We start from the raw sequence: 66,663 nt of genomic DNA, 5'->3' as shown, positions 1-66,663 counted from the left end.
TTATATTGAACATTATTTTCTGTCAGTAACATGGTGTATCAACCTAGTCCTAGTGTATCAGATCTGACCAAACAGGGGTTTGTTGTGGCCACATCAGAAAACTCTGAACATGCAGATGAGCTGTTAACTGACATAATTACTTACAATTTTAAGAATGGAGTAAATATTTCAGCCTGACAAACATGTCAGAGAATTTATGTATTTTACATAAAAATTTGGGGAAGGGAAGGCATGATGAAAGGACTCTCTCATGTCTCATGATAAAATGGCCAAAACTCTTTCCGAATATAAGGAACTGTTCATTGTTTATGTTGTGGTCCAATATTTGTTTGTTTGTTCATTTTCCTTCAGCTTAGTCCCTTATTCATCAGAGGTCGCGGAATAAATTGCCAACTATTCCAGCATATGTTTTATGCAGCGGATTCCCTTCCAGCCACAGTACTGGGCATATCTTTAGACTGTGAGGGAAACCGGAGCACCCGGAGGAAACCCATGTCAAACAACATACAAAATCCACACAGAAATGCCAACTGACCAGCCAGGACTAGAACCAGCGACTTTCTTGCTGTAAGGCGACAATGCAAACCACTGAGCCACCATGCCACCATCCAATAAACATTTATAATTTAATAAACATTTTAATAACCTAAATGCTGCAAAAAAATTATGTTACCATAAAACATGTGCTGTGTAATGTTAAAATATATAAAAATTACTTAAATATTCATTCATTTTTCCTTTGGCTTAGTCCCCCTATGTACACTATGAACAATTTACCTTGCCCAATTCACCATATAGTGCATGTCTTTGGACTGTAGAGGGACCGGAGCACCCGGAGGACCCCCACGCGAACAGGAGGAGAACATGCAAACTCCACACAGAACCGCCAACTGACCCAGCCAGGGCTCGAACCAGCGACCTTCTTGCTGTAAGACGACAGTGCTAAGCACTGAGCCACTGTGTCACCCTGAATATTTGAAAATGTAATAATTTGCTAACTTTGTTACCATATATTATAAAGACTTTTAAAAAACAAATCTCGTACGCATTTGTGTGTCACTTTAAACAGAAAATTGTCGTCTGTATTCAGTGTTAGTGGAAACATAAAAGCCTTTGTAGGCTACTGTTAGGACACATAAAGCCTTTCTAAAACCACAAGAGGGCGATATGATACCATTGTGATTACTTCATGAATTTCTCTTTCTTTGCTATTTTGACTTTTAAAATAAAAGATATTCTTTTCAGAAGAAATAGCCTAAGCACAATTATTTTACATAATAAAACATGTTTTAATTCAATAAGGTATCTGACAAGGGAAATCAACAAAAGACACGTATTAAAATGCTAATTTCGTCAATCCATACCATATTTGTTTGCTTTCATAATCAACATTCTATCAATATTGTTTTCAAATCATCATTTATTAGACCCAATAACTCAACTTAAATCATACACAAAAAATGCACAAGATCGTGAGTGTTGTTGTTTTTGAGGTAAGGCATAGCTTAAGTCCAAAGAAAGCGTAGGGATAGACATTCATTTCAACCAAAATATGTTTTAGTGATAATATATATATATAATTTTTTTCTTTTCTAAATATGACTTCTAAAGTCATAAAGAAAGTCCTATTTTTTATATGTTATATTCAGACACCACCAGTGCCTGCAATGTGTAACTGTGTCACCAGTGTGTCCCAAATACATGTGATGTGGTGCGTGACATTCTGATTACATTGTGCAAAAGTATATATATAATTCTTGATTCAGGAACATACACATATCACAGCTTCCTTTCATTTGAAGCACTGATTTTATGGCCCTCCATTCATTTAAGTCCAAAGCTGTACAGGAAGCAACTGCTTCACACAATTTTATCCGTAAAACGCATCTCAAACTGAAGAGGGAATTTGAGGATCCTCAACATCTTGTAAATTGATCTGGGACTCAAGCGGGTTCAGTTTTAAACCATCTTATCTGTCATCCATTCCCAGACGCTGTCATTTAAATCAAAGAGACACGATGGTCCAAATTTCAACATCCAGGAATCCTTTGATACAAAGACCGGATTTTTAGTGACCTGGTCAGGGATAGCCAGCCAGGCAGATGGCAGAAAGATGCCTCTGGGATATTTTCTGTATCCTTTGAGCCATTTCTCTTTAACATGTTCCAGTGCATAGAGGTTACAAATCGCATGGGGGTTACAAATCCCATGTTCAGTCATATAATGCTAGTTCAGTCAGAAGCAAATCACACACACACTTTGTTTACACATGCAATGGAACAAGGCATCTGGGAAAACCATCAAATACAGTTTTAGCACACTGTAAAAAAATGTCTGTGATTTCAACAGTAAAAAACTGTAAAAATGCTACATTACAAATCCGTAACCTTAACGAATTGTTTCCTTAATATTTACGGTGAATAACCGTAAATTGACTTTCCCAGAATTCCCTGCATGGCACATAATATTTTTTTTGCATTTTGCTGACATTAAAATGGATATTTTTAGTGGTTTCTCCATCAGTTATGTACATTAGAGATTTATGTTACATCTAGTATTGATATACAATGTTTATTTCATGACTTTAATTTTATGCTGTGTGAATGACACTGAGCACCTTCAATGTGCTACTCTTTTCTGCTTGTGGGAAAAGTTGATTGTGATGAGCATTGGCTCATTGTGTAACTTCCTCATCACCACCTGCATGTGTGTCTAACTGTGTAACAAAAGATGTGTACATGTTGGTCATTCAAAATACAGACATATTACCTCCATAAATTAATAAAATACGGAAGTTTACCGTAAAAATGAGAAATTACTTTTACGGTTTTTAACGGTAATGTAAAAAAAATGTGCCAGTTTTTTACCGTAAATTTTATGGATTTTTTTTTTTACAGTGCACTGCTTGGAGATGCCAAGTAACTAATTCATCCATCCAGACTTTTCAGCCAGTCACCCCTTCACCTTTTCATCAGCAGTGATGATTACTGTGAGTGTTGGGTTTAGGTTTGGAGTAGCAATAGGTGTTAATAAAATACAAATTGAATTTTTAATTTAGTAAATAATATGAATAATAACTGTTTTACATACGGTGATGGTTGGGTTTATGGTTGTGGTCGAGGTGGACATTAATTAATGGGTAAATGAATACACAATAACTTACAGCTGCAGCTGTATCCCTCCTAGCAACAACCAGTGCACACTGAAGTGTGTCAGTTTAGTGGCATACATTAACACACACACTCACTCACATTCACCGCAAATCTCCCAAAGCCACAAGGATGAAATGGGCATGCTGGCCCTTCCCATTTCTCATAGAAATATACCAGCTCTGGAATAGTAAGGGTGGTCAAATCCTTGTTTAACATAAGAAATGCATTCGTATTAAAAGGTTATTATAAACCTTTATGAGTTTTTTTTTATTCTATTGAACACTAAAAGATAATATTTTGAAGAATGCTTGGTAAGTAAACATTTTTTTTTTGGGGGGGGGGGGGGGGGGGGGGGGTGAACTATCCCTTTAATAATAATGAACTGATTGTGAGACAGACAAGCAGGCACACAGGCCCTCAAGCCAAATCGTTCTCTATTTCTGCCCCTGATGCCCTGATTTGATGAACAACTCATATTGTGCTCTGGCTTGTAGTCTCAATGTTTGCTCTGTTCATGTGTGCCATATTTCATTTGCTCTGATTCTCTGTCTCCTTTCCGTGGCAGTGGCATCGCTTAAGTGAGGTTGACCAGGTAACCATGGTGACTGGCATGAGCTTATTGAGGAGTAAATGTAGGCAGAGAGCAGCAGTGTGGAATATAGGTGTCACAGGTAAGAGCATATATATATAGTTGAAGTCAGAATTATTAGCCCCCTTTTTGATTTTTTTTCTTTTTTAAATATTTCCCAAATTATGTTTAACAAAGCAAGGAAATTTACACAGTATGTCTAATATTTTTTCTTCTGGAGAAAGTCTTATTTGTTTTATTACAGCTAGAATAAAAGCAGTTTTTATTTTTTAAACCATTTTTGGGACAAAATTATTAGCCCCTTTAAGCTAATTTTTCTTTTGTTAGTCTACAGAACAAACCATTGATATAGAATTACTTGCTTAATTACCCTAACCTGCCTAGTTAACATAATTAACCTAGTTAAGCCTTTAAATGTCACTTTAAGCTGTATAGAAGTGTCTTGAAAAATATGAAGTAAAAAATTATTTACTGTCATCATGGCAAAGATAAAATAAATCAGTTATTAGAAATAAGTTATTAAAACTATTATGTTTAGAAATGTGCTGAAACAATCTTCCCTCCATTAAACAGAAATTGGGGAAAAAAATAAACAGGGGCGCTTATAATTCAGGGGGGCTAATAATTCTGACTTCAACTGTATATATATATATATGAACAAATTGGTGCAAAGACTATAAATATATATATATATATATATATATATATATATATATATATATATATATATTAAACAAGTACAATATGTACAGATGAAAAAAATATATAGCTGTATTACACGTATTTCTTTGATGCATGTTATCGTGTTCATAGAACTTCCATTGTATTCACCAGCAAAATGATACATTTTTAATTTGTACATTTTCATAACTTTTCAAGCTTAAAATCAATGATGACTTTAAAATTGAATCTCACAGTAGTCTGAATAATTTGTATAAATAAATAGATATTTTCTCTTTAAAAAAAAGAACCACGAATAGATTAACAATTTAAAATTTAGAAGTAAAGCAAAAATGTTACATTTTCTTAAATTTAATTCAATTAAAAAAATGTAAATTTTCTTCAATTTCATTTATTTACAAAACAACAAAAAGCTATTTTCCCCTTTAGCAACACAATGCTAAAATACTAAATTTAACTTTCACTTTTTAATCACTAAAGAAAATATTTGAATGATTCGTTAAATGAAATATTTGTATTAAAAAAAGATATGTATATATATATATATATATATATATATATATATATATATATATATATATATATATATATATATATATATATATATATATATATATTCTGAGACCCCGCCCATTGATTTGTGTCCTCTGTGGTGGAAATTGCGCACATTTTGTGGGAAGGAGAGAGGTATGTAAAAATGTAGCTTTTTAAATGTTTTATTATTATCACGTATATTTTTGTCTATTAAAGTGTCAGGAACAATACATTTAGCTTTCAAAGCTGTTAACTTGTTTGTGTTTCAAAATATCATCCTTTTTTAAATGTCCACTACAGTGGACACCAGGTCCATCTTAATGTAATTAATGACTGCATGTTGTAGGGGGCAGAACTGAAGCAGAGAGGATTGTTCATAAGATAGAGGGAGAATCTGATTTAGAGTCTGACAATTAGACAATTAAAGAATTAGAGACCATTAGAGAATAAAAATCAGTTTTAGATCACTTTTATATTGAATTTGTTTTGGATTAACATCACTTCTTTTTCTTCTTTTTTGAGTTTGGCTCTCTTTCAGACTAAACTGTTTCAGAAATTTCAATACAAAAGGGAAACATGGCTTTTGTGTTGTTTTTGTTACATTAATATTGGATTAATATTCCTTTACAGCTATATCCCGTACAGTTTTGTTATCTGAGTGGTGGTCGTTTCGAATTAAAATGGTTCTGTGGTCCACTACAGTGCTGTAAAATATTCAAAATAAAAACAAAATGTAAAAACTCTAAATTGTAGATTGTTTTTACCCAAAGGATGTAGGAAATCACAGAAAAAAAGTCTCAGGATATATATATATATATATATATATATATATATATATATATATATATATATATATATATATATATATATATATATATATATATATATATATATATATATATATATATATATATATATATATTTTTTTTTTTTTTTTTTTTTTTTTTTTTTTTGCTAAAATATCACCCCACCCTTTCTTAATCCAAAATATATTTTAACAAATTCAACCTCTGGTTTACTCATGTAACACCGAAGTGCAAGTAGCAACTCAAACCGAAAGAGGGCGACAGCCCGCCTGAACTTACTTGTAACCGCAGACCGTCAATCACGAAGAAGTGTTTTGTTGTCATGGCGGTGTTTTAAACCGCCTAACACCTACACACAAATCTCCAATTTATATAATTTCTTCTCAACTAACGTGTCGTCATGGTAAAATTCACCACGGATTTATTTGTCGTTGGCCTGTTAACTATGGGTTTATATGGGATAGATCAATCGCTTTTTCTGTAATCGATCGTATCCGTCAGTAGAGAATCAGTTAAGCTACTCTGAGGAGGATTACTCAAATTGGATTTGCAACTAGCCGAATGACTTACTTCTATCAATACAGTACACAAAAGAAGATTTCATTAGGATGATTTCTGATTTCCATAGGGCTTCTACTATGACAACTGCCGATCTGGGCTCTTTGAACCGTCAATGGATTAAAAAAGGCTCTTCTGTGTCTCAGATTGCTGGTCTGCAAACACAGGTAACTTGCTTACAAATTTCACAAAGTACAAGTTTATTATAACTTTACATTTGCTAATAAACACTGCATGCACTTTAACGTACTGTATGCAGTAACTGTTAGTCTACATCTGAAGAGGATCAAAGCCTGTCATTAAAATGCTCCTAAACCTAACGAACACACCACCCATTCTTGCCACATTGAGGTAAAGTTGGTTTTAGTTTACCTCGCTAACGTTACTTTGATTATACGGTCTGAAATCGCATGTAAGTGTGTCTTCAAAACAATATTAGCACTTTTTAATTGACTGTGAACAGTGCTGTTCTTTGATAGTCATTAGCTGTTAAGTTACTATGATTTCCCTATTTAGAGTTAGCAAAGAATACTTTTCTGACATTATATTGTCAAGGAGAAGGTCTGAATGTGCAAATATAAAAGCAACTTTACCTCAATTTCTTTTGTTAGGACAATTGTGAAAGTTTTTGATCCACTTCAAATGTTGATTAGTGTGTTTAACTGCAACTGTAGAATATACTCCACAAGATGCTGATATTAATAAATCAGCCTCTCTTTCATTCTCATCTTGTTATCACAGCTTCAGTTCAATAGTGCAGTGTTACCCAGTGTCCTGAACCGAGCCACCCGAGTGGGACCCCCTTCTCCCATCGTGATAGAGAAACTTCTCCCCCATACAGAGAGGCAGGATGATATGGAAAGCTGCAGCAGCTCCTTACGGCTCTCAGTCCTGTCAGAAGAGCGCCTGCAGGCTGCTGTCAGACTCGCCAAGAGAGATCTGCAAAGAAAACGGCAGGAATCCATCAACCGTTCATCCCTCGAACAAGAAGAAACACAGGAGATTATTATCCCTGAAAGAACCAACACAGATAACGTTCCTCGTGTGGTTTCCCCAAAGATGGCTGGTACAAGGAAGCAAATAAAAACTGGCGCTCATGTGCTTGTTTATACTCCTCAGAAGCCCAACAGCCCAATTAAACAGACTCAAACACCCATTAAAAACACTATAGTCAACAGCAGTGAACCTCAACTCACACAAGAGATTCGGAAATTACAGAAGGAACTGAGCACGTATGTTCAAAGGGTAGAGCAGTTGGCTAATAAAGGTATTTTCATTATTATTAATAACACGTGAAAAAAATCTATATTTAAATGTTAAATGTACATAATTACATAAATCTTTATGTATAACAATTATTATTCTTATTATTTTATTTATTTATTTTTGCTTTTGACGTGGTGTTTTCTGCAGAATGTGTGGTGGAGGCTTTGGAGCCTAATGAGAAGCAGAGGATAGAGATCCGGCGGCAGGAGCAGGCGGCCCGTTCCGCTCGTATGATCTATGTGTTACAACAGCAGGTCTGTAAACACTGCACACTGACATTTTTTCGGGTTATGGTGATCCAAAGGAAAATGAAGTTTTTGCTTTTGTCAAGCAGCTGTTACCCTCCTTTTCACCACCATGATAAAATTAATATTAATTTTATGAATATGTCCACAAAATTACTGCCAAAAGAAATATATTTTACTAGATTTTCTAGTTTTAATTAATGTAATTTGTATTAAATGTGATATAATTATTTTTAACTTAATTATTCACTATTATATTGCTTATTCACCATAGTTAAAGGCAAGAATGCACTTTCATAAATTTTCCAATCCTATTACTTGCACATTTTGAATATATATAAACTGTTTTGTTATATTTTACCTAAGAAATGTCAGTTTTATATTTCATTCAACAATATTATGCCCAATATTATATCACCTCCTGCTCATAGTTTGAATATATCGCATTCAGTCAACTGGTCCTGTCCTTAAGTTTTGAGTATTTATATGGATGTAAAACAGCACAGCTCTTGTACTACACTAGAGTTGCACGACTGAACTGTTTTGATGTTCTGTTCAAGGTTAAAGAAATAAAGCAGGATCTAGACAAGCTACGTTGCCAGAATATCAAACCGACAAAAAAGGTAGCAAAAACCTATTTTGCCCAACAGATAAATTTTAAAACATGTTGATATTTGGATCAGAAGGCATATAGAGGTTTCTGTTGTTGCCTTTTTCAGTCCAGGCCAATGGAGCGGCTGGCTGCTGCTCACCGGGGAGCTGTGAGAGCCATGCAGGTTTTTATCAACCAGCTGTCGGACCCTGCTGAGAATAGAGTGCCCACCCACTGCAAAGAGCTGGGTCAGCTGATTCGCCAGCTCTCTCTCTGCTCTGCCAAAGTAGAGGTGGGACAAGGATCTGTCGTCCCAGAGACAGCACTCGACATCCTGCAGAAATTAGAGGTGATTTAAATGCACACTGTATGTAAATGTAAAAATATATATATATGAAAATAAATGCATAAAAATGTAAAAATGTTTTATTTATGATCACTCAGATGCTTGACTCAGCTCTGAGCAAGCAGGAGACCACCAAAAAACGAGATGTGTATTTGCAGAATGTTAACCCAGTGGAAAAGACCTCCATTCAGGTCAGGGCCCGCAGCATGTCCCCTCCCCGTCCTGCTAGAGCCCCAGCTGAGAGGAACTCACGGAGACCTCGAAAACCAGCTGATGCCAAAAAGCCAGCTAGTGAGTCATGATGATCAGGGTGATGCTCATTCTTCAAAAAAAAAAAAAACAACAACGATAAAAAAACAACAAAAACCCTGGACCACAAAACTATTTAAAATGTATAAATTTAGATTAGAAAATATAAAAATATATATGGTTTGTTGGAATAGGACACTTTGTGGCCAAGATACTGTTTGAAAATCTGCAAACTGAGGGTTCAAATGAATCTAAATAGTGAAAAAATCACCTGTAAAAGTTGTCCAAAGTAAGTTCTTAGTACGTTATAAGTAATGCAGTACTACTCAAATTGAATATTTCTTCATGGAACATAATCCTTATTGAATTTATGTTCATATAATATAATTTCTTCATGGAATAGAATTTGGAATATATAGGAATATAACTTCTTAATAGCATATAATCTATTATTTTGACCCATACTATGCAGTTTTTGCACCTGTTTTATGATCCAGGGTCAAATATATTGGTGCTATATTTATTAGGGATCTCAATAGACTACAATTTGTTGTTGTTATAATTAATCATAGCACTTTTATGTAGTTTATTGGCCATTTTACATGAAATTAAGCAAACCACCTTTTTATAATTAATGATTACCTTTTATTTTGTCATTAGCTGCTATATCCAGCTAAGTAAACAATCTCCCTAAATGTTTACGGTATAACTTCTGTATGTCACTGCAATAGTCTTTATTTTTTCTATTTTCTATATTGACTGTCCAAAATGTGACAATTATCACTGAATATAGAAATCAGTCTTAAATTATGTATCTCGCATGAAGGAGATTTGTAGAGTGAGCTGGTTCTCTTGTGCAGGACAGGTATTTGATTGCAGGCTATTGCAAAAGACTATCTGAGATTTTCCTAATGTATTCAGGCAGCAGACTGGCAGGAAAATCCCACAGGACTTCACAGGCATTGCTGAAGGAGCGCAATGATGTTTTGAAAGCAGGGCTAGAAAGCCTCATCCATCATCAAAAACTGAGAGAGGCAGAAGCACAGAAAACCAACAAAACTACTAGTGCTATTAGCCAGGACCATGTTAAGGTAAACACATTTTATTGTTAGTTTATTAAAAGTTATTTTAGTTATTAGAGTAAAGCCGGCCTCACACTGCAATTATTTGATTTATTGATTTATTGATTTATTTGTTTGTTTGTTTGTTTGTTCATTTATTTATATATTTATCTACCTATCTATCTATCTATCTATCTATCTGTCTGTCTGTCTGTCTGTCTGTCTGTCTGTCTGTCTGTCTGTCTGTCTGTCTGTCTGTCTGTCTGTCTGTCTGTCTATCTATCTATCTATCTATCTATCTATCTATCTATCTATCTATCTATCTATCTTATTTTTTATAATCATTAATGATTGTTGCATGTCAGACTGCACAAACTGACCCCCAGGTCAAACTGGAAGATCTCATTTGTTATGTCAGACTCAATGACAATCAAGACGCGCCAAACACAAAAATGCGAGAAAACTCCCTAGAGTTTGACGTCATCTATCTGTTTCACTTTAAATATACCAGGTTCTCAAAAACTAACTCATGGCAGACATTAAAAAACTGTAGTGGTAATTTTGCTCACAGTGTGTCTTGATAATGAACCAGAAAAAAGCAGTTTTGACATTTCCTGATTGCGTCATCAGATTTGGTGCTCCTATTGGTTCTTGGTATGATGCACATTGTACACACACTGCAGGAAAGTGTTTGAAATCTTCCGACACTGCCAGAACAACGCAGGGAACAATAGCAACGCCATTAAGTGACTGTTGGTAAACATGTCAAGTCAACAATTAAAGATAACAGATTTTAGCCAAGGACTACACAAATCTTTTAGAATTTTCCAAATTTGTTTCAGACGATCAAATTTTGGATGAAATCGTACAGTGTCAGTAGGGCCTTGGTTATTGTACAATGTAAAGAGAGTTTGTGAAGTCTTTTTTTTTATATATATCTTTCAGCATTATATTGATTATATTGTTACAAAATATGTATACTTTAAAATTAAATGCTGTTATTCTGAATACAAAACAATCCTAAAAAATACCTAATGCTTCCTGAAGTTTTCCAATGATCATTAAGCTGTAAAATAATGTTTCTTAAAGATTCCATTCATTCGTTCGTTCATTCAATTATTCGTTCATTCATTCATTTATTCATTCATTCATACAGGTATACATCCATTTTCTTTTCGGCTTAGTTCCTTTTTTAATCTGGGGTCACCACAGCAGAATGAACTGCCAACTTATCCATCATATGTTTTACGCAGCGAATGCCCTTCCAGCCACAACCCATTACTGGGAAACATTCATACACACTCATTCACACACATACACAACGGAAAATTTAGCCTACCCATTTCAGCTATAGCGCATGTCTTTGAACTGTTGGGGAAACCGGAGGACCGAAGGAAACCCACACGAACACGGGGAGAACATGCAAACTCCACACAGAAAATGCCAACTGACCCAGCCGAGGCTCAACCAGCAACCTTCTTGCAGTGAGGCGATTGTGCTACCCACTGCACCACCGCATAGCTTTCTTGAAGGTTCCATTAAATAAAAAAAGATGTTTTTAGATGTTAGTTTCTGTCTGTTTGTTTTAAGATATCTTTAAGCTAGTGTTCTCCAAAACAGTGACAAAATTTGTGTTTTAGAAAATCACAAATCAAACCAAATCAAACCAGTCAAATGCTCTCTAGTATCTGAAGTGCCCTGCCTCCTTCAAGATGCTTTTCATTTGCTTTTCATTTGATGCACTTGAGCTCAACCCCTCTCATTGGCAGAGCTGTGATAAAAGCAACGCTATTAGCTGTTTTTGTTAAAGGGGAGGAGGAACTACTCTATGCCCCTCCCTCTCTTCATTTTTTCAGTTGAGATCATGTCAAACATTGAATAAAAATGCTCATTTCAAAGCACTTCATAGAATCTTTAAAACATAGATTGTCATATCAGTAGGGCTAATACGTTACACTAAAAATGGAATCCCAGGAATAAAATACATTTTAAAATATATTAGAGTAAAAACAGCTATTGTAAACTGCAGTTATATTTCACAGTATTATACATGGTGACCATAAGAGAGCTATTTTATAAAACAAAAACATTCCCAACCACAAATCTTTAGTCTGTTGTGAATGTTTGTACATTTTGTAGGATTTGTTGAACATATTTTTCCAAAAATAATGAAAGTGATAAAATCCACATTATGGCTCATTCAGCAGGCCAGTCATGTTCGTGATGCCAAATTCCAGCAGCCCACCGTCTCATCACGACTGAGGGAAAACCAAGTTCCCCAGAAAGAGTCCACTGTGCCTTGGATCCCAACATCCCCTCATTCTCCTTCTCGCCTGCGGTCAGTACATCCAGCTTATTGATATTTTTCTTGCAAATCACACCTGATATGCTTGCACCTTTGTGCTCTACTAATACATATGTATATGTTAACACATGTAGTGCTGTGCCCAACCGGCCAGAGCCCAGATGTCTGTTCTCACCTCATAAAAACCCTGAAAAGCAGAAGCCGCAGACTACATCCAGTACCCAGCTCAGTGCTTCATCACCTGACAGGAAACAGGCTCAAAATGAAGCCCTCAGGTATGCTTAGGAGCACTTGCTTTCAATTATTTTATATTTATTTTCAAAGAAATGTAATATATTCACCATTTTCAATGCTAGAATACTGTGTTTTTAATTAAATGTCTGTTTTTTTGGGAACGTCTATTGAAAGCACTGAAACAAGTGAGTGAGGGATACATTGGGTTTTTATTTCTTCCATTAATTAAATAATGTTAATTGTATTATTTTTACAACATTAGTATCACAAGGGGATCTATATGTTTTGTTCCTCCAGATTATTTTTCCCTAACAGTAATATTGAAATAAAATATTGCAAAACTCAAGTTTTTGGGGTTGTTTGTGTGTTTTTTTTTTTTAAGTAATTTGGTAATTATACTTAGCTTTCTTTTAATATTGATGAATGGAACAACAATGAGGAGAATACTGACACCTTATTGTACCTAGCTGTACCATTGTACTTCTGTTTGTTTACACTCTAGGCAAAAATGTTGTAGTTTGTTCAAAACTTCTTATTTAAAATGAGCTGAGACAACACAATTCTTTATGTTTTGGGGGCAACAACTTAATTGTTTTATGTTTAATCCACTTAAATTTGTTACTTTGTTAACCTAATCTCCTCCTGTTCATCTTTACAGTGCATTTTTATTGGAAGTTACTCAAATAATTCACGCAGGGCATCATGGGGTGTAGAAAAAGGGATTTTTTTTTTTTATTAATCACCTTGATCCTCAATTTTAGTGCTCACATTACTGTGACAGCACATTACATTAGTGTTGAAGATGTTTTACTGTATGCTTAGCCATATAATTTGGAACTATAACAGATGTTTGTTGTTTATTTGCGATAGACAAGCCTGGCTGGACCGTGTGACTGCAGACAGACTGAGAGAACTGAATCGTCTGAGTAAAGAAGAGGCTGACCGCATTAAAAAACTCCGGTACAGCAGCTCCCTCATTATTATACTTAACCAGTGGTTTAATGAACTCTACACGCAAAAAATGGATTTTGCTCCTTGTTTAATTTTGTTAACATTTTGTCGCTAAATGTCATTGGGTGCAATCAATTTAAATTGACCAAATGAAAATTGACATAACCCATTTGCAATGGGGCTACTTGAATAATGATGTCTTTGAAATTCACATCCAGGCAAACTGGCTGGAAATATATTGTCATAATTTATCAGTTTAAAAAAAGGTATTGTTTTTCATGTTATATACATGATTAAAGCAGATATATAGTGAATATATCATTAGGTATTGGCACAGTTGCAATCAGAATGATTATTCTGATAGAGAAGATTTTTTTCAGCACACTTCTAAACATGATAGTTTTAATAACTCATTTCTAATAACTGATTTATTTAATCTTTCCATGATGACAGTAAATAATAATTTACTAGATATTTTTCAAGACACTTCTATACAGCTTAAAGTGACATTTAAAGGCTTAACTAGGCTAATTAGGTTAACTTGGCAGGTTAGGGTAATTAGGCAAGTTATTGTATAACAATGGTTTGTTTTGTAGACTATTAAAAATATATATAGCTTAAAGGGGCTAATCATTTTGACCTTAAAGTGGTTTAAAAAAAAATTAAAAACTGCTTTTATTCTAGTCGAAATAAACAAATAAGAAGTCTCCAGAAAAAAAAAATATCATACTGTGAAAATGTCCTTGCTCTGTTAAACATCATTTGGGAAATATTTAAAAAAGAATAATTTTTTTATAAATATTTGTTTTTATTAATATTTGTTTTATTTTTAAATATCTGATAACATTTTCCAAATTTGAAATAAAAATGTCATTTAGTCGAAATAACAAATGTTTGCATTTGTTGTTATTGAAAATCAGGGTTATTGCACCAAATATAGATTTCTTATTTCATCTGAAGTTAAAACATTGGTTTTGAGTTTTCTTAATATGTTTATAAACACCTGTGTACGCATCTTTTTTGCTATTTAATGCAAAAGTGTTTTTTTTTCAAGTGACAACATTAGTAAACAGCAAAAGTAAGTCCAAGACACTCGGAAAATGTGAAAAAAAATATTTAAAAGCCTTTATTGACATGGACATTCATTAAAACTGCGCCTACATGTTTTAACAAACACTTGCCTTCATCAGGATAACAGAAAGAAGAGGCGTCTAGAGTTTCATTTTGAACAATATGGTCTCATTAGAATATCTAAACTATACTAAAATATTAAATTGAACACAACAATCATTATTTTAGCATTGAGAGAGAAAAAAATTATAATAAAAATAAAAGAAAAATATCATGAGTATTATACAACATGTTTCTCTAATAATACAACGTGAATGTATAAAGAATGAAATAAACAAGTATAGTGTACAATCAAATGGACATAAACATATACACACATATACATTTACATATATACACATAAATAAATACATATTCAATTATATTTAATGAAAATCTGTATCGAAAAATCGAATTCCTCAATATAGCCTGGAAGTCTAGTTGCTTTTATTGTATAAATCCAAAAGGTCTCTCTCTGTTTTAATTTTTTTGTCCTGTCTGCTTCCCTTGTAGAATTATAAGCTCTATACCAATAAAAGTTGCTCTATACCAACTATTTTTAATGTACTGGGATTGCTGTGACTTTTTTTTTTTTTTTTTTTTTTTTTTTTTTACATTTGGAAAAGCCACTAGTACTTTGCAGAATACATCAAAACATGTTTTATTCAAACAAATAACTATTAGTGGAATCTGAGAATTTTCAAGTGGCCTTTATTTTTAAGGCCTTTTTATGATCTATATGAATATAAAAATAAATGTTTGCATTAATGCAAATTGATGTATGGGCATGGCAGGACCACAGTGGGTTCTCCAACACAATGGGCAGAGAGAGCCGAGCGAGCTGCTAAAGAGAGGATTCAACCTTTGTTGGATCAAGCTCAGGTAAATACACATATCTGTTTTTTTTCTAAATAATGTCTGACATGTTAGTCGGTCAGCAGGATTTGTAATCCCTTGTAATACAAAGTATTCCACTGGACTTTTTCTTTTGGGAACACTGTGAGCAGCTGTTTTGTGTGGATTCTGTCTGTAGCATTTCTTTCTTTGTGTCTCATGCTTGTACAGAGGGTGGCTGGAGCAGGAAGTGACAGACTGAGAGCACGGCTGAAGGTTACAGATAAGGTGAGAAACTTGCACTCTCTTTCACTCTCGTATTCTTGAAACAGCATCAAGACTTTGCAGTGAATATTCAATTTTCAGATATTAACATAACAAAAAATATACACAGACACACATTCTAGTAGTTTTAATAGCTATTTTCTAATAACTAATTTCTTTTTTCATTGCCATGATGATAGTAGATAATATTTTTGTACTTCTTTTGCAAAATATTTACCTATTTTGTATTCTACTTAAAGTGCAATTTAAAGACTTAACTAGGTTATGTTAACTTGGCAAGTTAGGATAATTAGGCAAGTCATTGGATTATAGAGGTTTGTTCTATATCCAGTCAAAAAAATAAATAAATAAAAATAATAAAGAGGCTAATAATATTGAGCTTAATTTTTTTTTTTTAAATATAGAAACTGCTTTTATTTCAGCCAATCTGAAAGAAATTAAAGCTTTCCCAGAACAAAATTACAGGAATTACTGTGAAAAAAATGTCTTTGTTTTGTTTAACGTCACTTATAAAAATTATTTGAAAAATAATAAAACACATCACGGGAGGGCTAAAAATCTTGCCTTTAACTAGCTTTTTTTTGTTAATAATTCCTTTTTATTAAGAACTTTTTAAAAATTTTACAACAGAAAATTTTACATTTAAAAATATAACATTTTACAATACTCAGCTTGAAATAATAAACAAATACAAAAATAATAATAATGAATAAAAGAAAACTTTGTTAGGTTTACATTGTTCCAAATTCAATGCATTCAACAGTTGTTAACATTGCAGTAATCCCTTAACTTTATATGGTAAAAAAAATAGACCGTTTCAAAATTCTCAGTTTTTCTGGATTTACAATTTAATTTGATTTGATTTATTTATTTTCAAACAAAAATATCATACATAAAATATCATTAACAAAAAATACATTTCAACATGGTCGAAAATGGAGTGGGATGAAGCACAAGCTAATTATTTTCCCACCCCGTTACCACATACATCATTTGTCTATTACTTAAACTTATTTCTTCTTTTACTTGTCTCTTCTTTTTACATGAGAAATATTTTATACTATTGGCATCTTTGACATATTATATGTTTGATTCCATTTGTACCTTTACATTTTGTAACATAGAACCCCCCCCAAAAAAACAACTTACATTTTACAGTACAACTTATTTTTTTAGTTTTATTCTTCAAACTACTTATGGCATTTCTTCCCAATTTAAAATATGAAATTGTCACATATAACAAAGTTTTCCCTAAAATATTAAAAAGATTACATGTGTTCAGAGAAGTTTATAATTATTGTTAGATGGCCCAATACCATGAGAAAAAAGAAACCATGAGGAGGATTCATTTGAACATTTTCTTAAGCAATAGTTTGATAGAAGGATTTGATCTTGAAATTATTTTGTGTTGTGTTGTAAATGCTCAGGCTGAGGGCAAGACAGACCTGCTGACTGAAACTCTTCTGGAGGATCTTCAAGAGGACACAGCTCAAGCTCTGTGGGTCACGCAAAGGGAGCAGGTGGCTGAAACGGATGCCGAGAGGAAGCTGCAGGGCCCCACATTAGAGAGCATGCTGTTGAGGATGGAGGAGATGGAGGTCAGTGTGTGAGAGCTAAAGGCGGAGATTATAGGATTTGTGAGTTTGGAATGATCCTGCACTTTTTGTCATGTAGTAGACCTGATAGAGCAATAGGAGGGCAAACTTGGTCCTGGCGGGCCGGTGTCCTGCAGACTTTAGCTCCAACACTAATCAAACACACCTGAACATACTTATCAGTGTCTTATAATAATAATAATATAACAATGTATTAAAAGTGGCATTATTATAACAAGTTATTATTATTATTATTATTATGATTCAAACGCCAAATCATTTAAAATGTTTTTTAAAGCATTTAGTGAATCCAACTCTTTAAACTGCAACTTTGTTTGGAGGTTATTCCATGCAAAAGGTGCTGCATAATTAAAAGCTTTTTTTCCTATTTCAGTGCGCACTACTGATGCAGACAGTAATTAAAATTTTTTATAAATGTTGTAAATATTTGTTATAAATAACAAGTATAATATTAATGTTGTTATTATTATTGTTATTATTTTGTTTATAAACATCAAATAATAATTATAATAATATATCAAATGATAGTATTATTATATATTATTGAATAATATTTCAAATTATCTAAAAGGTAAAATTATCACTTCATTTTATTATATATCTGAATATTATATATATATATATAATTCTATCAAATTTTATTGAAATAAGTGTAAAAATAAATGTTATTATAGCAGGTATAATGTAATATAATATATTTGATTACATTTTATTATGTTGTAAAAAACATTTTAATTTTTTTCTATAAAAAATACAATAATTTACAAATATTATTATAATAAGTACTGTAATGGTATTATTACGATTTTTTTGTATAATATTGTTTAAAAAGAAATGATCAAAATGTAATTAAAAGTAAATATAATATTACTATTGTAATAATTGAAATAATTGTCTATTATTATTAAAATGTTGTCTTAAATCATTAAGATTTGTGAACATAAAAATGATGTTTTTATAAATTTTTTATTAATTTAATAAATTGTAAAGTTCTACAAAAGATAATAACGATAATTAAAAGGTAAAGATTACATTATAACAAATGGATTGTAAAGTAGTAATAACGATAGTAGATTAAAAACATTACTTAATTTTTTTAATATTTGAAAAAATCATATGATGCAGAACTTTATATGGTTGCAATTATTTATTATATTATTATATTATATAATAATTATATTATTATTTTATATTAATATTAAACTTAAACAAACAAACAAACAAACCTGACTCGCAAAGCTCTATTCTATTTACCCAGAGAGACCAAGATGAAGTGCGTCGGCGCCTTGCCATGATCTCATACTCGGACCCTCTCATCTGGGAAAGAGGCACAGGTGAGTCACAGGACACAAAATAATAGCCATTCACGTTCATGCCCATTTCAGAGTAGACAGAAATACTGACAAAAGCAGTTATCAGGTGTCCTTTCGGGACCATCAGAAGGTCAGTCTTAGCGTCTCTCCACTTTGTCCCTGAAGAGTCAGACAAGTATGTGCTCTGCATTTTATTTGCCTGAAGTGACAGCAATGCCCACCAGATGGCAGCAGTGTAACTGCTCTAGTTTTTTGTCGTAGATGCAACAAGGAATAATTCCAGCTCCAGGCCAATCTCGCCCCAACCAATCCGACTGACCAAACCAGCCCTGAATGCACCCCCTACAGCCGACATCCTCCTGCAAAAGCCAGTGGAGATTGGGTGAGTGACTGCAGACTGAAAAAATAGGGATAAATTGATAACAAGCTGTTGAATTGTTAATACATAATGTACAACCAAGGTAGTGAAGCAAGTGATGAAATCAAAATGGTTGTGATAAATATTATAATAATTCAGCATTCTGGAGGTAAGATTCTGGAGTTAATTAGTCTGCTTATACTATGGTACTTGTTAGGTGTGCAACAATACAGACTAACTGTTTTTGGTTTTAGGGGTCACGATTTTGGTACGTTTCAGTATATTTATCTTATATATATATCTATATCTATCTATATCTATCTATATATATATATATATATATATATATATTTAGTGATTGTAAGAATGTATGTAGTGCTGCACAATATATCGTTTCGGCATCGATATTGCAATGTGCGAATACGCAATTAATCGCAGAGTTTGCAGTTTTGACTTATAATTATAATTAATTGGTCAGACAAATAAATGACTTTCTAGACATGTGAATATGTAAGATTTCAAGCTACTTTAAACCGTTTAGGCACAAGTAACCTTCAAATTTGTAGCTTTAGCAAAGATTAATTGTATTTTTAATTACAACTTAATTACAACTTTTTGTATTTTTAACTATACAGTGTTATTTTTTTATTTGATTACATTGCTATTTTACATTTTACCTCAAAACTGTTAGAATATCTAGAAAACCACAAAGATTTCATTTGTTTCTTTGTTTCATTTGTATTCATTTATGCTTGTAATTTGGTTATTACACTTTAAAACAAACACACTCTCCATGCACTCCCTAATAAATCATCACTATGTAAAGTAATGAACTATTTTCTAATAGTTATTTAAATTGAGTCATGAAATTACCTTAATATCGCTCAATATATTGCACAATATATTGCTTCAGCATCGATATCGTGATGTGTGTATCTGCAATAGTCACATTGCAGGATATGTATTGTTTGGAATAAAGTTGACCAAGAACCACAGTTTAGAACACACAAGATTTATGAAGTCACTGTACGTGTTCAACTATAATGGAGTGAAAGTGTGTTTTTAAGGCCTGTGAATGAGTTAACATTCAGGCACAAGAAATTGTACCTTTTGTAACTTTAATAACAATATATTGTATTGGATTAGTTATGCAAAGAAATCTATAGTATTATTTTACATTTCATTTTTCAATTTCTGTACTAGCATGCTGTTAGATTCCCCAGAAAACCATGAAACGCTGTATATTTCTCATCTATTTCTTTTCTATAGTATTTATCTGATTTTTTAAAATGTATTATATTGTATGCAAGTCTCAACAATAAGGACTGCCCAATGGCCCGGGGCCAGTGTGAGAGACGCTTGGGACAGTTGATGGGATCATTACTGGCTTGATTGGGGCCACCTTTTGTTAAATAATTTTGAACTGCAATAAAATACCTTCACATTTTCCATACTGCTCTTTTTGTTTTGCTAACACAGGATTTTGCATAATTATTAATTAATTTTAATATGAATTAATTAAATCTTTTTTAAATACATTATTTGAATAATTATTAACATTTCAATAATTATATACATTATTTTTGGCACAGTATTTAAAATATGTGGCTTAAACATAGCTCTTAAATAACATTTTTTCTTTGGTGAGGCCAGTGAAAATTTTGTCAGGGCAAGTAAAAATCTAATCCATTGGCCCAATCGGACCAGTAGAAAAAATCCTTAGCGTTGAACCCTGGTAGGCATGATTCACTCTTATACAGACAGAGTAATCCCAAATCAGTCTAAATGAATGAACACTTTTCAAATAGAGCTGTTCAAGCTCTCTGGTGAAATGTTATTCATATTGCAGAAATGCAAAATATCAAATTGTTATATTTTTCCAATGTCGTGCATTCCTAGTATGTGTGGGGTATGGAGATTAGTGGGCGTTGATTTATAAATCGGGCTTTAGTGTGAGTGAAATGCTGCTGAATAGTGCTAGGTTGACTTTTATTATGGATCTTTAATGTTATAAGTAGGGCCAGACAGAATCTGTGAAAATGTTTTACTATTTCTGCACAAAATTTTCCTAAAAATAAAAAGTGGATTTATGCAGAATGATTTCAGGAGTATCGTAGCTAAAAACCCAATATATAAAATAAAAAAATTATAAATTTTAAACATTTATTTAATGTTTACAATGCAAATCCAATTAGATCAGTTTGTTAAACAAAGCAAGTCTCATATACTGTATATCTATTAAAAGACAGAAAATATTATGAAAATTATTATAAATATTTTGCATCCTGATTCTCTGTCCCATCCATGTCGCAGGAGCAAACCGCTCATGAATAATACACACTAAGGGCCCTTTTACACTAATACGTCTTAGTTTTAAAATGGCATTTAGAGTGAAAACGATCCTCGTTCACAATGTCGTTTCATCTAGCATTTCTGAAAAGCCCTCCTTCCACACTATACTTCTGAAAATGCACATCACATGACCACATACACACACTCAATGTTGCTCACTTCTGAGCTCCAGGCAGTCAAAGCAGGTGCTTTGAGCACAAAACCCCAGATAGCAGTGCAGGTCAGACAGTTTATCAAGGATGTACCGCTGGATAGCATCTTACTATAGTTGTTAAACGTGATATTTAATTAATCTTGTCTCTATCTAGCGTCTCTTCTGTCTTTTGAATCAATCAGGTAACATGTCACAGCGCCAGTACACTACTTTAATCTTTCGCTTTTATGCTTTTACTTAGTCATTTTAGTAGAAAACTCAGAAACTGTATGTTGGTTCCTGTTGGTTGTGCACCTTTTTTAGTCAATTATATTACTGAAATTAATAAAAAAAATGAATAAATATACATTTACACAAGTTTATAAATAGACTCAATGATCGGCTAAAAATCTGCAGTAATCTGTGGATTTCTGCGTGTGAAGATTTTCTGTGGGCCTATAGATTAGAAACTAATAAAATTAGGGTAACTATTAACCTTAACTTTTCTGAATTGTACTTTAATGCAATAATGTGCACCTTTTGTAAAGCTGCTTTGAAACAATAATTATTGCTATATAGATAAACTGGAATTGAGTTGAATAATGGACACAGATAAAGTATATTCTGTTCTCAATCTTGAATTTACCTAATGGCTATAGAAATAGGGGGCACAAATCCTGTACGCCAGTAACACTGGGATCAGTCCCAATTTCAATTGAAGTGCAAAGGAACAGTACACTGACCAGACTGTTTCGCACTTTAATATCTGTCTGTTTAGGGAATATTCAATAACAGCCACAAGGAAATCGAATTTTAAATATCTGCTAGTACAAACCAGTCTCTCTCTCTCTCTTTCTCTCCACCTCCTCCTTCTGTAGTTCTGCCAAGAGAGAGCGGGAACCGTGCTCCTTTCTGCTCAAAGCTTTGGCAGCAGCTGCAGCTCAGTAAATTAATGAGGAAAATAAAAGAATAATAAAAAAGAGACAGTCTTGAGGGCATGAGAGCTGTTTAAAGCCAGAGGGGCATGATGGGAAATTTAGTGGAACAGGTTCAATAGATACATTAGAAGATTAAAATGCGTTCTCCTGTTGGGCTTCAGCTCGCAGCGAGGCCCTTTGGCTCTGAGAATGCAGTGTAAACATTCAACCTCTACTTTTTTTAGTCTCGATGTAGTGTCTACACAGACTTCAAAGCATCATCTTGTGTCTAATCTCAGGGAATTACTGCAGTGTCTACAAGCCTTTCAATTGTTTATTCTGTCTGCTACATACTAACGATCAGCACACCTATCAATAATTTACATTTGCGTGTATTTATGTGGTAAATACTTTTATAAAGGCGACAACAGAGCTGAAGGAGTTTGAGCACTGCAGTTCAGAGAATAAACTAGTGTGGAGATGTGAGTGTGAGAATAAAGTGTAGTGTTGAATGTGGAATGCTTTTGCATAATAACAGGGACTGTTTTATATTTAGCTTATTTTTTCTACTTCCACATTGTCTAATTGTTTAGAATGCCCCAAATCTTAAGTTGCAACTGTCTTGAGTTGCTGGGTTAAATCCGTGTGAAATATATCTCTCATTTAAATATTTATTGCTATGTATGCAGTATTTATATATGAAGTTTGGTAGAGTTAGTATACAGTAAGGTTGAGTCGATAAACTATGCCATCATCCTTTGCCGATGGGCGACAGACATCACAATGATGAGCTGGCATTGCGGTTTTCTGCCCCGTCGCAGGAGCAAACCGCTCGTGAAAAATACATACTCGGGCTCGTTTACACTAAAACGTCTTAGTTTTAAAAGGCCGTTTTAGAACAAAAACTATCCTCGTCCACACCAACGTTTCATCTAGCATTTCTGAAAAGCCCTCCTTCCACACTATACTGCTGAAAACATGCGCACATGCAAACACTCAAAGATCTTCCACTTTTACTCTTGCTCTTAGTCATTTTAGTGAAAACCTCAGCTACTGTTGGTTGGTTCCTGTTGGTTGTGCACCTTTTTTACCAACCAAGTTTGTCGGTGCCATTATAGTGACACAGATCACTCTGCCTATTTATTGCCAGAGAAAAAGTGATTGACAGGTGGTATTTTGTGTGCAACTTATCTTTATTTATTTATAATTTGGTTAAACAAATACCATGCGGGTCACAAATAATTAATTAATTATGAATTAATGAACTATTAATAAATAATTAATTTACCACAGACAACGATGCCATCGTCCATCGTGGTGTTTCACATTAGACATTGTACGCTGCCAAATTTGTCGGCATCGCCCAACCCTAATATACAGCATGCTAATTTCAGACAAAAAGCACTTTAATCTGAGTTTATGTTTTTTTCTCTTGAAAATAAGCGCTTTTACATGTAGAAAATGCTTTATTTTGGAAAAAAATGAGAAATTCTAGAATTTTATCATTTGCAATTTTAATGTGCAGTATTAATTATTACATTTATTGTACATTTTATTGCACATTTATATATACACAGACACATGAAAATGTTATACTTATGTATATTTATTTTTTTATTCCTTGTTTTTAGTCCTATGTTTATTGAATCCTTGTTACATTAACTTACTATAGTAAAAACAAGCATATTTAATGCTTGTTCTATTATTTATATATAACATAAATGACATACATGAAGATTTATTATATAATATAATTATATGATGATATTACATATTTACACAATAACTGCATATTAAACTGATTGCTTCATTAGTGAGAAAACAGTTAAACAGACCATCAGTCTTTACTTTCACTTTCACTCTCTTTCGTGGATAAGGAAACGTGTTTTATGCTCAGACATCCATTAGCCTACATCTTTAATTTTGTTTGTTAAGCGCAGATTTTTTTCAAAACTATTTCTAAATTCAGTTCGAATTTCCAGCAGATGAATAAATGAACAGGAATAACAAAGTGTGTTTAAAAAACTGAGTTGTATCCAAACACACATGCTATGCTTCATACGGTCCAAAACCTGACAGGTCGACAAATCTAAGCTTGTTTTTAATAAAACAAATATAAATATGCATATAATAAATGATACTGTTAATAATGATAGCATTATACAAAAGCAAATTGTTATGAAACTGAAAAAGCCCCCGAGGTGAAGAAGGCATGGAGGCAGTGGTTTTTATTTTTATGAAAATAATAATTTTTGTAATATTTTAATCCTTCAATTCTTTTTCATTTGTAACTATATGTGTGTATTGCTGTACATCCTGTGTGTATTAAGCAATGTGTAAGCGAGGCGCACAACTAATGCTCTGCACTAGACCTGCTCTCAGCTGGTCTATTGAGCAGTTCTATTTTAGTTCCTCAAAATAGCAAACCACCAGCAATGTGCTTTAACACACCGCTTATCTAAACCCATGAGTCCACAAATTGGCACAAATGGATTTGCTATTTAAAAAACGGGGTTCAAAAGAGAAAATGATGTTTGCGTTGGTCTGAAAATTGCAACACGTCAGAAACACGTCTTGCGCTTTATTGCGCCGTGTGTATGATAGGGCTGTTCTGAAAACAGTGTTTCAGTGTAGAGCATTTGTTCACTGGTCTCAGGTCAGTAAGCATCATGCTTCACTAACTCTACTTGTCCTTAAAAAAAGGCTCTGACTTCAATCTGGAACCATCACAGATCGAGTGGACAGGCATTGTAATCCTTTTATAGTACTGTTTATGTTACCTCTGCACATAAACACAGCCATTTTACATTCCAGACAGTAACCACAAGGAAAGATTACAGCCAGATGGAGATTTGTTTATTCTTATAAATATTCTTGCACTGGGGCGGTACCCTTTTAATAAGTAAAATCTTTTTTTAATTTAATTTGAATTTTATTTTATTTTTTGTACATTTTAGGTACTAATATGTAACTTCAAGCTACAATATGGGCCCTAAAGGTTTTAATATTTAATTATAGGGTACTATTGTGGATCCTTTAGGTACTAATGTGTTTCCTTTACGTACCAAAGTGTACCATTTAAAAGGGTTCCAGTCCAGTGATAGCTTTTTTACTTTTTATTTCTGAGAGTGTGTGAGTTTACCATGGGTATTTGGGTGAGCTGTCACAGGCTGCTGAGGATGGTGCCAGTGTGGGCTGTAGGTACTCTTCATTGCCCCTGATCTGAACTTTTGTTTAGATTTATTTATCCCCAGACAGTCTCCTAATGCTGACAGAAAACAGTGGCTCTAAAATGTCACTGCACCTGGAGACTATTCTTCAGTCTCACTTGTGTTGTCTGTGTTGAAACATGAGCGATGGTTGTGAGTGCGATTAAGATCCTCTGGAGGAATCCTGGGTGCTGCAGTGACTGATAGAGATGCAGGCATCAAGGCTCTAGCAGCTGGCTGGGACAGAAACACAATACATTTTTGTTTTTGGGATTGATAAGTTTTTAAATACATTTTGAAAGAAATATGCTCAGGAAGGACATATTGGCAATATTGTTAAAAAAGCTGCCATTTTTATACAATAAAAACAATGTAGATTGCTAGAGATTAAGAGACTTTAATTTCAGTATGTTGATGTACTTTCCATTGAATCGGAATATTGAGTAGTTCTTTTGTTCCATTATCTCTCATAGCAAACTAAAGGTAAGGAGGCGTGATTAAACATTTTGTGGCTGAAGCCGTAGAAAAGGACCGCCACTCCAAAAGTGGAAGCAAATAGTCAGACATTGATTGAAGATAAAAAAAACAAACATTGTTTTGAGTGAATTTATTTACACTGATTAACTGTTTACCTTAATAAAAACAATGTGCGCTAGCAAAATAATAATTGTACATTTTGATTTTACACAGACTTTAACTAAATTAAGGATCACAAAAGAAGATAATATAAGAAATTTCAGTATGTTTTATATGTCAATCAAAGCAGTCATTAACTTATTTGATCCATTCAAACAGCTTTATTTAAGAATGAACTAAATAGGTATTTGTGAAAAGTTAGTTATCATTGGATTCAAAGTACAGATTCATTTAGAAAGAAAACACTGCTGTGCGCTGATCAGAGACACAAGGGTTCTGCTTTATTTTTATATTTTCACTAAATAGACAATGTTAAAAAAAAATACATGAAGCAGACAAATGTCTAAAATAACACAATATGAACACAATATATAACCAAACAAATTTATATATACAGTTGAAGTCAGAATTATTAGCGCCCCTTTGAATTATTAGTATGTCTGAAGTATGTCTGATAATATTTTTTCTTCTGGAGAAAGTCTTATTTGTTTTATTTCAGCAAGAATAAAAGCAGTTTGGATTTTTTTTAAACGTTTAAAGGACAATATCATTAGCCCCTTTTAGCTATATTTTTATTTGATAGTCTACAGAGCAAACCATCATTATACAGTAACTCACCTAATTACCCTAACCCGCCTAGTTAGTGAGAGGATCGTGACGCGGCTGTCAATCAATATTGGTGGGCGTTGGGACCCCACTCCTACTTCAAGTTGCGGTCAATGTGAAAACAGTTCCAATTGGTCCATCCTTTTTATGTTGTTTAATTGAAAAAAAAGGACTGTGTGTGTTTATATCACCCCAATATGGTGGTCTATACACCATACCTACACACATGTCTGTCCAAAAAGCTTGAAAAGTAGATTTTTCACCATTGGTGCCCTTTAAAAGACAAGAATATGACAATACTTTAGGATACTGGTGAAAAGTTGCCTATTGGCCAATTAACACTATATTTTATGTCTTTGACTTATGTCAGTCATAGAAAGCATTTTGCAGCTTGACAAATCCTGCATCCATCCACCTTATGTTTTTACCAGAGCAGCACAGACAGAGGTACAAATGCTCACAACGATATGCGCCGAGGGGTATGTAAGGTGATCACTCAACCAAAAGTATAAATCAGGCTTTAGCAGACCATAATGACAACTTGGCAACCGCTTCTCAATGAAAAGCTGCATAAAAGGACATTACACTGTTAATCAGAAAGTAACAGTCAATCTACTCATCAGCTCTCTCTTAATGTCATCCATTCTTTCAACCTTCGTCATTAATTTTCTCCTTATGCTACAGTTTTATATATTAGAGTCAATCTAATGCTTCAGTCAAACTCTAGATGAACGTTTTACATCCTTTACAGCAGCTTATTTACATCAGAATGGACGATTATTGGGCGGATGTGGCCGAGAAAGATAAAACTGCTGGAAAATGAATTATGCAAAGCATTATGGTAATTACTCGGCTTTTAGTACAGCAGCGAAAGGCCAAGGCCGAACAGAGGATTTATGCTGGGAAACCAGTAAAAATGTATTTGCGTATTAAATGTGCCACTAGAGGGGGCAACGTCTGGGGGCTTTTAAGAAGCGGGTATTGGTCACTGATGTTGATTAGCATGCAGAGCTTACTATTTGTTGTCTAATCTCTGATTACCTGTGTAGAAGACACACTGTTTGAGACCGAAACACTGAGGAGTTAGTAAATGGCACACACAAACCAATTGGGGATTTAAACTCTGATTCAGAATGTTGCCCGCAGTTCATTTGTCACTGCTCGACTGGTTGCAAAAAAGCCCTAACTGCAATACAATAGAGAGCTGCCAGTGTGGCTTAGCTTTTTAGCTTTTTTTTTTTTTTTTTTTTGGTATTATTATTCCGAGAAGCATTTTGGCTTGTTGGAGGATGTTCGGGGGCCAGGGGGAGAAGCTAAAAAGCTCTGCCGGAGCATAATCAATCATCATGCCCGATTTGTAATGAAACTCAATACGTGTGTTTGCTTCTCGCTTTTTCTCCCTCTGTGATTTGTTTTGATTTTTCTATCAGTGGGTTGTGGAGTCAAGTGTCATTTGATGCTGCCCTAAAAGCATCAAACGGAGCGATCTGAGCTTTGAAATCACCAGCCACTGCTCTTCCATTCCAGGCCATTTCAGTGCACTACTTTATCATCAGTGTTTCTCACAATACAATACAATACAATACAATGCGATGACGGAAAGCATCAAATGTGGATCCTGATGTAAAAGGACAAGTCTGTGCGCTCTTTTTCAATTTGCCATTTGGCATGGTATTCGGAACAGGTTTGATTTTTTTTGATTATTATTATTTTTTTTTCATGCAACAGATTATGAATAACAAAGGAATCCAGCAAAGAACGTTTTAGCTAGATAACTGTATAGGCATATGAAAAACTAAACTAAAAGAATGACTAAACACAAGAAAATTACTGATTTTGAACTAAAATAAAAATGAAAACAAACTAAAACTCATTAAAATTATGAATAATAACAGCAATAGTTACTTTTTATAAAATACCCCTGCTCAAAAAACATAATAGTCTGCAAAAACTATTTTTAATTGTATGTAACTGTATTTTTAAATTTAAAGTATTACCCTCTGTCAAGTAGTTTCATCTTGTTTAAAGTAATGTAACTTCATTTTGTGAGGTGTACTGGTAAAACAAGTAAAAAATACTTCAGTTTGAGAAAACAAAGGACATTATATATATTATTATTGTTATTACATTCTCTGAAAAAAAAGTCTTCTTATCTCAGACATCTTAACTGCATTTATCTTGTTTATTTTTGCTGTGTGTACAGTGGTGTTGGCTGCTTTTGAATCACTGCTTCATAAAGCTTCCAAACTTTTATGAAGCTTTTGTTTCAAATCAGTGGATCGGAGCTTGAAGGAAATTAGTAAGGTCATGTGATTTCAATAAAGGGGGCTTCGTTACGTCATTACTGTTTCAAAAATTCTGTGATTTTTCTGTTGGATCAAACTTTGTAATATCGAGTTTCTCCCCAATGTCCCATGAACAGGTTTCATAGTTTTTATGTTTTATCAGATCAGTTTGTAGGCATTTTATTGACACATTTGTAAAACGAAAAGGAATGATAATTAATAGTATCTTGTCCTGTTTAGCAGAGCCCACAATGGAACAAACAATATAAGCCTTAAAATTAATTAAACGATATAATGCAAACTCTTGAAAGGAATAGTTCACCCCAAAATGAAAATTTTACCAGTTTAGGTTTTTTATTTGTAAAAAAAAAATTCATTGACTTTCAAATTATTAGTTTTTCTTATTATGAAAGTCAATGGTAACAGGTTTTTTTTTAACATTCTTCGAAATATCTTCTTTTGTTTTGAGTAGAAGAAAGAAACTCTTCCAAAATATTTGTTTTTCTCATTATGAAAGTCAAAGGTAACAGGTTTTTAGCTTTCTTCAAAAATCTTCTTTTGTTGTCAGTAGAAGAAAGAAACTCCTAAACATTTAGATTACTTTTTGTGAGTGAACAGAAAATAGTTTTGTTGCATTTACACTGTTTTGGCCAACATTATGTAGTGTTTTGAATGCTTTGAAACAGGAAATTATTTTGCAAAGCAATTGGTTCAATTGTTTTGAAGCTTTAAAAAACATTGTTTTCTTCAATAACTAGTGCACAGTGCTGCTGAATATTACATCACAATCTCTGCCTGAAAGAGGTTTTCTAATGCAGAAGTATCAGCAATAGAACGATAAAGGAGACAGCTGATAAGCACTGATATCTTCTAATGTCCTGTGTCCACCCAGAGAGGTTATGGGAGTTGGAGGTCTTTATAAAGCAACCAGCACATCTGAGAGATTGTGTGATCCTTCACTTTTCATTCAAAGCTCAAAGAGATCAATGCGGAGCCCATGGTGAGGCTGTGCCTTTTGGTTTGATCCTCACTCTCTGTTCTCTAACCTTTTATTCCAGACCGTCGTCTATTTTTTTCCTTCTCCCCATCTCTTTCTCTATCTAACCTTGTCCAGCTAATCTCCGTCTCCCCGCTTGACTGTAACCTTGTTGCTGGTGAAGGCCTCTCACTGGATGAGACACAGCAAATTGGAGCCCTTTGGCTTTATTGGTTTTGTTTCTGGCTTCTGAATATTGATAGAGCATTGACCATCCAGAATGTCATCCAGTGACTTTTACACGTCTCATTTCTGTTTGCTCAACTTTATTGCAGCTGTCTTTGCCCATTGCTCCTGATGTGTTCAGGTCAAACAGTGTTCGTCTTTCCTGTGCTCCGCTGCTTGTCTGGTTCATGCAGTTTTCCTCTGAAACGCTTCAGTAGTTAAAGCTATACGTTTGAATATCTTGAAACTGCAAAGTTATCTAATATATGTATGTATGTACAGGAAAACGTATTTAGAATGGAAAATATATATATTGTCAAGTATTTAAATTAATATTACATGACATGAAAAATAAAAATTTAGTGGATTATATTTTGATTTCTTTATAATTATTCAAATATTATTATACAACAGTTCTGTCTGATTCTTGAATCTGATTGGCTAATAGCCATGCAGTATTCTGCAAATAACAACACTCGTCCAGCTACTTCACCTTTCACCCTTGTGTATTACTACGCCCAACATACAGCGACAAGCAGAGGAAACTCTACAGTTTGACAAATATTGCTGCTGTTGGACAATATAATGCATGTTTAAGGCTTTTTTAGGCAAGAATGTAGTTGTTTAGATTGCAACTCTGCAGTTTATTTATAAGGATAGTGCCTTTTTTAATATTTATAATTTTTTGCTTTGAGCAGAGCAAAGATGTTTGTCATTGTTCATCCACAAGATGGTGACAGAGACTTCATAATAATCCCATAAAGGATAAAAACTGTGGTCCCACTTTATATTAAGTGGCCTTAAATATATGTACTTACACAGGAATTAATAGTTTGTTACAATGTACTTATTGTGTAAATGCATGTATTTATAGTGTACTTATGCTTGATTAAATACATGTATGTAATTACACCTGCAATTAACTTTTGTAATTACATTTGTAAATACACTGTTGACCATCCCTTACACCTTAACCCACCCTTAAACCTACCTATGCCACCAAACCTGTCCCTAACCCAACCTCTATCCCAACTCAAAAGCACCACAAGTGTTCTCAAATACATTATAAACACAGTAAGTACATTGTATTTATTTTTTTGATGCAAGTACATAGTAGTTAAGGACACTTAATATAAAGTGGGACCAAAACTGTAATTTCTACAGCGTAATACAGCTGATCAAATCATTATTTAACAGGTAAATGACATTCTAAGTTGATCTCTGTCTTGTGTATATTGTAGTGCTGTATTCATATATTTTAATTGTAGTGTATTAGGCGTGAGATGGGAGGATTGCATGTATTTTTTTGTTGGCCACTCTTGGTATAACCCTGAGTTACATTTTGGTTGGCCGTTTTTTTTTTTTTTTAATGCATATCCTGTTTTCGTTACTGCAGACTAGTTCAGTAAACGAAAAGAAAGAAGAAATGCCCGCATGTGTTTAGCGTTTTTCCTTATCGCAAACATAACAGTAATCTGGTAACGGTTAGTGTTGGCGCTTCTTTGGCTTTTTCAGGGTTAATTATTGTGATCTCCCGATTGCAACAGAGAAATACTGGGAAATGTCAGTAGACTGATGACATGTTATGCTGTTCAGCACGATAATAGTTAAAAAATGTTAGCAAAACACCTGTTTTGTCATCACATTAGACATTATGCTAGAGAATCATTCAAATACTAGCTCTAAAGTGACGTTTGTGAATTAGTAACAGTTTCTGCTGTTCTGACGTCAGCTGCATATGTATGAATGAATGAATGAATGGCGGAAGAAAGTAGTGCTTTATTTTCTTTTTTATATACAAGATTATACCGTTGAACTGTTGTATAAATGCAATATTTGTAGCCTTGCGCTATGGCTGTATATTGGCACTGGTGGAACAATAAAGCAACGCACGCCTTTATTAAAATGATTAGTCATTTGCTTGTGACTTGGGTTTTGTTTTCCATTTAAATGGAAAAATTGACACACCTGTAATATTATGCTTGAAAACATGGTAGAAATAAATAAGCATGAAAAACACACGTTTCCCCATGTGAAAATGTTTCAAAACCACACATTTTGTTGGTTTAATACATGTTACATGTGTTTTTCACTTGTGATTTTAAAATGGGAAGCCTATGTGATGCCAATGATAAACCTTTGATTGACAGAACTGGTTCACAAGACTCATTTGCTTGTGAATCAGACCTCACTGGTTGTGCTGTTTGTTGTGTAATAGAAATGGAAAACACGAATTGTTATAAATGTGTTTTTATTCATATTATCAGTTTGTTCTTCATCAGATGGTTCTCTTTACTCTTAAAATTCTAATCACCCTTCATGCATGCTGTGGCACTTAGTTTTTATTTTTATTCAGTGTCAACTTCTACCCTGTTGTTATTTGCCTCGTTTTGATTGTTGAACCTTCCCTAAGAATAAATTCTCTTACATTTCCTTTTGCCACATGATGCTATCAGCTAAAAACACCAGAGCGTGTGCACAAGTCATCCCAGTATTGTGTCTGCTCGCATAAATCACATGCGGCGCTGACAGGGTTTTCTTCTGTGATTGTGCCGGTGTTGACAGGAGGAAAGGGTGGAATTTGGTCATTATTTTTGGCCCTACCGTGCCTCCCCAAGCTTATTTTGACAAAAGAAGCCTGGAAAGCCTTTGTCTAATTGTCTATACATGTGTTTCCTCATTTGTTCTTACAGAACTGCCCACATTGCTACAAGCACATTTTATGACCTTTCTTGTTTATATCTAAACAAAACAAAACAAGAGATCCCCGCTCATCCCTAATTTGGTGCTAATCTTGACTGTCCTTTCAACCATTCTTGCTGTTTCTGATCACACCGTGTAACCGGTCAAAGTTTGACATTATTCTCCTGGTGGTGTTGAATTCCTCTCTTCTCCAGAATGACACAGCATGCCTGAAACGCTTGAGGTAGTTGTTAGCTGGAGCAGTATTCTATTAGCCGCACAAAGAGGGTGCCTTGCGGGACCAGTAAAGGGGAAGTGATTGCACAATAGCAGAGCCGGCCCCCATAATGTTCCAATAGAGAATAAATGGCCCTTGTGCACTGTCGGCGGCCTTGCGCTTTAAGTGTCTAGACTGAGCTTGCGTCCAATATTTGTATTAAAGGTAACCCGGAATGGGAGTTGTGAGGTGTCTTTTACTTCTGCTGCCAAATATGGACGTGGAGAGTGTTTGTGCTTCTGAGAGTCTGATTAACGCCAAGTGTACCAAACATGAGACTCGGGTCACATGAAAGAGGAGTTGAGATGTTTACATTAGTGCCACTTGAAACAAATGGGAATATTCATTTAGGGTATTAATTTGTTGTGATCATGTTTGGATCAGTCTTTAATTCCCTTAACAGCTTAAGTGGCTGTTTTAAGCATGAATACATCTCACTGATGCTGCTTATTTAGCAGTTATGGGGTAATTAGAAATTAAATGTTTCAACCCTATGACCTTAGTATTTTTTAAGAATCTGCACGGTTTTTTTGAAGATAGACAAAATATCACCTATTCTTGGTTCATTTAAGTGCTCCTGAAGCATGGCTGACCCGCTGAGGCATGGACTTGACTACTTCAGACCAAAGTATACTTCAGTTCCAAAATGCTCTGCACACTAGTTCAACACCTCGCTCCCCTATATAAAAATGAAAATTCTGTTGTTAATTATTCGCCTTCATTTCATTCAACTTCCCAAAACAATTTAAGATATTTTAGCTCTCACATCCTCCATGGGCAGCAATGGCCCTTTTAGTTTTGCAACTGTAAACTGTAAAAAAACAGAGCTCCAAGAACACTTTTGTGCACAAAAAAAGTAAAAATGACTGTTTACCTTTATCTTCTCTGCGACAAACTGGCGGGGTGAACTGGTGTCTGGAGCATTGTGGAAATGGTTCTGAGACATTCAAAATACTGAAAAGCAAACCAAAACATTGTCAATACATTCCATTTGATTTCAGTGGTGCGACTGTAATCATACAAAGCTCCAAGAGCTTTTGTACACCAAAAAAAAAAAAAAGGGAAAAATTATTATTTTTTTGTTTTTATTGGTCATAGTAAATGTACACTCTAATTTAATGCAAAAGACATCAGGCAACCTAAGGCTGCATTTACACTGCAGGTCTTGATGGTCAATTCTGATTTTGTGACTGGACCCCTTTTTTTTTTAACAAGCTTAAATACTTACTTATTCTACATGACAATATAAAAGCGTATTTAGTCCTCGTGTATGAGATTTTAGGTTTAGGACTAAAAGCTAAAGGTTAAAGGTTAGGCTAAAGTCTGAAATTAAAGTTCTGAAATGAAAGTGTCTGGCTTGACGTCATTCGCTATGGTTTTTAATGATGCACGACTCGCATTGACAGCTGAAAATCCGATCTACCTGCTAAAACTGCAGACACGAGGGCGCGGATCCGAATAATATCTGAGAAATTTCCACATATGAACAAGGCCTGAATCTAATTGAGTAAATCACCACATGGAAGAAAAAAATCGGAATTGAGTCACCAAGCAGCCTTAGTAAGTGGTTTTTACAGTGTTTTTGGTGCACCAAAGCTTTCTTTGAGCTTTTTATGATAACCGTTGAATCACTGAAGTTAGATGTTCTGACAATGTTTTTTTTTTTTTATTGCTTGGGTCGTGGGACCTTTGCTGTCTAGATCTAAGAGCTCCCTCATCCTCCATACACAGCAACAATCACAAGACACAAGGAATAAAAAACATTGTCTGAACATCTAACTTCAGTGATTCTGATTCAGTGATTGAACTGTTATCATACAAAGTTCAGAGAATGCTTTTGTCCACAAAAAAAAAAAAAAATTGTAAAAACCTGTAATTTTCTCTTTTTTTTTGGTGCACAAAAGTGTTCTTGGAGCTTCATATAATAAGAGTTGAATCACTGAAGTTAGATGTTCTGACAATGTTTTTTGTTTTTTATTCCTTGGGACTGTTGCTGTCTATGGAGGAAGAGGAAGCTCTTGGGTCTATTCTAAAATATCTTAATTTGTGTTCTGAAGATAAACAAAGGTCTTGGAGAGTTTAAACAGCATACCTGCACGTAATTAATTACAAAATATACATTTTTTGGCTGAACCAACACTTTCATTTTAGTCTTTAGAAATTTGTGTACAACAATGGAGGTGAAAGGTTAGCGTTTAAACAGAATGATTCCACTCTCTGGTTCTGCATGTGTCAAACCTGTCCATCCCTTTCATTTGTGCTTGAGTACACATTCAAAGCTGTGTGGACATGGCTGTGTGAGACTGAGCAAATGGAGCAGACACGGGCCTTAAAGGCGCCCATCTGGCACCAAGATATTGCTAGCAGTCCTGGAGGTTGTGAGGTGGATCAATCTCGTTGGTCCCATACATCCCACAGATGTTCAACTGGATTGAGATTTGGGGAATTTGGAGGCCAGGACAACCAATTGTACTCTTCATCACATACTTCTGAACAATTTGTGCAGTGACGGAGGGTGTATAATCCTGCCGAACGCCACCGCTTCCATCTGGGAACACCATTGGCAAGGGGTGTATTTGGTCAACAATAATGTGTTGGTTTGTATCACACATCCTATTTATATCAACATGAATGACCCTCATGTTCTCAAGCATCAACAAAATGTAAAAGAAATCTGGATTTTTTTTAAAAATAAAGCAACATTCTTCCATTGCTCCTAGTTCTGATACTTGCTTGCACTTGTGATTTCAGTAGTGGACAGGTTTGATCATAGCCATTCATATTTGGTACAGTATCTGGCAATGTAGCCCCACATGCAGAGTGTGATACATACACTGTGTATTGTGGCACATTCCTCTCATAACACATTCAAAATTTGTGTTATTTGTGCTGCAGTAAACCTTCTGTTAGCTCTGACCAGATGGGATATTATTCGTTCTCATGCCTTGTGCGCCAACACCCTTTTGCCAATTTATACCTCCTAAGATCATCGTTGTTAAATTTAATTTCCCACCACTGCAGACTGGGAGCAACCCACAAGGCTTTAAAAGATGCTCTGACCAAAAACTACTTGGCCCTTGTCAAAATTGATCAGATTTTCATTCCTGCCTATTTCTCCTACATCCGACAGATCTACTACCAAACTGACTGTGTACCATTAAATCTACCAACACAAACAGTTGAAGTCAGAATTATTAGCCCCCTGTTTATTTTTTTCCCCAATTTCTGTTTAACTGAGAGCAGTTTTTTTTAACACATTTCTAATCATGATAGTTTTAATAACTCATTTCTAATAACTGATTTTATTTTTGCCAAAATGACAGTAAATAATGTTTGACTCTTCCAGACACTTCCATACAGCTTAAAGTTACATTTAAAGGCTTAACTAGGTTAATTAGGTTAACTAGGCAGGTTAGGGTAATTAGGCAAGTTATTGTATATTGATGGTTTGTTTCGTAGAATATTGGGGAAAAAAATAGCCTAAACTAAAGGATCTAATAATTTTGACCTTAAAATGGCTTTAAAAATGTAAAACTGCTTTTATTCTAGCCAAAATAAAACAAATAAGACTTTCTCCAGAAGGAAAAAAAATTATCAGACATGCTGTGAAAATGTCCTTGCTCTGTTAAACATCATTTAGAAAATATTTAAAAAAAGAAAAATATTCAAAGGGGGCTAATAATTCTGACTTCAACTGTATATGTATTGTTGTGCTTTGTATATACATTATATCTGGGGTATAAAATTTGCATAATTCAATAAACGTGTGGTCATCTGTCAGTACATGGATAGGAGACCACATGGGAAAACTAGGTTTTCGGTGGAAGAGGTGTTAGTGAGGCCAGCATTAAATAATGCCCAGAGCCCAGTGAGCAAGTTTGGCCAGGATGACGGGGTCACGCCCTACTCTTCTTCGAAGGACATCCTGGTCAAACATGCTCACTGGGCTCTGTCCATCATGGTGCCCTAACCATTCCCATATAATCTAATTGGCATCATCATTCTGTCTCCTCTCCACCAATAAGCTGATGTGCTGTCTGGCGCAGGATGGCTTCCCGCCATGTCATCCAGGTGGATCATGGACATCGGTTGTTGTTGAGGAGATATTCCATTATTTTTGTAAAGCGATTTGCCCCGGAAAGCGATATATAAATGTAACTAATAATAATAACAATAATTTTTACATTTTTAAAACAATATTATTATTTTTATTGTTATTTTATAGAAAAAACACATCACGTGAATTTCACATTAACATCACATGTAAAATGCAGGAGACACATGGTTTTGAAACAAAATGAAAAAACCGACCATCTATGTGACTATTTATGTATCTTTTAAATGTTTTGATGTGTTTCACATATGATTAACATGTGAAGCTTGTGATGCTTGTGATTACTTTTTTGTAAGAGTAGTATTTATTATGTGACCAACTGAGTTTATTTTGTTTGTTTACAGGGCTGCATCAGACATGCCAATACTTGATGATGAGTCTTTAACTCCAAATGACTCCAGTAATCCAGTCCCAGCCGGAGGGGGAAGCACACGAGGGGTTTACCTGACTGTGCCGGCCAGCATGCAGAGACGTATTCAGAAATACAGGGAGAACCATGATGCCTTCCTGCGCCTGATCTCCCATGAGGCTCTGGGGAGCTTCAATCCTTGGGCAATAGCAGACAGGTTTGATTATAACCATTACTTCAATAATAAAATATCTCATGTTAAGGAAGCACTCAAGAGTGGGTTGAAGTCATGCAAATTAAATTTTAATATTAGTGAAAGTGAGTCAAATAGAATGAGTAAAATAAAATCTTAGTTTTTTTTAATCTTTTATTCAACTTTTTATGCCTAGTCATGAAACAATTTCTAATATATGTGCATTATATTACAGAACCAAAAATTGCCAAGTGAAACATTTCCCATTATTCTGATAACAAGCTTATAACTTAGCCTAGCTTCACCTTTTAATTTACATGTCGCATATATGGCTTAGGCTAAAATGGTTCATTCAAAGATTTTTTTTTTTTTTTGTGTTTTCAGTCTTCTGTTAGCAAAAGCTAAATTTTTGGCAATGCAAGTTTATTTATATAGCACATTTTATACACAATTATAGTTCAAAGTGCTTTATATTGAACAAAAATAAAAGAAACAAGAAAATAAAAATGATTAAAATAATAAAAAAATAAATAAAAACAGATTAAAATGCGTTAAAACAGGTTATGAAGGAAATACATAATAGTGTGATCTGTCCGACAAAACACCGTGCTTATTCAGTAAAGGCACAGCTAAACAGATGTGTTTTCAGTCTTGATTTTAATGTGCCTAATGTTGGAGCACATCTGATCATTTCTGGAAGCTGATTCAAGCTCGTTTTAACCTAAATGGATAAAAAATGAGCACTAATGCTAATTAACGCCAACAACTTTTATTCTTTACAAAAATTAACACAGAGTACGCATCAAATTATCAAATGAATAAATTACTACTAATGAACGTGAATACATGTAATGTAGAAGTTCTAAACTAATACTAACTGATTTTAACATTTGCATCAAATAACTAGCTCTGTAGTAACTTGTGATGCAATGAGTGACATAAAAAAATCTTGAAGGAGGCCAATACGACATATTTAATTAAGCAAATGTCTTTTTCTCTCAAATTTGCTTTAACAATGTTGGTTAGGGTTAAGTGCATGTTGCACATTATTTGGAAGCACAATATTGAATTAAACCTGTTAGCACTGCTCACAGGACATGTTATTTTTTAAACTTCAGCAATTCATGCTAAAAATCAACGTAACAAAACATTGCCAGATTCACTATCATGCTATTAGCACCACTTACTGAACATTTCAATAAAAAATATTCTAAAATTAGCAAGAAATACAATATAGCGCAGAAATAAACCACTTGTCCATTTTTCTTAAATATCTTCAAAAATGATATGTGTTACTTTTGTTTACTTACAAAACTTAATCAAGACACACCCCAATGTTCATTGAATTGCCATTTTATAATTGCCATTTCTTAAAAGTGGCATTTATAATGAAATGAAAAAATGAAAATTTATTTTGTAAGCTCTTTAGACAGAACAGTGTAGGTATAGTGTGTCCACAGTCATATTGCAGTTATTTAAAGACAATAAGTCTCTTTTCTGACGTTAAAATAGGATCCAAATCCTTTCCATTTTTAGGCCTATCACAACATAAGGTAGGAGTGCAATTTCCCTGCCCCCCCCAAAATTGATCTGCATATTAAAAAGTCTCCATATTAATGCATATAATCATATACACAAGACAGAAAGGCTTGAATTAACTCCATAACAAATAAATCAAATAACCATTGGGGAAGTTCATACTGTAGTAAGGGAGATCAGCTTCTTTCTTGTCTGCGCTGTTTATCTACATGAAGCCTATGGCTCTGACACGCAGATGGAAACAATGGATGAGGACAACCAGCTTTTTCACATTAAAGGCACAAGCAACAAAAACAGCTACAATGCCATAACAGCTCAAATTTCCCACATTTAAAAATGATATAATAAATAATATTATGGGTATTTTGAGCTGAAACTTTACAGACACATTCTGGAGACACAAAAGATTATTATTAAATCTTGAAAAAGGAATAAAATAGGTGCCCTTTAAAGCAGTCTCTTCAGTAAAAAAAAAAATGTATCAGTTCAAGGAAGCTACATAGCCCATCAACATCTATAATTAACTTATTCTACGCTGATTTCTACAATTTATTGTCATTATGACTTTGCCAGTGTTTAAGACACGTTCCTGGATGCGCAAACACTAAAAGCTCAGCTCTTCTATTTGCATCCAGAGCAACAGATTAGTCATAAGCCCTAGTGCGTCTCCCACAGTGACACAGCAAGTAGGAGTTGTGATTGTTTACCGCCTCGCGGCTATGATGATCCTCGCACACGATGCCATTTTAAATGTAAATATTAGCTCTTTTTTTGATGGCCACTAATGTAGAGCGTGCTTCTGTGCAAATGAGCGTCTTTGTTGTTCGGCTAGTGCTCCTGCACGCCCACCCCACCATTAGCATACTTAACAGAATTTTTAAGTTGGTGCAGTGTGGTGGTTATTTATCAAGTCCTTATGGTCCACAGAGAGCACACTTTTAACAACAGCGAGGAGAAGGAAAACAAAACAAAGAGTCTGATTCTAGGTCTTATTTGTCAGATTTAAACCGTGCGCCATGGGCTGTGTGGGTGGCGAGAAGAATTGCTGCAGAAATCTCATACGAAAGCTCGGAATCAAAAGTAGTTTTTTATTTATTTATTTATTTATTTGTTTTTGCTGTGTGCTGCAGCTTGGAAAAAAAATAAGTATGAGTTATTGCACAGATATAAAAAGAAATTGAGGGTCTATTTTTTGCAGAGGTCAGTGCAGCACCGCAGAGACTCGGAGTGGTTATTATTCCAGAGAAATAGAGAAGATGGGAAATGTCATGGCAATTAGTGCTGCTGCTGGGAACCGGTGTGGGCACTTGTCAGTCTGTGGTGCATTGTGGGTAATAAGAGTGTTGAAGGCAGTCAAGGCCTTGGGTGAGCACAGACTGATCTCTGGGTAGCTCTGCATTGAACTCGGTGGAAGTTAAGTAATTGGCTGAAAGGAAGACTTTAAACAATCTCATTGCTGTCTTCAAGATGGAAAGAAGGCAATTTTATTCTCTGATGTTAAGAGAACAGACAAAATGTCAAGCCTTTAAACCCATATACATACTTAAACACAAACATGTAAAGTATTATTGTTTATTAACAGAATTTTTTAGCTTTTATTTTGTACTTTTGTTCACATTTTTCCTCTCTAGTGGTTAAAAAAATGCATGGGTCTTGCTGACTGTGCATTGGTATTGTATTAATGTGCAGTAAAACGAAGCATTTTGATTAATTTTAAATCTTTTCCAATCTCTTCACCTTTAAAAACAATGTTGATTCAGGTTTTATTACGAACCCTGTCCTTTTTTTGCTTGGGTGTTTATTATTAAGTCTAATGATTTTGCCATTTTATATATCCACACCATCTACTCAACTGAGGATATGACAACACATCCTGTGCAGCCTATTGTTATACTTTGGTTTAGTTCATTTTGAACAAAACATATTTATTATATGTTTTAGTGACTTTAAAAAAGATATATAGCTAGAAGTCTTATATTAAAAAACATTCTATGATACAGTATGCATGAAACAGATTTTTGAACAAATGTATGGTGGCAACATGGTTCTATGCATTAGTTGTTAAATGGATTTTGAGATTTGGAGGTGCAGACGAGTTTCTAAATAATTAAGTAAGTCAAGAATAGGTCACTAGAGAGAAGTCAGACGTTTTCTTTATTATAGTGGAACATAGGCACAGATTAGCTGAGATCTGTAAAATGCATTTACAAATTATGTACAGTATTGTGATTTTATGTAGACTTTTCATTTTAGTACTTATCATTTGCTTTATCAGTTAATTCTTTTCTTCTATTATTTATATTTTATTTCAGCTTGATTCAAAATAATGGAAACAAATATGTTATTAAATATAAATAAAAATAAATATATACTTTTTGCTGTAGTTAGTTACAATGCAATATCAAATATATAACAAACATGATCATTGAGAATTAACTATTTATAGTTAGTTACATGCTTCCAAATGTAGAATTATTTAAATTTTTAGAAAAGGTGGAACAATTTAAAAGGGATGTTTTATCCAAACATTAAAATAGGATTTATTATGCCTCTTTTTACAAGATTTAAAATAAGTCTCTGATGTCCCTAGTGTGTGTATGTGAATTTTCAGTTTAAAGTACCACACAAATATTTTATATAACTCTTTGATACAGCCCCTTTTAGGCTTGGATCCAAGTTGTGCCATTTTGGTGACTGTTGCTTTAAATTCAAGGAAGACTGTTCCCAGACTTCTTTTTAAAAGATGCGTGAGCTTCAAATGTGTGTGTCAGCATAGTGGCAGATTCAAAACAGGACTAATGGTATCTCTATGAAAAACTGGAATTGTCAAAAGAAGTGCCTCAGAAGGCGGCAATCTATGGATTTTACAGTGTTCATTTGTGCATTCTGAAACTCCATGTTTATAATGCCTCATAGTGACTGACATTATCTTAGCCAGGTATACCTTGGAAACTCTAACGGCAGATGGCTGCTTCTCACTCAGGGCTGTCTATGCTAATGAGGGAGAGTTCATCACTAATGATTGCCACTTGTTTTTTTATCAGTAGAGTCCGACTATATTCACACACACTTGCTACACAATTGTGTTTATACCACTTATAAAAGTGATTTTTTAGTAATATAATAATTATTAATAATAATAATTAAAATAATAGGTCCCTTTTAATGTAACCTGAGCATAATGTACAGTTAGATTATAACTCCTGTTTCTCTTTTTTTCTCCTCAGTCTGGCTGATGAGCTTATGTCCGAGGCTCTGGCTGAAGTGGCGGCAGAGTTTCAGGATGTTTGTGAAGAATACGCAGAGGCGGTTTTCACTTCAGAGTTCCTCCAACCTGTCCAGTCTCCATCCACATCAATGTCATAGTAGCTACTCGATTTACAATGACATCCAGATTTTTTATGAGGAATTTAACATCGTATGGTTTGTGTTTTTGTATGATTTACATTTATATGCTTAATTATGGGAACCTTTTGGTTAGAGCTCTGTTTTTTTTTTACTCAAGTCCAGTTCTCATTTCTGTTGTAATGTGAAACCTTAGTGGGCGGTCTGACTTTTAAATACAAACAGATGCTTTTTGCACACCACTAACAAATGTCACATCAGTGTGACATAATCCATACACCGTTCTTTGTGCATTAGTCAGTGCATTAGTCTGTTGCTATTGAGCCAAGACAAAAGCCTTAAAAGAGCCTCTACATTATTAATGCATTGTGAATGATGAGATTTATACTGATGTCACACACAAGATCAGGATCACTCAGCCTCAGCTATTCCTGAATAGCATTAACGGATGCATTACTTAAATCCGCATCAAAAATTACTTTGTGGACACATTTCATACTCTTTAAAGCATATGTTTTGTTTTGCTATGCTAATTGACTCTCCATATGTTGCTGATTATCCCCAGCATTATCAAACAAGGAAAGGTGAGGTATTTAGTGTATGGCTATGCTTTTGTGTCAAGAGCCTGAGGGGAAAATGCCCTGCAGATGAGTCCAGATGTTGTGCTGGTATTCTGGGAATGTGCTTGATAAGGACAAACAGACCCAGAGTGCACTAGTCCCTACAAACACACATTCTTTCTATGGGGCAATGTATACACCTACAGCTACAGTTTATATTACTAGTTTAGGCTTCTAAAATTGAGGGTCTGTTTGTTTTTTGAGGACTTTGTGTTGCTTTAAAAGTATTGGTTGTCGCATAATTGCTTAATTTTATTGCGGTAAACTTATTTTAGGATACATTTCTTAACCTGTCAAGCTGCAATTTAAACCCCCTAATGTGAGTCACAGGTTTTTTCCAAACTACTTATTTGTGCCAAAAGCAAACTATTAGCACAAATGCCAACAAATTCCAGCTTTGTGCCATGAACTGATGTAATTAATGCTGTGAGACTGTGGAAATGAAGTCACCAGATTGGCATGAACTTGTTAGTTATGTTTTTATTTCTGATGAAAAAACCTGCTGTATTTATAATCATGATTTAATTTATAACTAAAATAAATGTTCTAAACTGACTCCAAACATCTCTCTGGACTGGTACATTGTACTTTGTGCTAGGGCTGCACGATATTGGAAAAATGCAATATTAAATTTTTCTGCAATAAATATTGTAATTTCAATAGTTCCACAAGATCAATAGCACTATTTGATGGTTTTCTAACAGATATGCAATGTTGAAATATAGTTGAGCAGGAGCTACAGGAGAAATTGAATAACCACAAAGCAAGAAATGTTTTTTTTAACTTTTTTTCTCGTTTCCAGTGTAAATATCAAAACATTCTTAGAGCAAGTCAAAATTTTGAAATAAAAAATCACAGCAGCAAATCGGCAAGCAATCGTTCATTTCAACGAAGAGTGAGCGACCTCCATCTACGCGAGCGACAGCGACCGTTGGTGACCAGGCAAAGAGCTTAGTGTCCAAACTCGGTTCAGGAGGGCCGATGTCCTGTATATTTTAGTTCCAACCCCAGTTAAACACACCTGAACCAGCGAATCAAGCTCTCTCTAGGTATACTAGAAACTTCCAGGGAAGTGTGTTTAAAGAAGTTGGAGCTAAACTATGCAGGACACTGGCCCTCCAGGACCGAGTTTGGACACCCCTACCCTGGCTTAGCATGACCAAGAGGCAACACTCAATAGAACGTTCCATTGCAATAGCAGCACCCAGCAACAGCCCAGCGAATCCGCCATTTTATAGTGAAAGTGATCGGCTGTCCATTGGATCGTATTGCTGTCGCGATGGCAAGCAGCTGCTTTGTTTTTATCTTATTTATTTAAAAAGCGCATTAAAGCTGAGATACAACCTAAAAGACGACAATACAACACTTACTATCACAATCATCAGCACTTTTAATAGTTAATTTAACAGACTTATAAAATGCTGTTTTTCTATTGGAATTTTCATTCCAAAATGGCCGCGGCGGCATCTAGTGGCTGTTTCCCAATTCGCACTAGTGTGTCGTCTCTTGGTGATTCTATGCTCTTTGGACCAGGCGAGTGTGTCGAGTGCCACAGCAAAGTTGAGAATCCTTCAACTTTATGCAAATAAAGAGCAACTTTCTTGAGCGACAGCCAGTAGGAGCACCAGTAGAGCTCATGTGATCTTCTTTCAGCTACTGTTGAGGCCCGTTGTATTCTCTGCTGTAGACCTGCGTTTGCAGCAAGTCACCACCCAAAAGCCTCATTAACACTAGCAGTGACTTTGTAGCTTCCTGTCGCTCTGAATGGTGACCTCCTGCAAACACAGATCTGTGTAGTTCTACTGCACGGAGTAATACAACTGGCCTCTAAACAAGCTGAGAAAACATAACCATGAGCTCTACTGATGCTCCTATTGGCTGGTGTTCAAGACAGTCGCTCTTCATTTGCATAAAGTTGAAGGATGCTCAACTTTGTCACATCTAGGCAGGATACGCGACTGGCCGGAAGTGCGATATGCACATCAATATAGCAGCATTTTTTATGACGCTGTTTGACATTGATTAATATGTTTACAGTACTGTGACGGTTGGGTTTAGTGTAGGGGAAGAGGTTTAAAATTTTAATTTATAGAGTAATTTAATAGATAGCATAAATAACAGTCGGTACAACTACTGTTTTTACGTTACTGTGACAGTTGGGTTTAGGGTTGGGGTGGGGATGGACATTAATAAAATACAATTAATGGGAAATATATTAAATTATATAAATTATTTTCAATAACTTCCAGTCACAACCATATCTGATCTAGCAACAACCACTCGACAGGCCCACCTGGTCTTCAACAGTCGCTGTCGTTTGCGTTGAAGGAGGTCGCCGGAGGTCGCTCACTCTCTGTTGAAATTTACGGTCGATTGTAGTGTGAATGAGGCTAAAGAGCTACAGGCAGCTACAAAGTCGCCGCTAGCATTTATTTGTTCTGGCACATTGTATTCCATGCCATGGATGAAATTGCTTTTAAATGAAAAGGGTAAATTAATTGAATTATCACATTTTTTTCCTGCACCCATTTGGTGTAATCAATGTAATCCATCTTTTTTTTTTCCTCCAGGTTGTTTCTCTGCTGTTGCTTGTACCAGAAACTCAATGCAATTTTCTGAGTAAGAAGTGTTTTGTCATTGGGTTTTCCCTGACTGTTTCAAACAGGCCAAGTCCCTAAAGGAGTCTGGTAATGCAACATAGGCAGTTCCCCAGAACTAAGCAACTCCAGACGTCACCTCCGTCAATAGTTATTTAGAGCTACCTGAGAACAGTTATTTAGGATCCCTGATGTGCAGCAATGCATTACGTAAGAACTGTGATAAATGTGTTCCTACTTTGAATTTGTAAAATGAATCAAATTAATTTTACAAGTTATTTCAACTTGCATCATTTAAACAGACTTAAAACAACAAGATACAATTTGAAACCTGATTAATTCATTGCAACATTGTTGTCCTGACTTTTTGATCATGTCATTTGTACAGTATCCACTGGGTATAACTTGGTGGACAAACATTTCTATCATACATACAAATAAACCTGTTTATTATTGTGAATGGCCCATACTTGGCCTTAATTTGGCCACTCAATTACTGTTTGACCGCAAGCACAAGACTCATTTTATAGTGATTACAATCTCACATTAATCAGCTGAACTGCTGTAAGACGGACTGTGATGGAGTTGGCTATTTAAAGTCCTGAAGATGAAGCACGACATCATGATTTATGAGCCAGCTAACATTTTGCACAGTCATCCTGCTATAGGACTGGGGGAGATATAGCGTCGTTTGCAGGGTGAGAGTATTTGTATTTCTGTTTTTCTGCTGCACTGTTTCTTTTGCTGTTCTGCTTTTGTCGGTGTAGATCTACAGTTTGCCGATGGGCATGGCCTGAACCTGTGCTCCCTATGCAACTGTTCATCGTATCACGCAGGCAATTGAATGAAAGCTATACTGTAGGCCAAATTTTGAAGCACTTTAGGGATTTTTAAGGCAACTGTCTGTCAGGGTTGTTTAGCTCTTGTTGAACGTTGTCCTGTGGGTTCTTTTTGCAGCAGTTTTGACTGAGATCTCAGGAGTTATGGCTTTTTTTCAGAGTCGGGAACAAATTATGTCATGTCACAAAAAACAAAACTGCAACAAAATCCCTGTAAAAGAAAACATCTGTCTAATTTGCAATTTACAATTGTAATATTGAAATGCTTAGTTAAAGTGTGTGTAATATTCTTACATACACTCAAAAAATTACGTTGCTGTTCGTTCAAACTACTTGTTTAAAATGGGCTAAAACAACACAAATCTTGAGTTTTTTTTTTTTAAGTTCGAATATTGCATAATTTGTACAATATAATGTGTGTAACAATACTTACAGTTAACTTACCTTTTTCATAAAAAATAGGAAATTCTTCTGACCTTATACAGGTTAGTAGAAAACTCTGACTATATTTAGTTCACACACAAAATTTAGGGCTGCACAATATATATCAATTAAGAAACTTTGTTTATGTGCCAGGAATTTGTGTGTTGTGTGAAAAAGTTTTCTTAGGGATTTATTATCCAAAGTTGACGAATACGATGAGGCTTTGCTCTCTGAATACCGGTTTCTCCAGACAGACCCAAAGTCCAAAAGTGGATAACAATCAGAGGTTTCAGTCCCTCATTGTTTAAATGTCTTGAATATCTGACATATTCAGAGAATACAAAAAAAAAGAAGAAGAATATATATATATATATATATACACACACATGTCATCAAACATATTTAGAAAAAAATAAGATTCAGATAATACAATAAAATTCAAACCAAAAATTGAAAAAAATTACAAACTACAAAATTTCAACAACATTTTGTATATTTTTGGTTTTGTTTAAAAAATATTTTCCCTAACATAAATTTGAGCCAATAAATGTTTATTGTAAAGTATTTTGCTAGATTAGCTCCAGATTTGGCTTTGTTACTGATTAATCTACAGTATATGCACAAATATAATATTCTAAAGCTTCCAATAGAAAATATGATTTTAAATGAGAGATTTGTCAGGGGTATACTTATATACGCCGAGCACTGTATATATATATATATATATATATATATATATATATATATATATATATATATATATATATATATTGTCTGTGTGTGGTAGTATGATCATTGCATATATTTTTTAAAATTGCTGAAATAAGATTTAGCTAGAAATAGTATTGCAATAGTAACACATGTCACACATTTTCTAAATATTATACTGATATAGGCTACATAAAAAATAATTAAACTAATTGAATTAAACATTGAATTGTAAAGTAGAAATGCTAATGTCTTGAAAGCATACTACAATTTATCATGTTTTATTAACAGAGCAATGTTAAACAGTGATGGCCTCGTTTTCGTTCCAAAATGGCACGTCTTGCGTGAAATCAACAAATCGGTCATCGATTTAATGTATTTTTCTGTTTTGTTTACTTAGTTAGCTTCTCTGACTTTAAAAATCACACCCTAGTTGACACAGTACTAATACAATGATGATCATAGGCAACTTTATTTTAACTTGTGTTTAGTTCTGGGACTGCAAAAATGATTTTACCTGTCAATAAAATGTCATTTATATCCTTAAGGAGGCGCTAGTGTAATATTTTTAAGTACAAAACTGAATAAATAAGTATCTAATAGATGACAGCGGGTGGTCTGGAGTCTGCATGAATACGCTTGGCGTTTTCCAAGTTGACTGCAGCTCGCGCAGAGCCACTGGAGGCAGTCGAACATCACATCTCGAGCTCAACAGGAGAAGACAACAGCAAAGTCTGCACACATACAAACAGCCCCAAGTCCGCGCGTACTTCAACACGAGGATTTCTCTCCGCGTTCATGGATACTCCCACATTCACATGTCATCTCCACAGCATCTTCAGCCATGAAACGCGCGTAGACTTTAAATCGCTTCTCCCGCGCGCAGACAAGGACAGAGAGAAGAGACGTGCGTACTGTCCAAACTAACTGCAAAGACGCAGGATGGCTAAAGAGACCAGAGGGAAAGGTAAGAGACGTCTGTGTGTGCCTTCTGTGTGTGCTGTGACATCTCCGGGATTGACCTGCAGCCGGCAGAACGAGTGGACAGTCAGTTCGCTCTCCTCACTTTCCGCGTCAATCTGTTGGAATGCACGATGAACCAGGGCTACGTCTTAAAAACCTAGTCAGCTGCCTACATACTACATAGACAACGTTTTTGGGGCGTCATGGGTGCATTCCATTGCGTATGACCAGCCGGATTATGTCTTGGTTTTGACAGGCGGCGTAAACGTTGGGATTTTTCCCGTCTTCATACAAAGTGGTCTTGTTTTCTGATGTTAAATGCTTTATGGATCTAGGGCAGGAAATGTCAAACATATTTGACCCGCCTCAGACCCCCTACCCAGACTCTCAGGCATTCAAGTGACCCCTAATACAAAAATATTAGGATTTAGTTTTTTTTTTTAACCTGACCAATGTTTATTTACTGATCATTACATGAAGAATCAGTCATAATTCCTGCACTGTTTTGCTTTTTAATACAAGACTTCAACCTTTAAAGTGTTTCTAATTTAGCCTACTTGATGCGATAGTGACTTGAAATTGAACAAATTTGTAAACTTATTTCTGCTAAGTTACTTGTAAGTAGATATTTGATGTTCATTACTGATTTCTCAGCTAGAAGATCGAATATTAAAGAACCAGATCAGTAGAAAAATCAACATTAGATGAAAATTATGTTTCTTTTTGTACAATTTTAATATATGACATAAACGAACATCAGATATTACTCTGTAATGTTCTTTATTTTGTATTTCAGTCATCAGTCCTCAGGCTACCAGATTTAGCAACTGATATATTAATGTTTTATTTAATTTAGATGAACAAAAAATGAGCTTGTAATGAAATCTGTGTCCAGATGTGAGTTAAGTGCATATTCTTTCATGTAATATTTTCCCTCAGGTTTTTTGTGACAACACATAGCCTATAATTCAAGCTATCATCTGACCATTTCAAGTCTCATCTGACTGCTTTTTTTCCTTCCAAACGGTGGTTTCTTATGACTGTACATTTAGTACATCTTTGACCTAATTTAATTACAGCTCAGCTGGAAGGTGATGATCCATTAGTCAGCTTTTTTCTCCACTAGTCTGCTTTAATGAACGAAGAGTGTAGCATGAAATTAACTTAAAACCAGACAAAATGTGGTCTTCAAAAACCTATAAGCCCTTCAGAGTGCATGCTTTACATGTCAAGTGATTTAGAGAGGTGTGTCTGTATGCATTCAGTGTTGCACCTAATCTGTTCCTGTGAAAAGGTGGATTGGCCACAGTGAGAGGAACTAATCAAAGAGATGCCTGATACAATTCAAGAAAGCCTAAATGTTGAAAGAGGCTGATGGGAGAGGCGAAGTCTTCAAGTTGCACATCCTGTAGGACTCTCTGATATGATTGCTTTGAGTCTAGGGCTGTACAGAGCATCTCAAAATGCATACATCCACTTTAATCTATTTATTGCATCACATCCAGTCCAAGATGTCAGATAAATTATTGATCTGGGAGAAGGCTTACCCTTTGCATTTTATGATTCGAAATGAAGGTTAGCAATTAATGTGGTTCTGCTGTGTTTTTCTGATAGTGTGATTCACTTTGGCGACTGAGGTATACAGATGGAGGATATTCTTTATATATTTAATTTTAATCAGCTTCAATTTTAATCAGCTACCATGCTTAAAGGAGTAACCCAGAAATGAGTCTTGCATATAGCCAGATTGCATATTGCAAGATTAAAGCAATCAACCACATTATTTTGTTATTGTCACGTTTAGGGGCATAAAAATGTAATGTCTAAAATAACAGCTTGGTATACACTGGCCACTTTATTAGGTGTATTTACTAGTACCAGGTTGGACCCGTTTTTCCTTTAAAATTGCTTTAATCCTTAGTGGCATAGATTCAACAAGGTACTGGAAATATTTCTCAGACATTCTGCTCCATATTGACATGATAGCATCATGCAATTGTTGCAGATTTGTCAGCTGCTCATCCATATTGTGAATCACCTATTCCACCACATCCTAAAAGTGCTCTATTAGATTGAGATCTGGTGACTGTGGAGGCCATTTGAGTACAGTGAGCGCTTAATGACATGGTGTGTTATCCTACTGGAAGTAGGCTGTAGTGTTGACATGCTGCTCACCAAAGTGTGCCAAGAAAATATCCCCCACACCACCACTACCAGCCTGAACCGTCGGATGGATCTATGCTTTCATGTTGTTGATGCCAAATTCTGCCTCTGCCATCCCAATGTCGCAGCAGAAATAGAGGCACATCAGAGCAGGCAACATCTTTCCAATCTTCTTTTGTCCAATTTTTGGTAAGCCTGTGTTAATTGTAGTCTCAGTTTCCTGGGGTGGCACCCGGTGTGGCCTTCTGCTACTGTAGCCCAGCTGCCTCAAGTTACTGTTGCCTTTCTATCAGCTGGAACCAGTCTGGCCATTGTCCTCTGACCTCTTGCTTTAACAAGGCATTTGCACCCAGAGAACTGCCACTCACTCAATATTTTCTGTTTTTCAGACCATTCTCTGTAAACCCTAGAGATGGTTGTGTGTGAAAATCCCAGTAGATCAGCAGTTTCTAAAAATTCTCATACCAGCCTGTCTGGCACCAACAACCATGGCACATTCAAAGTCACTTAAATCACCTTTCTTCCTCATTCTGATGCTCAGTTTGAACTGTAGCATCATCTTGACTATGTCTACATGTCTACATGCGTTGAGTTGCTGCCATGTGATTAACTTATTAGAAATTTGCGTTAACAAGCGGTTGGACAGGTGTACCTAAAAAAGGGGCCAGTGAGTGTAAACCACTTGGATGCATTTTAAAAAGTCTATGCTGAAATTTACACTTACTCCTGAAAACCCAGCATTTAATTGCTTTTTATTAAAGCTAAGTTGAGTTTAGCACGTATGATGCCAAAACCCAAACAGACGCAATTCATTTGTCGTTTGCTGCATCATGGTTTTTTTATGGGTGCTTTAGGTTTAAGTGTAAAATAACATCTGTGGTTAATATAACGTCACAATAATTAACCACTTTAATAATTTTGGTATGCAGCATTAATTAGACACATGTATACTGTCACATGTGGTGTCCCTCAGGGTTCAAGCTTGGCACTTTTTTTATTTCATTGTATATATGGTATGGGTGTCATATCATTGCAATGAAGATGACACTCAGCTTTGCATACCATTCAGGCACTATGACAGGCCTGCTATAAATCAACCAATGCCTGTCTCCTGGAATCAAAACATGGTTAACCATTATATGCATCTGATTTATGCCAAAATTCTAATTTTTCTGGTTGGATATACTTACCGAGGAAAAAAACCTGATTTGAGTTCTATTGACTTAAGCTTTCTCATCACCTATCGCTCATTCACTGCCAATGATTTTGGTTTTCTTTTTGGATAGTGGCCTGAAGCTGAATAAACAAATCAATTCCTTTGTCAGGTCCAGTTTTTATCACATTCAAAAACTAGCCAAAGTGAAACCCTTTCTAAGTGGAAAGAAATAGAATTAGATTTTAATTCATGCTTTTATTTCATCACAGCTTGATTGCTGCAATTGACTCTATTATAGGCTGCCTGTCTTATCAATCAATAGACTTCAACTGGTTCAAAACACCATTGCCCATCTGCTTAAGAGAGCTACAATATAGACCACATCATGCCTATTTAAAGCTCTCTGCATTCTCTGTCTATCTAGACTGCATTACAGGTTTGATAGAACTTTTGAATTAGCTGGACCCAAGTCGGGCTGCACGGTGGCGCAGTGGATAGCAAATTTGCCTCAAAGCAAGTTGGTTGGTGGTTCTAGCCTGGGCAGGCGTTTCTGTTTTAGAGCTTGCATGTTCTCCCCGTGTTCGTGTGGGTTTCCTCCGGGTGCTCCTGTTTCCCCCAAAAGTCTAAAGACATGTGACATAGGTAAATTAGGTAAGCTAAATTGTCCGTAGTGTATGTGTGTGAATTAGTGTGTATGAATGTTTCCAAGTGATGGGTTGCAGCTGGAAGGGCATTCACTGCGTAAAACATATGCTGGATAATTTGGCGGTACATTCCTCTGTAGGGGCCCCAGATTAATAAAGGGGCTAAGCGGAAAAGAAAATAGATGAATGAATGGACCCAAGTCATAGAACAATCAGCCACACTTTAATAAAACTTGCTACCTATTATTTTTTTTTGTCGAATCACCATAAATAAATGTAGTTACACTTTGTACAACTAAAATATTTTTTTTGAAACCTGATTACCTATTTAAAATAAGTTAAAGTAACAAAAAATCTATAATTTTTTACAGTACATTATCCATTAAAAAAAGCCAATACAGTGTCATAGTTGAAATATCTGTTGGTATTCTTTTGCAATTTTTGTACAGCACCTTGGTTAACTAAGATTGTTTTAAATATACTTGTAACCCACCGGTCCTACTGCACCCAACCCGCTCTGAGCTATGATCGAACCGGCAATTCTTTGCATGGGAGTCGTTTGTTCTAACAAGGAGGCTAAAGACCATGAACCCTAGTGTCTGTCGCCAGAGCACCTTTTGAGGTCAGAGGAGTGAGGTTTACTTGCATAGCACTTGACTAGCTGGCCTCAGTTACAATCACCCCCTAAACCTTACTTCTATCCCGGACGAGCCCCCAAGTTAACTGACCTGTCCTAATACACCCAATCCGATCTGAGCTGGAATCAAACCGGCAATTCTTTCCATTAGAGTCAGTTGCTCTAACAAGGAGGCTTAAGACCATGGACCCTAGTGTCTGTTGCTAGAGCACCTTTTGAGGTCAAAGGAGTGAGGTTTACCTGCATAGCACTTCACTAGCTGGCCTCCGTTACACTGAAACCCCTAAACCTCATTCCCGTCCCGAACAAGCAACCAAAGTGTAACTCACCTGTCCCACTGCACCCAACCCGGTCTGAGCTAGGATTGAACCGGCAGTTCTTTGCATGGGAGGTCAGAGGAGTGAGGTTTACCTGCTGTAGGTGACAGAGCTAACCACTGAGCCACCGTGCCACCCTATTACATATGTTATAAATAAAAATGCTAACAAAACATGCTTTTCTGTTTTCTTATAAGTTCTAGAAATAAACATTTGGGGCCTTATTCTGTGCAATTACAATTTACACTGTATCATGAAGTTATGTTGATAAATAAAAACCCCTATTATACAATCCCATAGGAGAATCTGGAAAGAAACCCACAGTGTAGGATGAGATGTTATTTCTGCACCACTCTGTTGTCGCAGTTGTGAATATGATGTGGCTTTATTCTTATATAAGAGCAGGTTTGCTGTCGTGAAGGTTGACTGTTAAATAATGCAATACACACATCTCATGGAAATCCTGTAGAAATCCTCCAATCACATCACGATTGTGAAACATCTGAAATTTCTGTTTTTTAAGTGCCATTATGCATCCAGTAACTAGTCAGTGATTATTTGACATTATATCTGAGGCTAAAACTAATCAAATATTAAAATTAGGTCATTATTTGTGAAGTTTATTTATAAACAAATTTCAAGAGGATCACATGCTTATGATTGTTTACAGCTGTTCCAACTTTAGCTAATGACAGATTATCCTATCAGACGATCCTTAACTCACTATAAATAATCAGACTTTTCTCATCTCAATATATTCGTCTTGAAGAAACCCCCCCACCCAACCCTACTTTCCCTCCTTTCAAACGGGGGTCACGGTGGCCAGCGATTAGCGCTGTTGCCTCACAGCAAGAATGCCCCTGGTTTAATTCCTTTCCAAACCAGACGGCACTTCTGAGAGTTTGCTCGTTCTCCCCGTGGTCGCGTGGGTTTCCGCCCACATTTCAAAAACAAGTACTCTAAACAATTAATCCAAATACTTTAGGTAAACTCTGAGTACACCTTTCAGCATCCATATCTGACACTTAGCTACAACAAGCAAGAGGGGGAGTCATCGAGATCTACCTTAGCTCAAACTCTCTTCTCGCCTTGCAACGGGAGGGAGCCCAGGGTCTTGAGGATCTTATAAGCTCAGCACAGCACGCCAAACTAGCTTTATTATCAATCATCAGCTAAGTGTGAACTCTTGAAACTCATTTACGCAGCCAAAGAAACATTGAATTGGTTGTGATTGGGTGGAGCAAAGACTGAAGCAAACAGTCTCCAATTTTGCAGATCTGTTTTTGTGAAGCAGGTGTCTCAAAATGGTATTCTTTAAATTAGAATTGATTTTATGATAATGGAAAAAAATGATAAATTATTGATCACTCTATAGGGGTCACAAAGGCTGTAAAGAGACCACCTTTGAGTTATCTTGTCAGTAAGCTGTGCATAAGCCATGTTTCATAAGTGTTTCCTGCAGCTTTAAGTGGTTTGCTGGGATGTGGAGCTCACAGTATGTCATCTGAGTTTTGCACGTGAAGCTCTTTGGAATATTGGTGTGACAGCATGTCATCCATATACTCTTTCATGTACAAAGAACATTTTTCCATATGTTGGATAGCTGTAATAATGACAGAATGCTAATAAGCTGCCATAGTTGTAGAGTTTCCTTAGGGTATGTTTCCAAAGCAGCCATTTTTTTGTGACATGTAGCCAGTCAGTGTTTGTCCTTGTAAATGAGAATGTATAATCTTACACATTTCCTTTGGTTTGATTACTTAATTTACCACAGCATTAATAAGATTCACATTTACTGAGTCAGTGCTGGGAATGAGATATGATAGTGGAGGGGTTGAGTAAATCTTATTAGCATTGCATATGTATTAAACAAGCAGAAATTTACATGTTCGTTGTCACTAGAGTAAAATTAGTTCTTTTACATTTTTCCAACAGGCAGCTCTTCAGCAAACACTGAAACGTTGGTTGGCTTTATTTTTTTATGTTAAAAAGAAAGGATCTTTGCTTATTTTGTCTTAGCTATTACTCTATATTGATTCATTTGGCCATATAAATATTTAAAAATGGTTAACCTGCTTTATGTTTCTAAACTGTAGATTAAATCTCAACAATTTACATGCAAATCTGAAAAAAAAGAAAAAATATATGGAGCAGCATACACTTACCACTTTATTAGATACACATAACTGCTCGTTAATTCAAAATTCTAATCAGCCAAACCGAGCCTAATCAGTTTAAACCAAGCATCAGAATAGGGAAGAAAGGTGATTTAAGTGACTTTAAAGGGCCATGAAACCCCCTCGTTTCAGCAGGGTGTTTTCACACCTCTTCTTTGGAAAAAGTCAGAAAAGTGGGCGTGTCCAGCTCTGTTTAGGGGGAGTGTCGGAGGAACTAAAGTGGGAGGGTGTGGGAGTGTCGATTTGGGCACGCGCGAGTTTCAGAGTCAAAATACACACACACACACACATACATACAGGAGAATGTGATGGTGTTTAACCTACATGGACATCTGTAGTCGAATTATTAGCCAAATTATTAAATGGTGGACTTTAACTGCAGTTTGGCTCTTTCATTCAGGGAATTCATTCATGCCCCTCGCGACACACGAGATATTTGATTCGAGGAGCTGCTCTAAGCGTGTATTTTTCATGCAATGTTTTATACCGCACGGCGAATGAGAGAAAAAAAACCCTCTGCATTTCCCAGAAACTTAGATGCACACGACAGGTAGTGTCAGAAAGCCGCGCGTGTTATTCCGGTCACTAAATGCGGTAAAAACCCTACACGAGGTTAAAGTTTGGTTGTGGTGCTAACGTGTTTACACTCTGTGCAATAGTTTGTTAGATACGAACAAACTGAATAAACAAAGAGCACTGGTCGCTCACTTACCAAATCTGTAGAGACAGGACAATCACCAGCAACTAGAGCCGCGTCTTTATGAAGAGAATACTACAAACGATTCCAGATCCCAGCGTTTGCAGATGAGAACAGCTCTCAGGTAAACAATAATCCTCCTTAGACACGTAAGTTATTGTTGTCGCGCGTCGCGTACACTGTTAATCCACACGTGAGTCTGAGCTCTCACAGAGAGAAAATGAAAACGAAACTTAACTGTAGCAAACTATAAAAGCAACACTTCACGCTTGTTTTGCCAACACAACGTGGCGTCTCTGTCCTGAAAACACGGTGATAGTAATGAATATTAATGAAGTTGCACAATAGAGTGCGCTGATTGGTTTGACCCAAGCCTTACTCATGCATTAATGCAGCACACTGTAAGACGTAATAAGACTCACTCTGGCACAGACGCCCAGTCTGCACGCTGGAATACACACTATTATGTCATGACCGTGACGCAGCTTCAAAAATTCGTTTCAAACAGGAAGTACGAATTTGCTTGAAATAACGCAAAAACAACCAATTTACACTTTTTAGTGAAATATAGGTGTCCTAATAGTGTTTTTAGCAGTGTGGGACACATATACGACTGTCAACAGCTCAAAAAATGTGTTTTGGTGTTTCGTGACCCTTTAAATGTGGCATGGTTGTTGGTGCTAGACAGGCTTGTCTGAGTATTTAAGAAACTGCTGAACTACTGGGATTTTAACGCACAATCATCCCTAGGGTTTACAGAGAATGGTTGGAAAAAGAGAAAATGTCCTGTGATCCAGAAGGCCACACTGGGTGTCACTTCTGTCAGCTAAAAACAGGAAACTGAGGCTACAATTTGCACAGGCTCTCCAAAATAGGACAATAAAAGATTGGAAAAACGTTGCCTGGTCTGATGAGTGTTTATTTCTGCTTCGACATTCAGATGGTAGGGTCAGAATTTGGCGTCAACAACATGAAAGCGTGAATCCATCCTGCCTTTACCAGCATCTCAGGCAGGTGGTGGTGGTGTAATGGTGTGGGGGGGATATTTTCTTAGCACACTTTTTCTTTAGTAACAGTTGAACATCATGTCAATGCCACAGTCTACCTGAGCATTGTTGCTGGCCATGTCCATCCCTGTTTGACCACAGTGTACCATTCTTCTGATGGGTACTTCCAGCAGGACAACGCGCTATTGTCATAAAGCATGAATCATCTCAGATTAAGGTTTCTTAAACATGACAATGAGTTCACTGTAGTCAAATGGCCTACACAGTCACCAGAATCCAATCCAACAGAGCACCTTTGGGATGTGGTGGAAGAGATTTGCATCATGGATGTGCAGCCAACAAATCTGCAGCAACTGCGTGATGCTATCATCAGTATCATGTCAATATGGACCAAAAGGAATGTTTCCAGTAGCTTGTTGAATCTATGCCACGAAGGATTACGGCAGTTCTGAAAGCAAAAGGGTGTCCAAACCGGTACTATTAAGCTGTACCTAATAAAGTGTTCGGTGAGAGTATATACATTAAAAAAAAATTCCTGCTTGTTCAAACTATTTGATCAAAATGAGCTAAAATGACACAGTTTTTAAGTTTTTTCCTCGAGACAACTCGATTGTTTTATGTGTAATCTACTTAATTTTTTTAAAAACAATTAAGTTAACTTAATTTATATGTGTTGGGACAATGTGAAGGTAATGTGTGGAACCCAGCGTTTTTTACAGTGTATAGTTTATATAAATATGTATATAGTATAGTATTACCAGGGTTTTAAAGAAGGAGAGGGATTGAGGCCCCAATTGCATACAAAAGAATTTCTTTATAGAAAGGAAAACGAAAAATAACTTAAACAACCCCCGTGAGGGAAAAAATAACTGCACAAACTGGCTTGACTTGACTTGATGACAGCTTGACTGACAGACAGATTAGCAAAAAGGATGACAATGCACTAGCCCAGGACAGAGCACACTGACAAAAACAAATAGGGACCAAAATCAAAAAATAAACAGGTGAACTGAATTAAGTAATAGTGGCATAACAAGGTGAGAGGGACTAGACAATAGATAGGATATCACATGACACAATAAGACAAAAACAAAAGCTATGGCTCACACAAAACAGGATGAGAACACTCCACCAATGAGAACATATAACAAAACACAAAAGCACATGATAAGTGAAAGGAGCCCTACTGTGTGCTCACATATGCGGCATAGATGCTTGATCCCAGAGCCAAACATAAACCGAAACCAACTTGTCCAAAGCGACACAAAGATGAGATCGTTTGACCTGAGTCTGCCTGATATTGTGTGCATGCTACAAAGGCAAAAGAACATGCAGCTTGAGCTCACTTGAGACCACACATTCAATACAAGACGAAGACAAGTGAAACTTAAATGACAAGACCAGAGCAGTGTCTGGACTCTGCCACCAAAACAAGAATAAACAAGACTGAAGTGGCAGAGCACTGACAAGTATAGTATAGTCTAGTATATGGTATAGTATAGTCTAGTATATAGTGTAGTCTAGTATAAAATAAAGTCTAGTATATAGTATAGTATTGTCTAGTATATAGTATAGTCTAGTATAAAGTAAAGTCTAGTATAGTCTAGTATATAGTATATTATAAAGTATAGTATAGTCAAGTATATAGTATAGTATAGTCTAGTATAAAGTATAGTATAGTATAAAATATAGTATAAAGTATAGCATAGTCTAGTATGTAGTATAGTGTAACAGAGGCCAGCTAGTAAGTGCTGTGCAGGTAAACCTCACTCCTCTGACCTCTAAAGGTGCTGTAGCGACAGATGCTAGAGGCCATTCTCTTTAGCCTTCTTGTTAGAGCAAGAATCAAACAAGAAGACTCCCATGCAGAAGGTCGCCATTTCGATACCAGCTCGGAGCGGGTTGGGTGGAGTAGGACCGGCGTGGATACAATGGCATAAAGTATAGTACAGTATAGTATAGTCTAGTCTAGTATATAGTTTAGTATAGTTAAGTAGTAAGTATAGTATAGTGTAGTATAAAACATAGTATAGCTAAGTATAAAGTATAGAAGAGTCAAGTGTATAGTCTAGTATAAAGTATAGTATAGTACGTGTATAACTAAAAATAAAACATAAATAAAAAATGCACACGTTTATATTTTTATTATATACTGTATATATATGCGTGTTTATGTATTTTACTTGTCATATACCATGTAAAAGGTATTTGACATTATAAGTTAAAGGGAATCTTAATTTGAGAAACAATGAATCAATTCTGCCTATTGCTTATTCTTGCACAGTGGACTAAAAAGTGCTGAATGTCATGGCAACGGCACACCATACAACCGCCTTTAGAGTCATCCAGTTTTTCAATCGATTAGCTTTACATCTTGTCTGAGGCATATATTGTTAACACTAACATAACAGAGAGAAATATTACAGCTTTTGCCCCTAAGAGATTTGAAAAAAATCTCACCTCTTCAAATTTTTGCTGTAATGCTGTAAAGTTGACTTAAATATTTGCAATTATTCAATACTGAACAAATAAGTCATTTATTTTTCTTAAAAATAATACATCTGTACATTTAAGTGGTTAAAAATGGCAGATTTTAAACACACTCCTGAAATCATCTTATACTTTATAGTCACTGTTTGTTTAGCTCACGCTCCACACCATGCTTATTCACTCATTGTATTGCCAGGAGCCATGGGTATGCAATTAGTTTTTCCTATACGTTGTTTTTAATTATTAAAATGTCAATAGTTGATAAGTTGCATTTTAAAAAAAAATAAAAAATTATCTGGCTTAAGGGTGAGCAAATAACAGTAAATTAAAATTTTTGGGTAAACTATGGAACTATTATTTGAAAGTGTATTGTCCATGTAATGTTATTATTTGCTTCATTTTAAGAAAATGCATTCAAATTGCGCAAAATTGGAAAAATCTGACACTGCGATGTTTTGTTTTGCTATGATATATGTTGTGATATGATTATAGTTTTACCAGATGACTTGAATAGCTCTATTTGGAAAGATTTTATTCATTTAAATCAGGGGTCTCAAACTCTTAATTGCCAGGAGGCCATATCAGTGACTGACTATTCATAGGAGGGCCGTTTGAACATTCTAGCACATAAAAAAGTGGAAACCTGATGTAATTGATGCACTCAGACATTCTTCCCCATAATATCAAAGCTCCTTTTTGTGTCTTGTTGTAAATATTGAAGGGGTAGTTTAAATTGCTATGAAAATACTACAATTTAATAATAGGCATAATTATAATTATTATTATGTCCCGATCAATTGTTGCTTAACTATACGTTTAACAGATAGTGTAAGACAGCAGAAAGCAGTTTGTGTAATTTATTAACTTCACTGGCAATTGTTCTTCTCAATGTAATTTTTTTTTTGTAAAACTACAACAAAGAGGAGAAAAGTATATGCATACAGTATATATGGTATAAAGCTGATTATAATCAAATGACCCTTGATTGTATACAAAAATAGAGCTTTAGACGGCCCATGGGGCAGCAGCTTGAGACCCCTGATTTAGATCGACTAGGGTGATCAAGTCTTTTCTCATGCCATCCACTTGCATAAAATCTAGAAAAATTTTACCATATATAAATACAACAGAGGAAAAACAAAGGTTCAATAAGCAGTGCTTTATGGTTATCTGGCCTAACAGTAATCATATTAAAATAATAAATGATTAAACTTAAACTAACTTGGTCATCATTGTATAAATAATTGTATATTGTAATTAAATCCTGGATGTGATTATTGCAAATACACGCATTGTGATATTAATGCTCAAACGATATATTGTTCAGCTCTAATTAAAATCCTAAGATTACAGACAGGAAAGTATTGGGAGAACAGAGAGGGGAAGGGTCAACCAAGGAGCCAGGAATCGAACTTGGGTCGCCGTGAGCACCATGGTGCTATATGTCAGTGCACTCAACCACAAGGCTATTGGCGCCAACACCATCAGCTAATTTAAAAGTATTAATAGTCCATACATTGAACTGCTCTTGTTAATGATAAACAATAGAATCTGTCAAAATAATACGAGATTATCTTACTTCAATAAAGTGTGAAATCAAATTAGGTTTACTGCAAAAGTTATTTAAATGCAATCCAAAAGTAGTCAGACTCAAATTCCATTCCATTCATTCATTAGTTCCTTTATTTTCCTTCGGCTTAGTCCCTTATATATCAGGGGTTGCCACAGCGGAGTGAACCTCCAACTTATCCAGCATATGTTTGACGCAGTGGATGCTCTTCCAGCTGCAACCTAGTACTAGAAAATACCCATACACTCTAATTCACACACATACGTAGCCAATTTAGTTCATCTAGTTCACTTAAAGTGCATGTCTTAGGACTATGGGGGAAACCAAAGCACCCGGAGGAAACCCATGTGAACACGGGAAGAACATGACACAATGACACACTGACCAAGCTGGGACTCGAATTAGCCATTTTTCTGCTTTGAGGCAACAGTGCTAACCACTGAGCCACATTTCTTTCCTAATTTGTCATTTTTAAATCTGTGATTTGTAACTAATTACAGTCAATTACATAGCAATTGTTTGGTTATTCAGGCATTTAGAAGGAGCTGTGGATAAAAACAGTAAGTTTTCTCCAATTTTTCACAGAGAACATTTGCTCAGCAGAAGAGCCCTGGAGTGCATCACTCCACACCAACCTGAATTCAGAGCCGTTTCAGTGAGTCAAACCCTCATGCCATGTTTGTCTATAAGTCCAGCTCTGCATGATCTCAAAGCTTCAAAGAGGTTTGATTTCCTACTGCACAAATCTCGTTTCATTGTGTGCGCAACCAATCTGTGCTGCCGTTCTTGCGGGGGAAAAAAGAAGGCTCACTGGAAAAAGAAGTCTAGCAAATGCATTGCTTAGAAACATGAATACTGCAGGAATTCATATTGGTAAAGGTCTCTGTTGAATTGGGTTGAAAGGCACTGTAGATGTAGATGTTTCTTGGCATTAAATAGTTATGGTAATGCACTGTTGCATGTTTAATTTACATATCGAGGTCATGGTTAATACTCCAGTGGTGTATATTTAAACTCTGCCATTTAGGAAATGATTTTACTTGCAATTAAGCAAGTAGTATTTCTAAACGAGTTGTCAAAAGCTTTGGTTGGGAATAAAAATGAGGAATATTGATTGCGTTGTTCACAGTAGCAAGCCTGAATTGCAATATTGGCTTGTTTTTGACAAACCAATTAACGCACACCTCAGTCAAGGCGGTTTCCTTGTGCTATACAGTGCATTCGAATGAGAAACATTTTGTGTTCTTTGGGATTTTGATTGAAGGGATTGTGACACTGTGTAATGGTATTTCAGTAAATAGAGCTTTCTATATCTGTGGCAGTCAGACTTCAAGATGATCTAGTATTATCTCTTAACAAACAGCGCCTTTGCTTCGTGTTTCACATGTATTTTGTGTCCTGCTTGTTTTTTTCTGCCACTGAGAAAATGAAATTCTATTTTTAACCACCGAGCCAATAATTCAGCATTTGCTTCACCCACGCAGTATAGTGCGAAATGACTGTTATTCCCGTTAAAAGCATCAAGGACGTTTCTACTTGATGAAAACTCATGAATTAATGTATCTAAGCCAAGCATAATAAGTCAAGCATCTTCTGGATCCGTTTTCAGCTTTCAAACTGTGAGACCTGCGGTGGTGTGTGGCATGAAACTTTGCGACATCATTTTCTATATATATATATATATTTTTTAATCTCTTTACTATTCAGTTGTTTGTTGATTCTGCTATTGTAACCAGAACCGGCACAAATAAATATTGTGTTATGGTACATTAATGCATTTTGCAGACGCTATTATTCAAAGAAGAGTAGTACTGTATAAGCAGTTTTGTCAAAGTGCCTGCAGTTTTTGCGGTTTGAAAAGCCACATTCATCAGAAAGCTAGATTTAGAGACAATCTAGAGTAGATGGTTTTTATGTACTGAACTTATATATACTGTTCAAAACTATAGAGTCAGGTTTTTTGTACTTTGTTACAATGGATTGTTAAATATAAGTGAAGTTTATTTATAAATTAATTTTGAGAGGATCACATGCTTATGATTGCTTGCAACTGGCCCAGCATTATCCAATTTTTGGTTCACCAATCAGATGAATCCTGAGCCACTATAAATGCCCTAGGTTTTATACTACAGTCATCTTCGTTTTGAATAACCCCCCCCCCTTTCCTCCTCCTTTCCTAGATGGGTGGCACAGTGGCACAGTGGCCCAGTGGTTAGCACTGTTGCCTCACAGCTAGAACGTCTTTGGTTCCAGTCATTACCAAGCCTGCCGACGTTTCTGTGCTGAGTTTGCATGTTCTTTTTGTGCTCTCGTGGGTTTTCACCGGGCCCCCCGGTTTCCTCCCACTGTCCCAAAACATGCAACTTAAGTTCATTGACTAATCCAAATCGACACCATAGAAATGCACGTAGTAAGTAGTTATCTCTTAAGAGAAATTCCTATCTGTCATTAGTTACCACAGCAGGAGAGTTCTCGAGATCTACCTGAGCTCAAACTCCCCTCTCGCCTTGCAATGGGAGGGAGCTCGGGGCTTTGAGGATCTTATGAGCTCAGGGCCCTCTCTTGGGACAGCATGCCAAACAAGCTTTATAATCAATCATCAGCTAAGTGTGAGCTCTTGAAATGCTCTTTATCTGGATTTTGAATAAGTGGCACATTTTAGACAAACACAAACATGCGCACCATCCAAAATATTTAGCTCATTTAAAATTGAGCATTCTGTTATTGATTAATTACTCACCCTCATGCCATTCCAATCCTCTGAGACCTTTGTTCATCTTCTGAAAATTTATTGAAGATATTTTAGATTAAATTGAAGAGCTCACTCATCCTCCATAGATAAGAAGGGTCATACAATGTTTAGGGTCCAGAAAAGAAACCCAAAAATGTTGTCAAAACATTCCATTTGATTTTAGTGGATCAACTGTATTCACACAAAGCATCAAGAACACTTATGTGTGCAGAAAAAACCGTCCTTTTAAGGTGTATTTTGCAACACTCAATCATTATATTGTGTGTAGTAAACGTGCACCCTGATCTAATTCAGAAGACACTGATGAACCAAGTTGTTTAACTGAGTTTTTAATTGATAAGTTGTTTTGACAATGTTTTTTTTTTTCTGGACTTTGAACATCTGTGAACCCCTGCTATCTATGGAGGGTCAGAGAACCCTCTGATTGAATCTAAAACATCCTAACATCTAAATTGTACTTTAAAAATATGCAGGGTTCTGCAAAATTCAATTTATGTTGTCCCAACACAAAATGATTAAGTTAATTTAACGAATTTAAGTGGATTGAACACAAAACAATTCAAAGTTGTCTGCAAAAAATGCCAAGAATTGTGTTGTTTCAGCTCATTTTAAATAAGTAGTTTGAACAAGCAGCAAACTCATTAATTGAGTGTTTTATGGATCTTGTAGTATGAATGAAAGTTTCAGAGAAATAGTAAAAATAGTTTAAAAGACTTCATTGACATGGCTAATATATTTTTTGCCTAAAGGCTGAATTTTACTTCTGCGCTGTGTGACTCATGCACGGCGCCTTCCTTTCACGTAGCCATGCATTTATACTTCTGCAAGCTATTTGTGTTGCACTGCAAAAACACTTTCCAAACACTAGCTGGCAATAGGTTTTTTATGTTCCTCTGTGTCAAGTTTCTTTGCCGCTGTTTTGTTTTTTCTGACAGCTACCTTAATGAACAAGTAGCTAAAACTTCCTCATTCAGAGACGAGAACCAGCAGCCGTGCAACAACTTTAATCATAAGGTAAACACAAAACAACAGTTTCCATCTAGAGCTCCTTCACGGGACTTGACACTTGTAAACACTCACTCCAACAGGGTTCGGCTCTCGGTCCTGCCCACACTGATCACAGCTACCAAGCTGACCAATCACAGAGCTTCCGCTACACGTTGCTATGTGTAGTGAAATTTTTAAAGAGTGTCAGCCACGGCAAGGGCTATGCGACCATGCGAAGGCTGCAGTGGACCATACGCATGTGGTTGTTGCAGAAGTATAAATTACCCTTAACTCCCATTCATCAGAGTGTTGACTTAATGGTTTGTATTTTTTAGACTTTTGATTTTTTTTCCAATTTAAAAGAATTTGGCATTCTAATAGCAACAATACATAGCTTACTCCCATAGGTTCTTCTGTAAAGATTTTTGGATGGAAGTCTCTGTGAATAGGAAAAATATAGGGTAATTGATAACAGAATGAATTAATTTCGCTTATTAATTAATTACTGCTCCTTCAACAGACATTTAGCTGACTATTAGAAACTTTTCAAGTACGCCACCATACACTTACCCTAACCTTAACCTAACAGTCTACTTATAATCTAATGAGAATTAGTTGGCATGTAGATGCAATGTAACTTAAATTCAGCTTAAATTAAATTAATACACCATCAAAATAAAGTGTGACCTTAATTGGTAATAAGTTAAAAGTTGAAATATAGTATTTAGTAGGATTAGGGTTGTAGAATAAAATCATACTTTTAAAGTACTACTAAACAACCAATATCTTAATAATAGGCAGGTAATTAGCCAGTGCATAATAATGAGAATTGGTACTTAAACTAAAGTTTTATTAGTTGCAACAGTTCCTTACTATATTGACATTACTTATGTCATTCGTATGGGTAAGCTAACCCCCCCAAAACTTGTATTTTTCTAAATCCATAAGAAATGTGTATATTTCAAATCAAATTTAACTTAAACAATACACACC

The 66,663-nt window shown here is 35.4% G+C and overlaps 2 protein-coding genes across 10 annotated transcripts in view; both read left to right on the top strand.

Moving 5' to 3' along the window:
* The first annotated feature begins 6,059 nt into the window (after positions 1-6,059).
* Positions 6,060-44,105, top strand: si:dkey-243i1.1. 8 transcript variants are annotated; one of them, XM_073923780.1, is made up of 18 exons: positions 6,060-6,165; positions 6,391-6,487; positions 7,062-7,587; positions 7,734-7,840; positions 8,392-8,454; positions 8,551-8,772; positions 8,928-9,060; positions 9,940-10,109; positions 12,287-12,417; positions 12,519-12,659; positions 13,489-13,578; positions 15,474-15,561; positions 15,745-15,801; positions 17,226-17,396; positions 18,673-18,748; positions 18,989-19,109; positions 37,842-38,063; positions 42,806-44,105. In XM_073923780.1, exons 2-18 carry the CDS (start codon positions 6,401-6,403, stop codon positions 42,942-42,944), a joined length of 2,544 nt encoding a protein of 847 aa, XP_073779881.1. In that variant the 5' UTR covers positions 6,060-6,165; positions 6,391-6,400; the 3' UTR covers positions 42,945-44,105. The 8 variants fall into 8 exon arrangements, with proteins under 8 accessions (XP_073779881.1, XP_073779880.1, XP_073779878.1 ...); XM_073923779.1 differs by having other exon boundaries at positions 12,284-12,417; XM_073923777.1 differs by having other exon boundaries at positions 8,868-9,060.
* Positions 44,106-48,848: 4,743 nt separating this feature from the next.
* The window catches only part of pitpnm3 (PITPNM family member 3), a 168,663-nt gene continuing 150,848 nt past the window's right edge, over positions 48,849-66,663 (top strand). For both annotated transcript variants that reach the window (XM_073923775.1, XM_005157661.6), the window contains exon 1: positions 48,849-49,077. In XM_073923775.1, coding sequence (XP_073779876.1) covers positions 49,053-49,077 — 25 coding nt within the window. In that variant the 5' untranslated portion in view covers positions 48,849-49,052. The remainder of the gene's footprint in view (positions 49,078-66,663) is intronic.

Source organism: Danio rerio, chromosome 15 (genome assembly GCF_049306965.1).
Source record: "Danio rerio strain Tuebingen ecotype United States chromosome 15, GRCz12tu, whole genome shotgun sequence".
NCBI lineage: Eukaryota > Metazoa > Chordata > Actinopteri > Cypriniformes > Danionidae > Danio > Danio rerio.
The sequence above is the reverse complement of the archived record's forward strand: the minus strand, read 5'-3'. Positions and strand labels throughout refer to the sequence as shown.

Bases quoted from the DNA above. Each gene is read 5' to 3' on its own strand.
- si:dkey-243i1.1 (XM_687010.11), top strand. From the start codon at position 6,371: ATGATTTCTGATTTCCATAGGGCTTCTACTATGACAACTGCCGATCTG. The intron at 12,660-13,488 runs GTATGCTTAGGA...TATTTGCGATAG, and splicing joins GCTCAAAATGAAGCCCTCAG to ACAAGCCTGGCTGGACCGTG. The intron at 18,749-18,988 runs GTGAGTCACAGG...TTTTTGTCGTAG, and splicing joins CATCTGGGAAAGAGGCACAG to ATGCAACAAGGAATAATTCC.